This window comes from Diadema antillarum, unplaced genomic scaffold, assembly GCF_040938485.1.
Source record: "Diadema antillarum isolate AM-2024a unplaced genomic scaffold, OU_Dant_1.0 scf00000180, whole genome shotgun sequence".
NCBI lineage: Eukaryota > Metazoa > Echinodermata > Echinoidea > Diadematoida > Diadematidae > Diadema > Diadema antillarum.
Window position 1 is genome coordinate 4,575,546 of NW_027271069.1, and position 60,948 is coordinate 4,636,493.

The window sequence follows — 60,948 nt, forward strand, 5'->3', positions numbered from 1 at the left end:
TCTTGATGCATCAACACTTCGGGGAACAGTTCGGATCGGCGAATTCCATCAGTTTCCTGGGATCTATCGCAGGTGGAATGTTAGTTCCATTCGTTGGCGCCAAGCTGCTGGAAGCGTATGGCCTTTTCGGCGCCCTCCTGTGCTTGGGTGGACTATTCCTGAACTGTATTCCAATCGGCGCTTCGCTAAGACCCCCTAGGTCCATGAGTCAAGTGGGGAAGTCTGGTAAGACCAAGGAGCCAGAAACACAAGAACTGATGGACAGACATGAAGACAAACGTGACTCCATTGATGCTGAATCTTGTCAGACATATTTAGAAAGGGACGGAAAGGCAGGAGCAACTGACAGACGGACTTGCTGGATGATATTGGACCGAGCAGTGGATATGTTGGGGCTGAAATTGCTATTGAAAGAACCGTATTTCGCTCTGTTCTTTCTACCTTGCCAGGTTTTGTTCGACGTCGTCTTCATCGGGTGGGCTCTTTTCATGGTTTCATACGCCATCAGCGTCGGGATCGACGAACAGTTTGCCGTGTTCCTCCCTGTTGCCGCCGCAACAGGAGGCTTCGTATCTCGCACAACTCTCGCTCTTATTATGCGTTACAAGTCGCGATGGAGTCCCGGTATATATGCATTGTGCGTGGGTGTGTCGGGCGTTGCCCTCTTTGTCTACCAGCTTCATTCCACTCTTAATCACCTGTTGGTCTCTTCCTTCTTTGCTGGTGTTGGTATGTACGGGGCAGCTTGCACTTTTTACACCTGTCTGTCAGTGATAGTCTCCGATGCCCACTTTTCGGGAATCGTCGCGCTCTCTTACTGCGTTTCGGGGATTGGAACGGCCAGTGCAGGCGTATTAGCGGGTGAGAGCTTTCTCTTTCTTAATTACGCCAGTAATTAGAAAAGTCTCCCATATGCTTCCACGTTAGTCTTCTGTCAGTTTTCTTTTTTCATGTTTTCGCTCTGAAAGAACTTATGTGGGAGGTAATATATTTGACTTGTCTGCTCATGGGTCGTGGATTTTGTTATCATAATTCAAGAAAAACGCATGAGTCAATGATTTCGATTCTTTGCTGAAAGGAGGGGGTGTCAATGCCTTGCGCGGCGTTCTCACTAATTTTCTTGGACTAGAATGGTCAGAGGTCACTTACGTTTGGATGAAAATGTGATTTGAAGCTATAACTTTGGGTAGGAAGGTCTCATTTGGTCTGATTTGTATATGATATAAAGGATAGCAATGAAAGAGATTTTACTGTATTTGGATGAATAAAAAAGAAAGAGGGTAAAAGGTCAGGGTGAAAGTCACTCTTCTCAGACAATTTGAAAGCCATTACTTATGCCCCCAAGATTCAGTTGGAAGTTTATGTGATATGAAGATAGATACAGACTTACAAGGAAATATTTTTGAAGATCAATGCTCGTTTTCAATGATGCAATGGCAGGTCTGCAGACTTAATGTAAATTATGCAAATGAAGAGCCATCGTGTTGTGAGATGGCGTACTTGATGGGATGGTGGAGATATCCCGATGGACACTGCTCTCGACATGAATTTAAACGGATGAAAGTACATCCGTTACATTAAATCATTCTTGATGTTTAATGATAATTATTAGGCAAGGTTGTCTCTATAAAAAGGGAGATATGTAATTGCTGAATTATTGGCAAACATTTTGACGTAGTTAAGAATGAAAGTAATCATGGTAATGAAGTTATGTTTGTCATCGTCATTGCCAATATAGTTTCATAATATTTTATCATTAGTCCGTTGTTGTGTTTCATAAGAATCATTTTATTTGATTGTTATGTCACTTATGTTCTCAAAGGTTATATCTACGACGTCACTCAGTCGTTCAGGATTGTTTTCAGCATCTTTGGTGGCTTGATGCTGTGTGTGTGCTTCGTCATAGTCGTGTACATCTTAATTGAGAGGCGCTTTAACTCTGTGACGTCAGCGTCCTACAAACGTGCCCCAAGAGCAGAACATGAACATTAGACTTTTAGTTTTCGTCTGCGTCCGTGGGCTTCAGACACGAAGTGAGTAGAAAGTAAGGACGTACGTTTCTTTACCTGAATGCTTTTGTTGGCGATATTCTGTTGATCTGTCTATAATGTCTGTATACAGCTATCACGGTCACAAAGGCTCGTACGAACAATGCATTCGTGCGAATCCCGCTGTTCGTACGAATTCAGGAGTTTGTAAAGATTCATAGATGGGGCAAAATTTCCGACGGCCTTATGAAGTTTGTCCAAACGTCGTTTAATTCGCAAGAACAACCTAAGACCTTCTTGAAATGATTTTCTGTTATACGATGGCCTTAGAATTCATATACGGTTTCCGCAATAGTGCCTTGAGTTCTCATCACATCATACTTACGGCCATCTTACGATATGTTGTTGTTGTTGCTGGTTGGTGGTGGTGGTGCAAGATACTCGTAAGTGCAGCTCACATGATACTCAAGTCATTGTGAGAAGATCTTACGACTGAATTTATATTTTGTCAAGATGCAAAAAAAAAAAAGGCGCTGCCGTGTACTGTCGAAAATTCTATGACGGTCGAATGTTTCTGACTGGAGAAATAAAGTCAGAAAATTTTTGTTCAATGATGGCATCAAAGTTATATTTCTGTATCTTAGGTTTTACCGTGAACTCATCTTCATCGCTACCACTTTGTTTTCTTGATGGATGTCTCTCCCTCCTCCTCCAGTGACCTTCTCGTTGTCATCTTCCAGCGCTTCCCGGTCACAACCGATGTCCATCATTTCTTGATGCAGAGGCTCTTGCAGGAACTCCTACCACCCGCTCTCTCTCGTTCTTCCTCATCTCCCTCCCCCCTTTTTTTACTCTTCCCTGTTGGTCGACCCCACATTTCTTCGAAAGTTGATGCTTCCTCGTCGAACACCATGAATAGAATGAGGATTTGACCTCCCCGCGCTTGCTTTTTACTCCCTAACACCCTATTACACAAAATAAATGTCTACGTAGGACCTATAACCTTACAAGCAGCTTACCAACGCTATGAGTCGAAGAATCGTTAGTGAGCGACGTCCGAGCTTCTGTCCGTAAGGCTTTTTTTTAACGAATGCAGTAAGAGCTGTCTGTGAACAACTTAACCCTATCAAGCCCAAGCTATTTTGACCCTTCGCACCCCCCCCCCCCCCCAAATAACCTTTTTTATCATTTGATGTATCATCGGCATGTTTGGCACATGGGTAGAGTAACTCATACTCGACATGACCGCATATTTCAATTTTCTCAAGGTTACCCATGGCGGGCGCTATTTACCAAAATATAAAGAAATACATAGGAAATATGCTATAAACATGATTTTCTGTATAATTTCTTAACCCCCATTATATACTAGTATGTCATATTATAGACCAGTCATTTTCATATTTGCCACAAATGATAGGCAAGTGGAATTTTATTATTTGTTATATTATCTGTTCATTTTTTTGTGGACATCATGATTATATATACCGTTTAATGTCCGACAGACACACGGCTGATAAAAAAAACAAAACATAATTCTACTGGCATTCTGTCAGTATAGCTTCGATTTTGTTATCTGCAAAATGATGTACTTGCGAATTCCGCACTTTCGACCGATGTTTACTTGGATTGTACAATCAAGCTGGATTGAATTAATTCAAAATTTTTGTAATATTATTCTCCAACAAAGAATACAAAATTTTGCATTAGTTGCATGTCATTAAGTAGAGGTAAGCTGAGCCCGTGAAGGTCTGTGTTCTCCGACCTATTTCTAATCTTATTGTCATAATCGTTTTACGACGATGTGACGTCCGGTAAATCGAGGCATCTAAACTGTAAACTCCTTCCTTACAGCTTCCCTGGCACTATACTCATTCCGTTTCCGTTTGGCTGTCAGGGCTTCAGACGTTTCTTTGTTGCTGTTGTTGTTGATATTGTTGTTGTTGTTGTTGTTGTTGTTGTTGTTGTTGTTGACGGTTCCAATGCAGTACACCTTTATATATCAGGGAATAGTAGAATGTACAAACACAATTACCGAAACTTGCCGAGGACTGATAGAATTGTATTTAGTTATAGTGTGAGTGGAGAAAATCTTAAATGTCTTCGATTTAGAAATGGAATTGTTTCCAAGGGAGAAAGTGATAATCCGGGTCCCATTTTTGTGTGCGAAATTTATCGACATTCTTGTATAGATTTTATGAGCGGACCGAATTCCCTGTGGTACGTTGTTGAACTATATTGCACCAAAACAAAGGAGACTTTTTGGTTTAATTTTTTTTTTTGCTTTTAGCAGAAATACACGTAGTTTGCAATGTAAATTATATAGAAGAGAATGTTGTGGGTTTTGATGGCACATTCGATTCAAACGATATTTACACGCAATGTGATGAATACATCGAAATACATTGTAAAACAATAATATTCACTCTTTGTATCTGCTTTGTAGACGTTGGATTCCTGAGTGGTATGGTATGGTATGGTATTTATTTCCGTATAAAAATAAAAACGGGTGGATTGCCCATATTCAGCGTTGCCAACATGGCAACGCTGTTCTTCCATGGGGTCCACATACAATGAGTACAATATTTATGAACACGTACAAAACAAATTATACAGACATGCAGGTGGAAACACATACAGTAAAATGGGAGAGAGAAAAAAGAACAACCGATAACAGAAAAATCTTAAAGGCAATTAGATATAACAATGACCAAATCAGAATATGTTTAGATATAAAATGGAGTGTTTGAAAATAAAATCCTCAAACATATCTATGCAGTGAAAGAAAAAAAATTGTTGTAGAATATTTACTATGATAAATTTAGATAAAAAATACGTAGTAACGAAACAAAAAATAACTGGGGACTTGTGTTAAATACTTAGATGAATCTATGACAATTTAAGAAGAGTAAAATTCGTGGCAAGTGATATGTCAACTACGGAAAACTAAAGGTGAGGTATATAATGATTGTATCAAAATCAAAGAATAATAATTCAATTGATAAAAACAAATACAATTTGTAAAAAGTTTTAAGAAATATTTTGAAATATGGAATAAGTTGAAAAGCTGATTCAAAATTTCATATGTCATGAGTTGTTAGAAAAAACGAAAATAATAAGATATTATTATCTGATACGGATTGCATACAATGTATATACTTATTCACATGAGGTTAAAATCATATAGGTAAATGACAACATTTCAAAAGCATATCCAAAGAATAGATAAAACAATTGAAAATTAATACTGGGCATGCAATCGCAACATTACGATGAAAAGAAACAAGTTCAGATAATATAACACCAAAACAGATTATATCACATTATATATACTTAATGAAAGACAATTGAGTAAGATTTGAATAAAAAGTAAGAAATATATATAACAACAGTAGAACACATCGAAATCTAAAGATAACTTCAAGAAAACAGTTGACTGAAACTTGAATAACAAGTATGACATAAATCTGAAAAAAAAACGCAATTAGAAAATCAAATACGAGGGTTGTATTACAATAATTATTAGCTAGTAGGAAATATGAAGTGGTTAAGGTGAAGATTTGCACCGTATTTGAATAGTTTGAACATTTTACCTCTTGGGCTGAAAGGATAATAACAAACAAACAAACAAACAAACATATGAACAAATTTAAATTCAACTCTTACAGATTTAATGTTATTTTGGATTTGAAAACATCAATTGTAGTAGAAGATTTTATATTAGAAGGTAAGGCGTTGTACGCCTTCGCACCTCGATATTTGAAAGACTTCTTTAGGGATTCTGTTCTTGGTTTTGGTAAAAGCAGTTTTTCACCTAGTCGGGAAGAGTAGTGTTGGGGAGCAAAGTCGAATTCACTACGTAAATACGAGGGAGTTAGTCCGTGCATAATCTTGTACATGAATATAACAGTATGATGTTGTCTTCTCTTTTCGAGGAATTTCCAGCCCAGTGCATTATGCATTTCGGCGGTAGATACAGATGTTTCTGGCTTTACTCTGAGTATAATACGGGCCGCTCTATTTTGTAATTTTTGAAGTTTGTCAACATATTTATTATAGGCTGAGCCATAAATTATGTCGCCATAGTCAAAATATGGTAAAATAAGGGCTTTATATACTGAGTTCACCAGCGACTCATTCAACGAACGTCTCAATCGTCCAAGAAATCCTACCATTTTACCAGCTTTCTGAAGTAAAGTTTCAATGTGGTGATTCCAGCTCAGAGTTTCATCACAAATCAAACCTAAGTACTTAAATTTCCGTATTTGGTTTAATGGGGATTCATTTAAGACTACATTTAAAACATTTTGTTTAGCTAGCATGTGTTTGCTCCCAATCAGCATGCACTCTGTTTTCTTACAATTGACAGTTAGTTTGTTTCTGTTCATCCAGTTGTTTACATTCTCAAGATCTGAATTAAGTGCAGCCTCAATCTTTTTGGTCGATGAGTGTGGAAAATAAAGTACAGTGTCATCGGCGTACAACTGGACCTGGCATGATTTAACACAGTCTACTAAATCATTTATATAGATGATAAAAAAACAAAGGCCCTAGTAGTGAGCCTTGCGGGACTCCGCACGTAATACTCGATTCGGTAGAACGTTCAGAGTTGACAAGTGTCCTACAGACTCTACCCGTTAAATAGCTTTCCATCCATAGCAATGCTTTACCGCTAATCCCAATGTTTCTAAACTTTTCAAGAAGAATATCCCAGTCTACGGTATCAAAGGCTTTTTTTAAATCGACAAACACCGCCCCTGTGTATTCTTTCCTATCAATTGCGTGGAACCAATCATCCGTTACCTTAATCAGGGTTGTAATTGTTGAGTGTTTTGCACGAAACCCGGACTGTGCTGGTGAGAGGATATTATGTTTATGTAAGTATGAAACTATTTGTCGCTGGACGATGCGTTCTAAGATTTTTGATACACACGGGAGGAGAGATATGGGCCTGAAATTTGATGGAGTGTCTTTATCACCACTTTTATGTACCGGAATGATTTTAGCAATCTTCCATTGCTTAGGAAATTGGCCACTTATTAAAGAGAAATTCATCAAGTAAGTAATGCTAGGAGCTATTTCATGAGCACATAATTTCAAAACAAAAACCGAGATATCATCTAGTCCCACAGACTTCGTGTTCCTTAAAGGACAAGTTCACCTTCATAGACACGTGGGTTGAGTGGATGCAGCAATATTAGTAGAACACATCAGTGAGAGTTTGAGCAAAATCGGACAATCCATTAAAAAGTTATGAGTTTTTGAAGTTTCTGCTCAGTCACAGCTGGATGAAAAGACTACTATAGCTTGTGATGTCACATGAGTACAACGATATAAGGAAAGAATAAAGAAAATTCAACATATTTCCATTTTTCTCGCATAACAAAAGAACACTCGACTTCTCTCTTTCAGAAGGCAGGGGGAATAATATTACCCTTAACATACGTCACTAGCGAGTCGAAGAAATGTGCACTTTATTCAAAAAGTAAAGTTTTGTTAAATTCTCTTTTTATTTTCCTTATATAGTTGTACGCATGTGACATCATACACTGTAGTAGTCTTCTCTTCCAGCAGTGACTGCACAGATACGTAAAATATTCATAACTTTTGAACGGATTGTCCAATTTTCCTCAAACTTTCACTGATGTGTTCTACTAATATTGCTGCATTCTCTCAATCCTTATGTATATGAAGGTGGACTTGTCCTTTAAGTTTCGTACAATATCAATAACGTCATTTTCATTAACAGGGGTAAATTCAAAAAATTCATCTATTGTCTTAGTGATTTCTTGAAGAAAAGGAGTATTGGGCAATTTATTTGCAAGATTGCTTCCGACCTTAGCGAAGAAATTATCAAATTTGTCTGCGGTTTTTGAAACACTTGCAGAATTTATTGTAGAGTCACCCTTTTTGTTAGGCACGATTGATTTTAAGGTTTTCCAGGTATTTTTTCAGTCATTGCAGTCTGCCAATTTATCAGAGTAGTATTTTTTCTTTGCCTTTGCGATCTCTGCTGTTACTTTGTTACGCAATTTCCTATATTCACACATAAGTTTATCATCATTTAATTGGCAAGCTTTCTTTTTCACTTTGTCACGTTTTTTCATGAGTTTGTAGATATCAGATTTCATCCAGGGCGAATCCCTATCCCTAATCCTCTTAGTTCGCATCGGCATGTGTTTATTTATTACTTTTGACAGAAGGCTCTGCCATGCGTCAACGGCTTGATCGATTGTATTGCACTCAGTAAGTTTTGACCAATCCTGGGGGGCGTTTCATCAACGAGTTCGTCGGAGTTTTCACCGACAAATTTGCTATCAGCCAATCAGACCAAGGATTTCATTAGCTTTTAACAGTTGTCAGTGTAAATCCTTGCGTCTGATTGGCTGATAGCAAATTCGTCGGTGAAAACCTCTGACGAACTCGTTGATGAAACGCCCCCCTGTTCACGAACATCGTCCCTGAACTTGTCTGGATCAAGATTTTTGCAATTTCTAAAGGAAATAAGTCTGGAAGTTGAAGTTACTCCACAATTCCAAAGTAAATAGCTTATAGAATGATCACTCATACCGTTGTGAGCTACACCAAATTTCTTTACCTTATACGGGCAGTTAGTAATCATATGATCGATTAAAGTTGCTGAGACGGGAGTGATTCTAGTTGGTGTGGTTTCGTTTATTTGCACCAAACCGAACATATTATTAATTTCTTGATATTGTTTACTCACAGCTGATAGAGGTTTTGACAGAATATCACAATTCGTGTCACCGACTAGCACTATGTCAAGACTAAGACCGTCTAGGTAATTTATGAAATTTTCATATTGTTTCAATACGTCAGCATTCGAAGAAGGTGGTCTGTACCAAGTTGAAAAAACCACTGGCTTTGAATTTTTCAGATAAATTTTGACCGAGACGATTTCTAATTGACTTATTACATCGTGATTTAGCTCTTCAAAATGGAGTGACTTGTGAATGTAGATCGCTACCCCGCCTCCATGCCGATTTCTGTCTTTCCTTAAAAGGGAAAAATTATCTATTTTGATTTCGGCATCAAATATAGAATTGTCAACTTTGGTCTCTTTTAATGCTAGCACATGAATATTATTGCATTTCACCAATGACCTAATCTCATCAATATGTTTAAGAATGCTATTCACATTTAGTTGGGCAATTTTGAGACCACACCCATTAAATTCCTTATAGTTTGAATTATTAATATTTGATTTAGCATGACTGAATTGATTCCTAGACTTAGAAGATGGTTTTTCGACATCTTCTTGGTGAGTATGAAACGGCATTTGTTGAAAAATACATATATTACATTGCCAGTCGATAAACCTTTCCGACGGATCATCATAGCTCTTACCTAACACACCTGCACATATAATATGAAGCCACTGTTTGCATTTGGTACATCTTAATCCTTTCTGGTTGTTCTTGACAGGTTTCTTACAGGAAGCACATGGATATTTGCAAGTATATGACCTAGTTTCCATTCAGATATACAATAGTTATCAGATAAGAGAATAAGAAATGACATATAACCATTTACACATAAGAACATTTAAACATTCATCAATACATAGAAGTAATGCAAAATACAATAAGATTCATAGGAAGGGCGTGAAAAAAAAAATATATAGTTATGGGTTATTGAGATCAGTTCCAAAACCTAACACGAACTGTTTAAATTCCAAAGAAATGAAAATCCGTGCCGTATCAACTATAAATTCTGCTGAGTTAATCAAAAGAGCAATTACCCAGTTTGGGGGTTTTTGATCAATTTGGGAATTGCGGCCCCGAGTTCGAATAATCAGTTAATAAGTTCGCGGTATTATGGGGCAGGAGAAAAAAATGACGGCGAGTTACAGATTAGTCTCGTTGAGTAAACAATCAAACCACAATCAAAAGTTTCGAAACGCCTCTTGGTATCCGCGAGAGACTGGATGACCAATTACAAGTGAGATTGTATGAGATAAATCGCGGGATCTTAATATCAAACACTCGTCGACTGCGCGAGAGATGGCTGAGCAACCAATCACAGGCGAGATAACACATTACAAAACCGCGGGATCCTGGTTCCATGCAAAAGCAGGCAAAAGCAGACTGATCATCCGGTCACCAGCGAATTCAGAAGTGATGAAGCGCGAGATCCTCGTACAACGCAATGCTCGTGGTCTTGGCTGGAGATGGCGCTGATCAAAATAAATAGGGTTCACTTGCGCAATGGCTGGTAACCATGACTCCGTGACGCGAGCTATAGGTGTACGCTTCAGAGCGGATAACGAATCCAAGACGATGTGTGGGAAAGTGAGGGATCCACAGGAGAAGACGAGCCAGCGTTTACAACACAACAGTGGAGAGCAAGTAGAATACGCGACAAAAGGCGACAATAATAGAGAGATTCCCGCTCAGCTCAAGTTGTGTAGGACCATCTTCTTCCTGAATACAAGTGATAACAAGTCACCCCTTCCAGCACAAGGAGAATTTCAATTAAGCGAGCTCAGTTTGTTAAGAGAGGGGCAAGACTGTGCTAATTCGGGCTATGAGTACAATGGAAGAATTTAGTCCCGAGTGAACACGAAGAGAATAGATTCACTTTATGTACTGTTTAGCTTGTGCATGTCACTTTCCCCCGTGATTGAGATACGCTTTTTCGACTGTTTATGTATGCAAAGGATGCGGCCATCTTGCGTCCAAAGTGCTTCCAAGACATCCCTGAAATTGTTCTTTACTTTGCGGAATAACTCAGATCTCAACCTCGTTAGGCTTTCGTGAATGTAGATTGCCCCGTCCTGCGAGGTCCTCAAGTGTTTACGTTTCTTGTAGATCTGGTCCCTTGTATGATAATTCGTGAATTTGACAATCACTCCCCTTCTTTTCTTTTCTTTACTGGGACCCATTCTGTGACTTCGGTCAATATCCCTTTCGCTGAGTTTGATGCTAAGTTTTTTGTCACACAGAGAGATTATGGTTTCATTGGTATTTTCGTTCTCTCTTTCCTCCACACCATGAAATACTAAACAGTTTCTGCGCGAGTATTGCTCGGCTTCATCTTGTTGGTCGAGTAGGGTTTGAATTTTGGTCTCCAGAGAAGTAATGAGATTGTCTCGAGATTGTAGCTCGAACTCTACATATTCACGTATGTTTTCAGTCACCTTTTTGGTGATGATGGGGGTGATTTCTTCAATAAGAGTCCTTTGAAGCGCACTCACCAGTTTGTTGGCAATCTCGTCACTCTCAAGGGCTCTGTTGAGTTCAGTACGTACGGCGTTCGTTAATTCCTCGGTTTGGAGCTTGCTGCGCACTGGCGTAGCCAGGGGGGGGGGGGGGGGGGGCGATGGGGGCGGTCGCCCCCCCTAAGATTTGGACCGGGGATTTGGGAGGCGGAAAAAAAAAATGCGTGTATACTGTATGCATGCACATGAAGCGGGTCTCCTTTGCAACCTTTCATCAAATAAGATATTTTTTTTGAATATTTCACTCAAAGTGTGCACCAGATCGTTGAATTTCAATTCAAAATATGCAAAATCTCTCGTGCTTGGGAGGGGGTATCCCCCTCCCAAACCCTCCCCCTCTGTGCCTCTTTCCCTAGCTAAGTACACTTTTTAGATTTACAAAAAAATTCTGAATAATTCTGAGTGCACAAGACTTATCACTTATATTCCGAAAACTGAAGGTTCCCTCCTGTTTAAGGGGAATTTCCCCTTTTAATCGACCCTTTCCTCCCTCAACCCCCCCCCCATCAGTTTTTTTTTTTTTTTTTTTTTGGTGATTTCCCAAATGTTGATTCCATCAAATATGCGTATACGAGATATCTCAATTTCAACCTTAAAAAGATAAAAGCTCCATCGGAAGGGAGGGTGGAGATAACACTCGCCCACGCCTTCTCCCTGCTCGCCCCCCCCCCCCCTGCCATGCAAAGAAGTAGACTGTGGCTATACCCAGATCGCTTTATTTCAATTCTAAAAACGCAAAAGCTCCGCGAGCGGGAGGGGGAATCCCCCTTCCCCTAAGCTCTACCTTACTAGACTTTATACATACGCACAGATGGTGCACATTCAGAATAAGAGCTAAATTCCGTGAATTTAACACTTCGATGAAAAAGTATTGCACCAAAAATTTGCACCAGATCGCTGAATTTCAGGTCTGAAAACGCAAAATCACCTTCGTGTGGGAGGGGATATGCCCCTATCTACACCCTCGTGTGCATGCTTTTTTCTGTTTGATTGCTGAACAGACAGCGTTCATGATATTCAGTGTAAGAATTAATACAAGAAGACTAGTGTATTTAGATTATACCATTTTATAGGCAAATTGTTCAATAATAATCTACACTAAAATATACTGCAACCTTAAACAAGTGGGACTGTTTCAACTCGTTAAAACACGCAAAAACATGCATAAAATTGCACCATTTGCAACATCAAAATGCAAAAAGTTCTTACCGTGGGAGGGTGGACACCCCCCTCCCACACCCTCCCCTCCACCCTCGCTCGCTCCGCTCGCTCGGGTTCAGTCGCGTTCATGATATTCAGTGAAAAGAATTAATACAAGAGGTGTATCTAAATTTTACCATTTTATAGGCAAATTGTTCAATAATAATCTACACTAAAATATACTGCTACCTTAAACAAGTGGGAATGCTTCACGTCTATGAAACGCGCAAAAACATGCATCAAATTGCACCATTTGCAACATCAAAATGCAAAAAGTTCTTACCGTGGGAGGGTGGACACCCCCCTCCCACACCCTCCCCTCCACCCTCGCTCGCTCCGCTCGCTCGGGTTCAGTCGCGTTCATGATATTCAGTGAAAAGAATTAATACAAGAGGTGTATCTAAATTTTACCATTTTATAGGCAAATTGTTCAATAATAATCTACACTAAAATATACTGCTACCTTAAACAAGTGGGAATGCTTCACGTCTATGAAACGCGCAAAAACATGCATCAAATTGCACCATTTGCAACATCAAAATGCAAAAAGTTCTTACCGTGGGAGGGGGGACACCCCCCTCCCACACTCTCCCCTCCCCCCCTCGCTCGCTCCGCTCGCTCGGGTTCAGTCGCGTTCATGATATTCAGTGAAAAGAATTAATACAAGAAGTGTATCTAAATTATACCATTTTATAGGCAAATTGTTCAATAATAATCTACACTAAAATATACTGCTACCTTAAACAAGTGGGAATGCTTCACGTCTATAAAACGCGCAAAAACATGCATCAAATTGCACCATTTGCAACATCAAAATGCAAAAAGTTCTTACCGTGGGAGGGGGGACACTCCCCCCTCCCACACCCTCCCCTCCCCCCTCGCTCGCTCCGCTCGCTCGGGTTCAGTCGCGTTCATGATATTCAGTGAAAAGAATTAATACAAGAAGTGTATCTAAATTATACCATTTTATAGGTAAATTGTTCAATAATAATCTACACTAAAATATACTGCTACCTTAAACAAGTGGGACTATTTCACGTCTATAAAACGCGCAAAAACATGCATCAAATTGCGCCATTTGCAACATCAAAATGCAAAAAGTTCTTACTGTGGGAGGGGGGACACCCCCCTCCCACACCCTCCCCTACCCCCTCGCTCGCTCCGCTCGCTCGGGTTCAGTCGCGTTCATAATATTCAATGAAAAGAATTAATACAAGAAATGTATCTAAATTTTACCATTTTATAGGCAAATTGTTCAATAATAATCTACATCAAAATAAAGTGCTACCATAAACAAGTGGGACTGTTTCACGTCGATAAAACGCGCAAACACATGCATCAAATTGCACCATTTGCAACATCAAAATGCAAAAAGTTCTTACTGTGGGAGGGGGGAGTCCCCCCTCCCGCACCCTCCCCTCCCCCCTCGCTCGCTCGGGCTCGCTCGGGTTCAGTCGCGTTCATGATATTCAGTGAAAAGAATCAATACAAGAAGACTAGTGTATTTAGATTATACCATTTTATAAGCAAATTGTTCAATAATAATCTACATCAAAATAAACTGCTATACCATAAACAAGTGGGACTGTTTCACGTCTATAAAACGCGCAAAAACATGCATCAAATTGCACCATTTGCAACATCAAAATGCAAAAAGTTCTTACTGTGGGAGGGGGGACACCCCCCTCCCACACCCTCCCCTCCCCCCTCGCTCGCTCGGGCTCGCTCGGGTTCAGTCGCGTTCATGATATTCAGTGAAAAGAATCAATACAAGAAGTGTATCTGAATTATTCCATTTTATAGGCAAATTGTTCAATAATAATCTACATCAAAATAAAGTGCTACCATAAACAAGTGGGACTGTTTCACGTCGATAAAACGCGCAAAAAACATGCATCAAATTGCACCATTTGCAACATCAAAATGCAAAAAGTTCTTACTGTGGGAAGGGGGACACCCCCCTCCCACACCCTCCCCTCCCCCCTCGCTCGCTCCGCTCGCTCGGGTTCAGTCGCGTTCATGATATTCAGTGAAAAGGATCAATACAAGAAGTGTATCTGAATTATTCCATTTTATAGGCAAATTGTTCAATATTAATCTACGTCAAAATAAACTGCTACCATGAACAAGTGGGACTGTATCACGTCGATAAAACGCGCAAAAACATGCATCAAATTGCACCATTTACAACATCAAAATGCAAAAAGTTCTTACCGTGGGAGGGGGGAAACCCCCCTCCCACACCCTCCCCCCCTCGCTCGCTACGCTCGCTCGGGCTCGGTCGCTTCGCTCCCTCGCAGACTAACCGCCCCCCCTAAGATGAAATCCTGGCTACGCCGTTGTTGCTGCGTGTGTTCGGTGTCGGAGCCATGACAGTGATTCGATCCTTTGCAATTTCCAATAAAATACTGGCTATAAATCCGTCGAATTTCGGTATGCACTTCAACAGCAAACTCAGTACGAAGAATTTGAAGTAGGAGAAGAGAGATAACGATTTAAAGGCCGTGTGAAGGCACAATGTTACGATGAAACGACACGGGTTTTGGAGCACTTAAAAAACACGTCCGCTCATGGCGGGCACAAAGAAAAATATATGAGTGATGGTGTGATTTATTGCAAAGAGTAAATATATCAGTATTTAGTATAATTCTCAAAGCTCTTTTGTGTAAAATGTTACGTCCATTCAGATGGGACTTGTTATCGTAGGTCTACCGTCACGATCAAAATGAAATGGCATTGTGGGTTAAATTTTTTTTTTTTTTTGCAATTTTTGAATAGATGAAGGATTTTTCTTTGCAAAGGAGAATTAACCTCGTAACAACCTTGCCACGAATATGATCAAACATTATGATGTTTCCCATTTAAAAAAAGATGCAATGTTAGGCAATGTTAGCTTCGAGATAATATATTTTAACACACAAGGTATCTCATGGTCTAACCTAGAAGTGAAAATACCAGGCGTTTATTTTGATAAAGATAAAAAATAATTATGAATATGAGTTGCGGGCCGAAGATAGGTAAGATACAAAATGGAAATTATTCATTGATAAAGATAGCTAAAATTAGATATTGGCTGCTTCTAAAGTTATTTAAAAGGCAGATATTATTTTTACACATAATAACGTAGTAAAGCAAAAAAAAAATTAACTATTTCTTTTTTTCAATTTCCACGGAATGGCAAAAAAAGGTGCCAGGTCGAGATGAATGAAAAGCCGAGTGGAAAATTACCATGCCACGAGTCTGACACCTACGAGTCATAAAACCCACAAGTCATACAGCCCAAGAGCTCGACACTAGAAAAATAAGGCCCACGAGTCCGCCACATCCGGATCATCACGGGGCTTAATGTACGTAATGTCTCGTGAGCCATTTTTTGCCTAGTGTCGGACTCATTTCCTTGTTTACCTGTAGTGTCGGATACATGGGCCTTTTTGCCCAACGTAAGTCTCGTGGGCCTTTTTGCCTAGTGTCAGACTCATGGACATTATTTGCCTACTGTCGAGCTCATGCATGGTCTATATGACTCGTGTGCTGTATGACTCATGGACCTCTTTTCAATATCGATCTTGTAGATCGTATGACTCTTTGGTGTCGGTCTCTTTTGATGATCCCGCAACGGCGGTCTTACCAAAGAGTTTTATGCTGGGTTTGGGACAATATAGACTCCTTTGTTATCGTCTTTCAATCCTTCTTTCTAAAAATCAGAACGTTGTCTCGTATCAAAAGCAAAGTGCTGTAACGTTACCTTCGGAACCGACGAAAGATAAAAATTTCTTCGAGTTGTCGACCTATGTCTGTGATTAACGCTGATGTAAAAGTTTATTCAAAAGTACTCGTATCAAAGTTACAAAAAGGCTGACATTTAATGCTACGTCCAGATCAACACGTCTTCATTACAAATCCATTGCAGAGGCTTTGGTAAACGTCCGTGATATGTTTTATTCAACCGGATCGAAAGCAAAGGTTTCATTGTATCGGTCGACTTTAGAAAAGCTTTTGATTGAATAGATCATGAGCTTATTTATAAAGAACTAAAGGCTGTGGGATTTGGTCCAACATTTATCTAAGGGGTTAAATCTCTTTTTATACTGTAACATTGAAGGATGTGTATTCAATAATGGCATATCATCTGGGTACTTTCCCATTTCCAGGGGAGTCAGACAAGAGGACCCTTTATGCCCGTATATTTCCTTTAATATATCAATAGAAACTTTAGCCACTGGTCTTAGAAATACATCAGAATTTAAAGGTACATCTCCATTAAGATTATCGTCATGATGATTTCTGTGCATTTTGTTAAGACTTTATGATTCAGTTAATATGTTGTTTGACAACTTGAAGCAATTTCATACATGCTGTAGTTTGGTGGTTAAGTATAGAGAAAACAGAACTTCAATAAAGATTGTAAAGCGCCAAGATACTCAGATAATAGATAATGCCTACTTAAAGAGAGAAAGAGAGTAAACTCTCTTTATGAACAACCACTGTTTTGATTACTCTACAGGCGAGATACAGTTTGAAATTCATGTAATTTCTGAAAAAGGGATTGGATTTTCCCCTGTTAAACACTGCAAGAGTGGTAAGATCGTATTAGAATTTTTTGTTTCACGTGTTTGTTGAGAAACATCCCTCGACCGGCCATTATGTGTGTTCACATGGACGAGTTGGACGAGTCGGTGTGTGTGCGGTATATACAATACGATGTCATGTATGTGAGACTTTTTGTGTGTGTATTGTGTGCGTGCGCGTAGATGTAGACGTGATCCTCTTCTATACAGTACTACTAGTATAGCCAGAGTGGGGTCGGTAACAATAATATACCTGTGGTGTGAGATAATTGTTATGAATGTATTTCTGAGGATGTGAGATGTATAGTGAGTTCTGTGAGATGATGGCATCGTTTGCCCGCAAGTCTTGTGCATATTCATATCGACCGGCAACAGGAACATCATTTTTTGTTGCGGGCAGTTGTTATTCTTGATTTTTTTTTATACCATTGTGTGGATATTTTAGCTCTCCTTTCGAGGTTATAGCTAGCCCAGCGTTGCAAGGTCCCAACAGAGAAATATCACCAAAAGGTATGTGCAAATGTTATGTTTCTGTACTGGTATAAGGGGAGAACTTTGGGCAAAATGCATTTTCGTTTTCAGTTATTGTGATTATTAGCCATTGGTCTCGGATGTGAGCGAGCTCGCTATATACTCTCGCAGCTCGCCTGTAGCGAGGCTGCCTTTGCAAAAGGCTAGAGGTTGGCTTGATTCTGAAGTGCGTACTATGTCCTCTTCAAATGGTAATCATGAGTTTTGTTTTGGAGGTTTTTCATTAACAACTCACGCGTATTATAAACTGTGCTAAAATCATTTGTGTATCAGTTATGTAAAAAGATTGTTTTATGTATATTCTTATGAAATATATTTGCTGAATTATAAAGATGATCGACATAATTAAAAAAAAAGATAAAATGACAGAAGGTGTTCTTTGTATGAGGTGCGAGTGAAGATTTGATATTGTTTGATTTAAACACTGTGTTCCAACGCTTTGTGTAAAATAGAGTTTTCTCATGGATTCAGTATGGAAACGAATAATGGATGGATTATATTTTCTTGGTAGACAATGGTAGAGTCAGCGGTTTACAATATACATTGTACCTAGATTGCAAATGTCAAAAAGACGATATCTCGATATGTTGGAGACAAATGATAATTTTGAATAGTCCTATACAGCTGAATATGTACCAACTGGAAAGAAGTCTAGCCTTTTAATTTGCAAACCATGAGAGAAAATGAAATAGCAGGTTCAACTTCAACTTTCTTCATAATCTGTTCCCTCACAGATACAACTTATTCATAATATGGATAAAGCTGCTGCCTTTTACTGCCCTTTATGTTTATTTGATAGTGATCTGCACGAAAACATTCATTCGTTCAAGAAGTGTCAGCACTCAAAACTGCTTGAATGAAACTTGTGTGAAGAATCTTCATGATTCTTTAGAATTCTTAATGAATCTTAACCTGTAGCGAAATTTTCTCTTTTACCGATTAAATAATCTAGTGGTGTCAAGTTTAACGTAGAGGGCAACCTACACAATTATGACGACTTTGGAGTTCCTCTGTAAAGGGACTAGGTCTAGTCTAGACGAATTAGCAATGTCGTGGTGTGCCCTCAGATCTCCAAGTGGATGCGTCCAAAACCAGGAACACAAAAGCAAGCAATGACCGATCTGTCGACGTGGCCAAACACTGTGGACTGACTCCTCTAATAGGGTTACCGAAAGAACAACTCATATGATACAATGTACACTAAACAACAACAACAACAACAACAACAACAACAACAACAACAACAACAACCACAACCACAACCACAACAACAACAACAACAACAACAACAACAACAACCGAACCAAGTCAGTGGCGGATCCAGAGAGGGCGCACCGAGAGCGCGTCCCCCCTTTTTTTTTTGGTTAAATCAAAAGAAATAAAAAGAGAAAAGGGGAGTGCGCGTGCGCTCCCTTTAAATTTGTAAAGGCGCCTCCCCTTTACGGAATTCCTGGATCCGCCCCTGCAAGTCATACACTGTATGATACACGGACCAACAACAACAACAACAACAAAGAGGAAGGGGAAATATTTTAATTGTAGAATAGTTGCAAAGGTAATTATGGGCCATTGTTTTGGTGATAGGTTGCTTCGCGTGTAAATATAATTATAGGCCCTACTTCCTTTTTTAATGTTGGTAATTTTGCTGTACTGTTTTCATTTCATTTGTTGCAAAGAAAGAAAAAAAATGAAATGTGTGTTTTCAGCCATTAACTTGTTAATTTTTTTTATTTCCAAGTGCGGAAATGCTATTATATTAAGGATTTTTTTTGTTGTTGTTACGATGTACAGTAATACCAAATTGATAACTGTTTTTTCATAATGTTTAAATTGAAGTGAATAAATAGTATTGGGGGAAACCGATCAGCATGGTGATGAAAATGGAATGGGGAGAGGTTGTTGGTTCATCACGAGTGTACCGCTTTTGCAGTGGCTGTCACTTCTTTTATCTCATCTTTTTGAGTGTTTTGTGAACAAATAACTTTTGACCAGCAGATAGGCCTACGTAATTTGAGGCCTCCACATTATGTCTTTTCTAGGATAAAAAGTTTTTAAAATCTATATTTTTGGGGGAAAGAGAACTATTCTCACAGACATGCACAGATTATAAAGTGCATGAATGTCAATAATACTGTACACTTGCACTTCTCACATGCATTTGGAATACACAACATTATCTAGAGTTAGCGTTTATTCTCCATCATGCATAAATGCAGTCATTTTCCACGACCGCGCTTTAAAACGAAATGAAATCGACAAGGTACCAATTCAACCATTACCAATCATCAAGTTTTCTATCATGCAGGCATATACAGAGGCTATAGTACATGTAGTAATTGTGTCTCTGTGTGTGTGCGTGTGTGTGCGCGCGCGCTCAAGTGTATTTAGTGTCAGACTTGTGCCAAGGAAGAGGCCAAATTAATCGAATAAACGTAAGAGGGAAAAAAATATAAGGGATAAACATGTCAGATACCAGTGGTTGTAAACGTCAGCGGTAAAACATTTTTGCCACTAGGATTTTTTTCCTCTGAAGTCAAACAGTAGCTGGATGATACTGTTGCTAACTTATCTTGCAAAGAATTCTGGATTCTTTTTAAAGAAAAAGAAATAATCCCATTGGCAAATTGCACTTATATCGGCAATAAAGGTGACACTTGCTCAAGAGGACGGCTGCACCTTTTGCTGAATCATACTAATGTCATCAATTGATATTAGATCAAAATCTTCCCCCAAATACTACAGAGGCTGATTCTATCTCTGTCCAAAGACCGATTGAAATCGGATTTTAACTTCTGGTGGTGTTGGGAGCAGGAACGAAGGGCTAAGGAGGTATAGGGGCCTATGGGTCCTCCATGGTATACTGAGAGGTGCTGGCACGATGCTATCACCAATCCACGCGACTAAGCAGATATTTTGTTCCTCTGTTTCTCAGTTTGATTCAGCTCGTCTCAGTTTTTTTATCCCTTAAAAAAAGAATGCTGTAGAGGGAATTATCATGGTTGAGCATTCCTTAACTCCCAGATTACCACGTGGAACCATTTTGTTTTGTTGTATTTTTCATCGTTTGATTCCATCTCCTTTCACTTTCTTTTATGGCTATATTTTTCTTCTTCTTCATTTTGGATCACAAGAAATTCTAGCCATTTAAATCAATTAAAATACGATTCTATGGACATTTAAGATGCATTCGTATAATCAATGCGTCAGAAAATTGGAAAATATTTCATGAATGGGCATGAGGCGCTCCACGCCAGCAATATGCGTACACATATTGACCCTTCACAATTAGTGATCGCATGATCGGGTCAGTCGCGACACATACCCTTCACAACTGATTGTTCGTCTATGGTCAGTTCTTGGTCAGTCGTATGGTATGCTGCATGTCATCGTTGTTTAGCAGCGAAGAAATCACGCGTGACCCGAGAGACCCGGCGTGCAGTGCGAGTCTCTGCGATGGATCCTTGAAGAAGGTCTGAAACACAATCGCATGCAAACAATGCCACCGAATATATTGCATGAGGTTTCACTCCACACTAAAATAGGGCATTATACATTACTCTAAATCAACGTAATGATGTAGAAGATATCGGCGACGTTCGTGAATGCCATCCTCTAAAAAGCTATAACTGATATTGCAAAGACTGCAAACTGCGAGGTCAGTCGACGCATTCTTATAGACAGAAAGATCCGTCTGTCCGGAGGAGTCTTTTATTTTTTTAACGTTATCGCTCTCCTATTAATAAGGAGGGGATCCGTGAAGCCAGACGCAGTCTCCGCGGAGCATTTCCCCGACGACCAGATACAGACCGACATCTTTCGGTCAACATGTTCCTACACTAGCGTGGTATAAATGCATGTTTAGTGCAACATAACCACATATATCATTCACAAATGTCTAAAACATCGATTTTCTGATATCTAAAGTACATTGACCTCTGGAGGTCATCAGAGGTCAAATCAGACTTACCTCCCGATCTTAAAATAAATCTTATGGTAAGTACTAACACTGGTGAAAGTTTCATGCTTTAGTCAAATTTTGCACAATTCACGTGATTTTGAGGGCTTATCTGCTCTACTATACGATGACAACATCTGGTAACTCAGTGACATGGCGTTGTCTATTGTCTTCCGGGCACTCACTTACCTGGCCGCTATTTGGTATTGACGCCGAGGTAGCAGCCTCAGGAAGCACAGAAACATCCAAGCGTCTTTGGCGATGACTTTCTCGGTACTGCTTTAGTTGTTCGCTTGTCGACAATTCGTCAGAAGACTTACTAGCATTCGTGTTTCCAAGGATGACTTCAGGTCGCTTAGATAGATAGCGGAGATGGTGCCTTTCACGATACTCTTTGATTTGGTCGCTTGTTGACATCACAGGAGAAGGCCCAGGTAGATCGCCGTGCTCATCCGCGAGGACATCGAATGGATTCTGTGTCGGGATGGTGTAGGTAGTTTTGTCCGTTTTGTGTCCCTCATCATGGCCAGGGAGACGCACTTTGGAAACGGTTCCCACTATTCCGTGGAGATTTAATTTCTCCTCTACCAGCTCCTCATTATTAACTCTTGCGATAGCTTCGAGTTTGTTGATTCTTATGGAGAGTTCGCTAACGGCTGATAGTACTTGGCTAAAAAGCTCGTAAAGATCACCGTTGTCCGTATTTGTCTCGTCAATTTGACTGCCATTGCTGACATTTGTTTGACGGAAATCTACGTTTACTTCATTGTCTATTGAACTTTGCAGCCTTTTCACTAAAGTGTCTTTCACACCGTTTTTGTTAAGACCGCGTTTCTGGAGTTCCGCTTTAAGTTCCTTTACGCGGAGGGATTTTATATCAACAATGACCATTGTGACGTCATAATAGTCCAGTTCAGAAGGCTTAGCAATACCGCGTAGAGCTGACACAAATCACTTGCGCACACAAAATTTGCGCATACTCGTGCTCACAGTCATGCGTAGTATCCAAGGTGAAAATATGCGCAAAGTGTTTATATACCGCGCTCACGCTCAGAAAATAAACAAAGTCAAGTGAAGAAATTGACCAAAATATTTGGATAAAATGGCCAAAATCTAAAAAATGTCCTATAGTTAAGAAAAATCAATAACGTAGTTCTCACCACCGTCCTTTTGCCGTCAGAATGGTATAATAACGTCCTGTGAATCTGCTATTTGACTGGAAAAAAGTGCACTTATCCGGGAGCTCATGAAAACACGTCCTTCCGATACGAAGACCAGATACCAGAATATCCGTCTAGAACGTCCAGAAAACCTTTTAAGAACGTCTAATGTTTATTTTTCATTGGGTATTTAAAAAAATTATAGTTATGAGATTATACAGACGCAATCTGGGCTTAATGTACCCTAATCCTAAACCTATATAATCCTATCCTAACATGTTCCTAATGTCCCACCACCTCTACCTATTACACTACATCCTTTTCCCAATTGATGAATCTGTATCACATTCTTTTATATACCAGCAAAATGTTGTAATGCATGAAGACATGGTTACTAAAATTAGATCACACACACCTTAATTAGGCCTATTAACATATGAAAATACCTCTTCATTACACAATCTAAACTAATTACGAATAACTGAACAATAACGTAGGTAAGTTTATTTTTAACACAGAAAGTTTGAATCCAGCATAAATCTTTAGATTTCATTGTCTTTTATCTATTTCCACTAGTTTTCAAATCTCATATTTTCTTATTTGAATATTCATAAATATGCATGATTATTCATGATAAAAAAGACCAATGACGAACACTTAGCGGACCAAATAAAAACGTTTTTTAAACGTTCAATAAAGACGAAGTCGACGTAGCAGACCTAATAAAAACGTTTTGTGGACGTTTATAAAGGACGAAGACGTAGCAGACATAATAAAAACGTTTTGTAGCGTCCATTGACTTTTTAAGACGTTTTCAAAAAAACCCTGCGCTTTGCGTTAAATGCTAAGTCCCAACTTTGACGTTGTATGTACGTTTTAAAAACTTCCATTTTATATGAAGACGTATGGAACCTCAAAAATCGTTTAGGAAACGTTATAAAAAACATTATGTGTTTGCTGGGATGTGTATTTCATTCGGAGTCACAAGCTTTTATACATCTTACCAACAAAAAAACAAACAAACAAACAAAAAACAAACTTCCAAACCAAGATCCTGTCTGACATTCCTGTCAACCATTTTCCACATTAAGCACCTTATCCTGAATCTGAGCGTAACTTGCTTGTTTCTATGTTAGTACTGTACTTGTAACAACAGACACAGTGCAGGGAATGTGTATTCCATAATTATGTTAATCATATTACTTAACAATGGTTGACAGATGATGTCGCTGGCAAGATTTTGGTTTGGAAGTTGTTGTTTTTCTTTTTGTGAGCGTACCCAAGTAATATGAAGAAAGACAGAAATATTATTAAACATACTGAGACACGGGCCTTCATTTTGGTCACCGTGAGTGATGATAATAGTGTTATTATCAGTACAAGTCAATATGCCTTTGCACTAGCTGCATAGTTCCTTTATTTGAGAACTAAATGATTGTAGCAACAAAGACCAAGGAAATATCGTGTAGGGCCTACAGATGTTGCCACTTCCAATCACATAGGCCCTTATTTATTTTGTATAAATGTTAATGCGCCTCCCCATAATCAGATATATGTGGTATGAGTGTACTGTTCACAAGGACAGTTCATAAAGTATGATTTATGCACGGCCGGTGCAAGGTTTATTATGTAAGTACAATATGCCTATATACACATATACATAATAGAATGTATGTGCACATAAGTTTTTTTTTTTTCTTAACCGTGCATGGGATGCCTAATTGAACAAACAAACAAACAAACAAACAAATAAACTTTTGCTGATATGAATAGGTTTTTCGCATTGCACAAATTCAGGATTTGTTTGATTGAAATATGCACCATACTCATTTTTTAGAATTTGTCACTTTTGTGCTTCAATTCATCGTGATCGAGGCGTGGGAGGAGGAGGAGGAGAAGGAGAAGGAGGAGAAGGAGGGAAAAACCCCTAAAATATAGAAGTTGCTATATAGGTTGGTATGAGATATCTTGGGTATACCATACTGTAAGCGGTGAGTAGTATAGCTGCAGTGGTAGCAGGGGGGGGGGGGGGTTAGAGATGGAGGGAGAGAAAGACGGCAAGCCGAAATGTAGAAAATTAGATGTTAGGTAATTTGAGGAAGAGGAGGAGGACATGTGGGAAAAAGGTCCTGTGGAGAGAAACTATATATTTAAACGCTCTTTGTTGCACAGATGCGCGGTCTTAGTGGTTGACCTACGGAGCTGGAGCAAAATCCTTGCATGTCGCCCTCTTATACCGGAGCAATACCCGCTGTTCAAGAAAATTCTAGTACAGTACAATGTACATTACACGTACATGGTATACAACATGGATACTACAGCGACTCTCGGTGAATGACAAGAATCCGGCTTCCTGATTGGCTGTTGCTATGGGAGTTGTCATTCCAGCAAGAGTTGCTATCCTATCATCTTTTATGAAATGGGGACCTGGTATCAATATCGACTGCATGTTTAAAAACAAAAAGGAGAGTCCACTAACAATGACTAGCGTGATTTCTCCGCTGATTTCTTGAATCCAAAGCATGCTGGTGGAATGGCAATTGTCATGGTAACAACAAGAATCCAGCTTCCTGATTTGCTGTTGCTATGGAAAGTTGTCATTCCAGCAAGAGTTGCTATCCTACCTTCTTTTATGAAATGTGGGCCTGGTATCAACATCAACTGCATGTTAAAAAAAAGAAGAAGAAAAAGAAGAGTTCACGAACATGACTAGCACGATTTCTTCAATTTCTTGTAGCCAAAGCAAGCTGGTGGAATGTCAATTGTCATGGTAACGACAAGAATCCAGCTTCCTGATTGGCTGTTGCTATGGGTTGCTATGGAAAGTTAGCATTCCAGTAAGAGTTGCTATCCTACCATCTTCTATGAAATGGGGGCCTGGTGTCCACACCGTCTCTTAAAAAGACAAGAAAAAAGAAGATGAATAAGAGTCCACTAACGCGATTTCTTCAACTTCTTTTATCCAAGCATGGTTTACTGACAAATTGTACCCAAATCTTTGTAACAAAATTTTTTTTAAAAAAGTTGTTTTTGACAACCAGTAGGCCTATATTTGCTCGACATAATTCATGGAATGCACGTTAAGTGGATTCCGTAATACTAGAATAAACTGAGAATGTACAGTCATCGGAGTAACTCGTTACAATTTGATCAAATGAAAATTATCCACACTAAATTTAAAAGCATTTGTAAACTGGAAATATATGATATTTTCATGACATCAATCAACAAAGTCACCGTTGATTAGATAGAAGAAGAAATTTGAGTTGAATTTGAATTTGAAAAGTAGAAGGGTGGATATTTAGTGAAAAGTTGCTGTCTTAACCGTTAGAGCTAATTAATGAGGGGAATGGGGGAATACATTTCTGTACTGAAGAAATGAACATTCTCTGTCCTGATTTAGAGTATGACTACCACATAATAGAGAGCAAAATATCTCTTATTGGTATTGAACTCCAGTTGATAGTAATTTGATGAGGGACAATAAGGTTATAAAACCAAAGTTATGAGCGTCTATTCCCTAAACTATATCCTAGTTATGATAAATTCTATCTTCACGTCCTGTTTTTGTCTTGTTCTGTTTGTTATGTTCTTTCTTTGCGCTCTTTAACTCGAAAATGTTGAAGAAAGTCTGTTCATGCAATAACCTATTACTGGACATGAATGTTGATAATTTTGATATTAATTTATTTCGTTGAAGTCACATAATTATTAAGAAAAGTGTGTGATTGTTTTCGGATAAAACATAAGAAGACGGATTAGCATTGTTGGTGTAATGATGAATCACACTGTATATTTAGTTTTTTTCGCTTTTCGTCAATGATTCTCTTATGAAGATGAACATTAACTACATTTAACACGTACTACCTGCTCACCAAGTTAATGTGTTTCTATACCACTGAGTTGCCAACGATTGCTTTACAATCGTATTTTACAATACAGTACTCATTGAAAGATTTCTAAACCCTGACTATATAGTCGTTGCTCACAACGAAGAATAAGTAAATGACACCGGTTATGCAAAAGTCCACGAAAAGAACACATTTTCTTTATATATTTCATCAGTATGATATCGCTCAGGAAAATTTAAGATCAAAACCGAGAGAACTATTGGAGAAAAACCAACAAAGGCGAACGTGTCACTTGTATAGAGTTGCCCCATCTATTCCCGCGTTGCTAACGACGGTTTCTATCGAATTGCGCAACCTCCTTTCCAGCAGCTATCACAAAGTGCACGTGAGTGTTTTGTGTGGCTTCCTTTCACTCTGAATGTCATCGCCCGACTTAACGCACTACAAGGCACGTTTACCTTCACTTGAAGACAGTTCTTAAGAAATGGGGTGGGGTATGGAGACAGAAGGTGAAACAGAGAGGGAGGGCAGGAGAATTAGAGAGGGTAAAGGGTATAGGGGTGGGGTGGGGAGAAGGAAGAGAGAAACAGACGAATGTTTGGCCGTGCATGGAGAAAGCAAAAATCTAAGCGGGTGCAGTTTATTGTTTGAGTGAGATTAATGTCATCGATTTCCTGCATCATGCATTGTTGATGTCCTTCTCTATTTATACCACATCAATTACAATGCCTTGGAACCAGAACCTCATGTATAAAAGAAGAGTCAATATCCTTCTCTGTTTCTACGGGGCAGGGACCGCTATAAATTCAACTCCAAACAATGTATAACCCTCCTCGATAAAACACTCACCGAGCCAGAGTCATGATACAAAATCGTGGGTACAGCGACGTTGAAACTTTAAAAACACGTTTAAAATCTTATACATGCATGGATATTTCGAAGTTCGAATAGTCCAAAATGCATGATTTTGATTTTGATATTTTGAAAGCAGTAGCAAATGTCTGTCAGATGGTTGTTATCGATCTCTTCATCCCCATTTCCTAATTCCCTCGACAAACACAAATATTTCGTTACATTCATATATAGATTAGCCTTGATCTTGAATTTAAACTGTCCTATGGATTTTACACTAATATATACCACTTTACCATTACGATAAGATTCACTGCACAATATGATATAGTATTGTACCCGTCTAATATTCATATAATTGTACTTATCATCTAACCTCATACAATTATTTTGTTTCACTTTTAATGGTGAATTTGTTTGTTTGTTTGTTGACGTTCACGTAATTGCAGATGCAAAGCATGTCATGAAACAAACAATCATAACGGGAATCACGTAAAAAAATGTTCCCTCACTTTGCCAGAAACATAACAAATGAGTCATAATTATCAATCAGAATCACAGCTTCATCTTAATCGTTCACGCAGTCCATCTCTCACTCCCACAGCGCAAGTCTGGGCCGATATTCTTCCATCTGAATTTGCACGCTTTTCTAATTGGACTTCAGGGAATGATGTCAATAATAAAACGGCACAGAGTGTATGGATACAATCGATGCTATACGACACTTAACGCCCTCAAAGCACTTTTCGACTGTGTTTTGATAAAAGCAGCTACCCAACAGACGACGGTGCAGTCAAACAAACGATATTAATAAGTGCCGTGTCAAGAGACAACTGGGCACTGTTATTGCGTTCATTTTCTCCGCTCTGATCATTGTTACACGAGCCGAGTGATTAAAACGATCATGACGATCCCTCGGGTAATGACAGAAATGAATTGAGTTATTGGTGTTAGCCGAAGATGAGTGCTATTCAACGAGCTTTTCTTTGAGCCCGCATTTTACTGAATGGCTGCTTACAAGACAAGAAACTCCCGAGGGAGTTAATGCGATACAAGCCTTAGAAAGATATATTTCAATTGGAGAATATAATCATTCTTGCCATATATTTCTAGAAAGGATCCATATACAAAGCGGTGCTGAAAGGAGAAAATAGGTAATTTTCCAATAATCCCGAGGGCATAGCAGACTTCTTTTTTTTTACATTCTGACAAAGAAAGACTATATATAGGAAACATAAACTCTTTCAAAGTGTAATCCTTCAAAAGACGGCCACGCTCTTATATCTCATTTAATTAATTTCTATAATTTTAATTTCTTCAAGGAAAAGACCAAAGTGAACAAAATTCACACAGTATTTTGTAAAGATGTTATCGGAGCGCCATTGTTTCTTTGTTTATTTTTCATACTAAACTTGACTAAAGATTTGATACTCAATGTATACTTACTATTTTCCCCTATTTTGGTTTGTCAAATTGCTGTTATGACGTTGAACGGACATCAAGGGCAACTAAGTAAGTAAGTATACAGAGCAAGTAATCGAAAAGCCTGCATTCCACCTCTTCCTGTAGACCTAAAAATTACTATACACAAAGAGTGTAAGCAGACTGGCAACTTATATTCGATTTTTACACGCCTATTCCTGCATGTCCCATAGTAATTATGTGACAAACTAAGAAAAAAAGGAATAAAACACAGTACAGATACAAACAATCCCATAATGATAACGTGAACCGTTACGTTATGATTTTGAAACCCCATTGTCGAATGTATCGAATATCATCATGTCGGCGTGAAGAGACTTCAAAGCAATTATGTACGTTGGAAAGTAAATGGTTGTGTTTGTTCCAGACTTTTTTTTTCTCTACAGTTGTGTATAATCAACTTTTAATATTCCTGGTTTATATTTTTAAAAACCAGTCAGCATAATAACGAAAACATTCCATTAACTCTTTGAGCATGTGCACTTTCTAGTCATAACCAACGAAGAGTTAAATTGGCTAATGTGATCTACATTTTCATCGTTTTTTAGTTTACTTCTAAGCATAAAACGGACTAGTTCCATACCCTTAACTCGAGTTCCAGAAAACAACTTAATGTTGGTAAAGTACAGGTGGCACGTGTATACAATCGATGGCGATGTTCATCATCGATCAAGTTCTCGGTACGGTGCTTGCTAGCCTGGCTTCGCCGCCTTAGAGACCCGTAAGATAGTGTAAAGGACTGAAATACTCTTGGATAATATAGGCCTACTTAGAAACCATCAGCCCAAGCTTTCTATTGTATACTTATTAACATGTGGTCAAGGATGTGTGACTACACTTGATCACGTTTTCTATGACATCATCAGTTACTCTCTCAAGTAATAATGGACTTTGAAGCCGCCTTAATTCTCGTGCTTCCCTTCCCCGCTACATCCTTTTCCCCTGACGTCGAACGGACGCTCCGTGAACAGTCAATTAATGCCGATCAATAGGCCAATCGAGATGAAACAAAGGAAAGAAAGAAATGCTGTTGGCTCGTTCGGGTCGCACATAAAAGAGAGTTTCTGAGGATTAATCGAGAGCGTCTTTCCACGGACGCTTCGAACTCAACGGATGAATGGTTACGGCGTGTCGACGATAGCACACGAGGGCACGACATACCCTTTTCCTTCGTCAGACCCTCCGGTCTATTATTTACGCGCTCCACGGACCGTGACCGCAGGCGAAAAGCGGTGCTAGTGTTGTGCGTATGTGGCAACCAAGTCATTCAGATTCGAGTAAACCTCTTTCGCGAGACGACGGACGCAGCGAGATCTCCCGGTGTTTGGAGTTGCTCGGTTATCCCTCTTGGACTTGCGGACCGATTTGCGTGTGTCGACCTCCAACCCATCTCTACTTTGAACTCAGGAGCTAAAAAAGAGGTGGTATTCAAATAATCACCGATCTTTGATAGGTGTTTGCCCGTGATCTATCGAGAGATTAACCGACACACTTGAGGATACCACTCGACTGGGTATCTTTCAAAGATGCTACGCCCGGGGTGACGTACGTAGGCAGAGCAAAATCCGCCTGGGACGCCTTTCCGGCACAAATTACGGGGAAAAGAATTAGTGTTGTTGACTACACTTCACACTCATCCATTCCTTTGTCGGACAGAGAAGGGATAACCAGTTACAGTTGACAGGACCGACTCAGCGTGTAGTAACTAAGCCTCTTATTATCCAATTTTCTTTCAGCTCTAGATGAGAGACGCTTTACGCAACCTGTCACCGTCTAGCGTCTACCATCATGCTTCATAGACAGAGGCCTTCTAAAAGGGAGGCGGGTATCTTGAGACGACTATGTATGGATTCCACACATGCTCTATTTGGAAAAGTTTGAGATGATAATTTTGACAGTGTAAAGTAGGTCGAATGATGCGTTGGTATAATCATTTATAAAACAGTGCCAATCTCGCACCGTCGAAATAAACTGCCGCCGCCATGGGCGTCACGGTAAGCAAGTCGGAAGACAAGGATAATGTCCGGACCAGCAAAGCCATCAAGGATTTCCGTCGGGTGTCCAAGGGGGTGGGAAAACTGGGAATCATGGCGAGGGATGCGCGACTGAAGAACGAGGCGCTGAACGGGTCTAAAATCGACCACGGGGTGACACCACCTGCCGAGAAACCGCAGTCGGACTCTCGTAAGAGCAGCCTGAGCGAGCCTCCGGAAGTTCTCCGGAGACCGTCAGTTCCCCACTACTACGACGGGACCGATAGGGGTCACACGCTGGTCTACAAGGATACGACAGACGCCTGGGCAGCACTAAGGGAGGGCTTGGTCCTCGACAACATCGAAGAGATCCCCGACACGGAAATCAGCGTGGTCGACAGCACGTTGGGTGGATACAAAACGGTCGAGAAGACGCGGGGAGCTGCGGGGACGCAGCTCGGTAGTGACACGTATCCACTCAGCGGGAAAGACTCATATCATAATAGAGGAGAGGTTTCCCTAGAAGAACAAAACTTTGTCATTCCGTTTGCCGATGGCACCGAACCAGATGGTTGGAAAGAGAAGGTAAAGTAAACATTTATGATACTGTTTCAAGTAAAATATTGATGATAATCATTAACATTAGCAGCGTGACTGTTATTACGCGGGGGGGGGGGGATTAGTTGGGACGACTATCTCCATTAACACGCACTTTGTCAGAAGAAAGCGTGTGTGTGTGTGTGTGCGTGTGTGTCAAAGAAATGTGTTACCATCTGAACAAGATGTTGCATCTCTTACGCAACCCTTAATTTCTATAGACCGTCGTCGTGCTGGAGACAATATTTTTTCGCATGCAATACACATCATAAGAAACACTGCTCTCGAAAGTCACATTCGTCTTTGTACAACAACATTCTTCAGGGAAGTGCCCCTCAGATGGAGCATAATGTTGATCTGATTTTTAAAAACACTCCTGCAGCATTTTTGTTTTTATCTTTTGTTTTTGTGTTTGTTTGTTTTTACTTTGTTTCGCCTGTAATCATGACTTTGGGAGCGTAATGCATTCTGACGTATGAACAGTTTCAACAGAAGAACTTTAATAACAATCTATAAGAATATTCCTTCTATAGCCGTTGAACGGTATCTTTTTAATAGGGTCCAATTTTTCTCTTTTCTTTCCTTTTCTTTGTCAATTTAAAATAACAACATGAATGGTATCTTATATTATTTCAGAATACGGGATGGATTAAACGAATATACGTCGTAATGAATTTAATCTTTCCGGAGAGGATGCTTGTGTAACAGGAGTCGAAAAGTAATTCATGCACATTGAAATCAAGTGTGCTACCATAGCAACGAGAAGAGAGCTGGTGTCTTTAACATTCCATGTCAACTTGACTATTACGCAGGCGATAGAAGAAAGAAAAATCTAAACCTTTCAGAGTGCCCTGTTGTTTATTGATCTATGAAGATAACAAAGAAAAGCGAAAAGAAAAGAAGTAAGGAGTATACCGGACGCGATCAACGCCAAACAAGAACGTATAACTCAGTCAACTTGGCAAAGATTAATTTTTAATCCAACTTCGGTTGTACGTCAAGTTGCCCAACGGTCACATAAAGCAGGCAGGTTTACTAGAAATGGACATTCCATATCCTCTTGTCTTAAGTGGTAGAAAGAGAGCAAATAATGCACACCTGTTAATGATTAATACCAGAATATACACCATGGCTCTAAACACTTGATGTCCGTCGTCACGTAACTTGGTAGTCAAAATACAACTTCTGGATCGAGACCAATTATAAGAGAGGGGGTCTGCTAAGACGGGAATACAATATACAGAAATACAAAATCATACAAATACATTTGTATGACCATTGTTGATCTGATCGTAGTGATCTGAAGAAATCGTCAATATTTAGCCCCAGTTATCACAGGTTAATCATTTGTATCATTATCGTGCTTACTAATGTGTAATCAAGCTGATTCTTACTAGTAGACAACGACTAAGTTTTTATACTTTCAAAATAAAGTCTTTCCCACTGAAATGACCCAATACAGATCTGTGCTGAGAAATGCTGAACAAGCCCTGACTAATCTATTACAAAAAAAAAAATATTTACAGTTGGGGAAACGGAGCATTTGACGGAAGTATGTTCAAGATGTAAACAAAATGTTTACAACAAGAACATCGCCAACAACCGTACCATTGGTTTGAACATTATGAAATGAAAAAGTATCGTAAAAGTCCTCCATCTATACACCTCTGCGATTAAAACCATTTGAAATAATAATACGCTCACAAAGTCACAATGCCAAATCATAGCCACCCAAATAAGATTTTGTGCGAAGAACATAATTCTTATCGTTGAATTCATGCAATAACAAGTGCACGTATTAAGTATTGGTTACAGGTCGAACTATAGCCATGACATCATTACCAAGTCCAATTTGCATATTATGCAATTATTGTCTAACAGACTTCAGGAGAATACACGTAAGATGAGATGACGAACCATTATGGAAAGTGGTATACGCTCATTCATTCTCACGTTAAGAAGAGCTAGGGGTGGTATAAGCTATTATAAGTATCTTGTGATGGATACATCAAACATTCAGTTAATGGCGTTAACGTAATGCTTACGTAATTAGCTGTCCCCTTCATCGTGGCACAACCCTACTGCGTATCAATACTGTGGGGAGAAAGTTAGTCAAAACATATATATTATCATTTTTCTCTCCAAATTGTTTGTTGTCTGAAATGAATGTGACTCGCTCTTTTACAATGTGAAGAAAACATATAAGAATATGATATAAGAACTATTTTTTTAACCTCAAACAATCCGCAGATCATTTTGAGGCAGTTTCAGAAGATTTTGATAAGACTACCAAAATCTTTAAATCAAACTTTGTATTTCTGTGTAATTTGCAATCCCAAAGGATTTTGGGTTGTTTCCTAGAAATCAAAATGTGAGCAAAGAATTATGAAGCAGCGAGATTATTCATTCTACTTTACACACTATAGTCGTTCACATGACCCATGCGCCTGCATTATTACGTCATTATGTCATTAATGCTCTACGTCTATTTCCCGTTATCATATTATCATTAACGTTTATGCCTATATACCCTAATTGATGATGAATGACTTATTCTGCCTATGGGATAATAGCCTTTTTGATGTAAGCAGTGGTCTCCCACAGGGCTCTGCTATCCTTATTACTCGTAGCATTGCCAGGCACCCAGTTATGAACACCTATATGGGGACCATCTCTATATAGAAAACATCTTGTCTGAAGATGTTCGTGGATGCATGGTGGGATTCGAACCTTTGACATCCTTTTCAATGGCGTATATAGTCTACAAATGTATACCAAATAAGAATATTACTGTTTCATGCATTTTGTTTCTGGAAACGCCATTGTCTACAGCACCCATCTTTTCGAGCATCAATTACCACGGTGCAATCTACCCATTCAGATGGTTACCGTATCAGATTATCTACGTGAAAAATCGATGAGTAGACAAAAGAAAGATACGACGCCATTATAGACGATGCTATCACCTCCCTGCTATCACTAGAGCTTTAATGTAAAGCATGCCTCAGACGTCGCATCACACTCAATATTACCACAATATATCATACTCTACGGGTTTAGGTGTAAAATCCTGCGCAAAGTTTTATAAAACCATCGCAGACGGAGTAAATGAATCCCCGCGGCCATTTATGTTTCGTTTGACTTATTATTTTCATGACACCGTGGCGGTGCAACGTCATTCATTCATTCATTCATTCATTCATTCATTCATTCATTCATACATAATGTTCATTTTCACATTCATATTTACATAGAACAATGCGACAATAATGATGATAACAAGGTATGATGATGATAATTTGACTAATAAAACCAAGTCATGAAGTACGTGGCTATTAAAAAGGCAGAGTATCATAGCCTTATTCAAACTAATCCCAAAGAAAAATTAACCCAGTTTTTTGTCCTCTTTTATAAAGCACAGTCGACACATATTGGCATATACACTCGCATACAAGCACGTTGATGCAAGACGCCTATCACTACACCCAGCAATACACCTTTGTCGATCGTGCTAACAATCACAATTATCAAGGTGCGTCTATTGCACATGCAGAATCATCATCTTCCAGTTTAGTGTACTTTTGATTCCTAATAACAGAGACTTTTTTGTTAACCATACATTGTCTTATTATACATTTACATCATGGGGGCAAAATTTCTGGGTCGTGGGTCTTAAAAAATAGCATTTCTGTACGAAAGATGTAAGGATTAGAGGCAAGTAAACATCTTCTAAAATTTCTTGCACCATAATTTTGAGTCTTTCTGCTTTATTTCAAAATCGATGATTAAGTAGTGAGAAATAGGCAAAACTCAACAAACTAACTAAACTATTATAAACCAAACCTAAAGAATTTAATCGTGTATATATATACTATGTAGGCCTATACAGTCTGCTAGGTCGGTGGTTTTACTTTTTTTTTCACTTCTTGTTACTATGATAAGTACCATCCAGCCAAAACGAAAACGAAAAGGAAAAAACAACAACGAAAGCTCTTGCCACTATAGTCTGACTAGACAATGACAAGGATAATATCCATCCCGAATACAGAGGAAGCAATAATTATTTAGACGCGACGGAGACTAATTGCTTGGCTTTTCTTTTATTCAAAGGTGGCCTTGATAAAATGTTAATATCCTACATCATGCCTTACCTTGCTGTTATCGTCGAGCTGGCCAGCGTTCACTCTTTTCAATGGTTTTGCTATTAAAAAAACACCAAGGTTTCGCCATTATTATTATCACTTGCGTGTCAGACATGCGCTGCGCACACACATGAATGCGATCCGTTGGTGTACATTGCGCAGATGAATGAATATAGCATCACCTCATCAAGCATAGTCCATTTGATACTCTGTATGACAGGCGTGACAGGCATCTGAACTAAAAGCGGGTGAATGGATAGATAGATAAGTGGATGAATGGATAGATATATAAGTAGATAGATAGATAGATATATAAGTACATAGATAGATAGACAAATAGATGGATAGATACATAGATAGATAGATAGACAGATAGAGAAGGGGGGGGGGGGTAAAGTATACCCCTTCTGATTTCTGATGTTAGGCTCGTTTCCAGACGGCGCTCCCTATTATGTGTTGATCCACCGATCCGTCAGTGGCGGTAGCAACCTCCGCAGCCAACCCATCGCGGTTTCTCATTATTAGATACAGAGTACATAGATGCTTCACAGGACTACTACATGTATCAGGTCCGTAGTCATGGTGACGGCAAACTACACCAAAAGTCACGTATCATTCAGTGCACTCAGGTTACCTGATAAGATGACTTTAAACAAGATCAGAATAATTATGATCAAATCGACAGTGCGTAAATATCATGAATTTGGACCCAATGAAAAAAAAAAGTATCATTATTATTTGCATGACTGTGGGTAACGACACAGGGGACTTTTCATCTTTCTGAACATGACGTAACATTGTGTATAAGAAGTGAAGCTATCGGTTGGTGATTGATATAGTAGACGATTTATAAAGTACGGAAGAGAAATACATGAGTATTGGTCAACGGTAAACACTCTCACGGGAGTACAATCTGTATTTAATCAACATTTTCGAGGGACGGTTTTTCTGTTTATCATTCACCTTGCCTTAACACAAACGCCAAGCACTGACATAATCTATTTGCACATGAACAATAACCATCACCAGTCTGATCACACATAAAATTATATGTATATATATATATATATATGTATATATATATATATATATATATATATATATATATATATATATAATACGTGCGATAAAGCAGATGATAACATGAAAACAGTGAATATTAAAAGATTGCTTCAGCCGAGTTTGTATGTATAATAATAGGATTATTATGTAGTCCCTGACGGCATTCAGGACCAGAATAATATGGCCCCTTCCATCCCTACTCAAATGACCTACTCGTTTGATGTAATAGAAACATAAACATGATGAAACTTACGAGGTTTTACAAATAGCAAACAATACTATAACCTACGAGAAGTACCGAAGTGATGATGTCACAATAGCTTGGGCAAGTGCCAGGTGCGAGTATGGCTAGCAACTACTGTAGTGTTCACAAAATATTCGGGCCAGGTGAGGTTGTTTAGAACCAGTTTCCATGGCGATGAATAGCTGTGACATCACACTTTGGTGCTCTGGTATAGGCTGACCTACTAAATAATAGATAAGCAGAAAATGACGAGCATCTGAATTTCTTAGGAGAAAAGGCCGTTTCAGAATTAAAAACGGATCTCCCCATTTATGTCTCTGATATCACATGGTATAAATGTAAGCGTTCCCCCCACCCCCCCCCCCCACCCCGTAGTACTTGGCCATTTAAAACAGATGAAACCCAGGGCCCTGTTGCATTAAAAAAATAATAATAATCAAACAAAAGTCAGGAAATCAAAGGTAAGTCAATTACCTGTCAATCATATTTGAGAATTCAGACGTTTGTGTTTGATATTCTGACTTATGTTTAAACTCAACATTATGCAACAGGGCGCACTATTCATTTGCTGCGCGGTGATTCTTTATTTCTTCCCCTACCGTGGGGGAAAATGTGAATTTTTCAGGGACTGCAAGGTGAGAATGGAACAATGGGCGTCATTGGGGGTGAATAAATAGATAGCAGATACATTACTTGATTAGTCAAGTGAAAGCTTAAAAAAAAATAATGATAGAGTGTACTAGTGTGTGTGTGTCAGTTTTGATTTGAACATACAGCAGGTAGCTCGTCGTCGATCATTGTGAGTACACGTATCATCACGACCTGTCTCCATGGAAACGCGGACGGGCGTGCAATAAGGCGGTTAACAGCTTCTCGTAATTTTGGTAGCAACTTCGTATGGATTATTTATGGTCATGCTGTATATTAGGCCATCTATAGCCATGACTTAAGATTGTCCATCTCTGCTATGTCCCCGAACCTCATACATCTTTTGGGACAAACATGGCTGCCATTATAATTATGGAGATTCTATTATATTATTATACAATCAAGGGCTTTTTACACTTGTGTTTCTTAACCCCGGACTTTCTCTGACCCAGGACTATTGTTAGTCCCGTACCAATTTTTTCAGCTTTTTACACTCGCCAATTAGTCCCGTACTATCTCTTGTCCGGGGCTAAGGAGAAAACTGACCTTTTTACACTCGTATTTCTTAGCCCCGGACTTTCCAAACCACATGAATATTCATAATTACGCTGTGTACTGTACACGTACACGCACGCACCGGCAGCACTTGATTACCTCGTTTCTGATTGGTCAGTGAGGGTCGGATTTCGTCTCCGTCGCTTAGCCCAGGATTATTTTTTCGTTCTGTTTACACTCACTTGCTTGGCACCGCAATTGCGGTGCTAGCACCGCAATTGTGGTGCTAACCCCTGCTATTTTGCAGGGCCAGATAGTACCGTACTATCGGTGGGGCTAGCCCACTTTGGCAAAAACGAGTGTAAACAGAAAGTGGGCTAAGGATAGTCCCGTACCAACGGTGGGGCTAAGGCCCCCCCTTAGCCCCACCGTTGGTCCGGGGCTAAGCAAAATTCTACAAGTGTAAAAAGCCCTTCACTGTGTAGATTGTATTTTGTTCTACTGGAACGGGTCGGAAGTAGAGAGTATTTTAGCTTTAAAGGGATGCTCTTTAGCCAGTATTCACTTTGCGTTCGTAGAGGATGTGGTCCAACATACATAACGGTGAGGGTCGCATGAAAGGTGATGACGGTAATAAAGAAAGTACAATATAAATCTGACATTTCCTCACAACTCTGGTGTGTGTTATACTACCATCATTTATATTTTGTCAATCAATCAATTAAAACAGAGTACAGAAAGTACCTTATAGTAGGCACCATTTGCGGTGTCGTAACAACTCTACAGTGATTAGAAGCGAAATGCGTTTTCATCATTGTTGAATCCAATAAAAAAGCGACTTCGATGAATTGTTTTGCAAGTAAACGGAAAACATGGCAGACCGAAATATATTATTCAATATTGTTTTGATGTTACGACAGAATAGTGGACATAGTAACTGTTTCTATGTGGCGACATTTCGAGATCGACGGTAATAGATGGGGGGGGGGGGTGGGAGGGGACATTTAACCTTCTGACATTTGTGTACATACATCCATCTTCACTGCAAGATAGATGTCTCGAAAGGTAAGTCCGAGCAACGGACAAGTAACGAAGAAAACAAGAACAATAAAGACCGGCTGCTGTACGACTCTTATCGATTTGTCGTGGACGTATCGCACTTAAACGATTATTGGTGGAGTTAAGAGGTGGAATAAAGAGTAACTTACAACTTGCGACTATTTTTAGCACTTATGCCTTGGGCATGATATAGCAAGTGAGACATGTAATTGTTGAAGACTTGGGAAAAGTAAATATGAGGAAACCACAACAACGACAACTTTAAGGGTCCATCTCCGAATGGATCGTTCCAGGGCCCATGGTGGTTCGCACGCTGACCTAGCGGATTTGGTCTCGGAAAACGTATGGACGAAGTGGATAACAAGCGTGATGTCAATATGAGGTACAATAGGAAAACGGTTGAACATAGCAACAAACCGGAAGGATGGAGGGGACGGGGGTGCAGAAGTCGAGAGGGGTGGGGTGCTTTAATGTTAACTCCTCTCGAAACTAGAATGAAAATCAATAGAAGTGCATGCGCATTTCAAGTGGTAACATTATCTCGATCTGCAAGTAAAATCGATTGCAAATTGCTACCAAACATTACGCCAACGCACCGCGTTCATCAAAATAATTTAACAACTCGGTGGGACGCACATTATAAGCACGCAGTCATAGCAGTGCAAAATTAGCCGGCATTAATGCCTGTATTATCAGGTATTTTTCATAGAGAAAGAGGGAATTAGTCTATTTTTTTTTTTTTGCGCACCAGCAAAGGACATATTATTGCAGGGCAGGAACGACGGTCGTTCGATAGGGGTAAAACAACGTAATTGCTCAAGATAATGAAATTTGCTCAGCACGGCTATAGTGACGGATCGGACGTGGAATAGGCTGGAGGAGTGTACTATCTATATACATCGGTTCAGCGTTCGTGTAATCATGCTAAAATATTATTAACTCGCTTCCGCCGTTAATCGTCTGTTCTTTGTCGAGCATCCTCAGGCGTATACTATTGTGGACCCACACCAATAGTTCTTTGCCCTCGAAAAGTGTTTTTATTGTATATGTATTCAGCGACAGGAGATATGATTCAGTTTTGTTGTATTTATTCTAAATTCATTCATTCATTGACGTTAATTTACTCGCATATTTTTCTTCGTTCATTTTTATTCACTATGTTTATTTATGTATTCAATAATTTATCTATTCATTCATTGTGTGATTTAATATGTCTTTCTATTTTGTGGGATGGGGTTACCTTTCTTCTCAAGGAGGGTTCTTGACAACGCTTCCTGGAGCAACACTCCTCGTGGAATTCAGCTTTCGTTCAAAGGAACTTTTTTCAGATCATTATCCCCTGCTAGTACAAAATCATTCGGCCATTGCGCACCATGGATAAAGAATCCAAATAAACATTTTTCAAGCGCGAATTTCTTCATAAGTATGTAGAGGAGGAGCAAAAGTAATCCAAGGCACTGCTTCGGTGTTGTTTTCACCAACACACCGGTCATGGACGAATATCGTTCCTCATCGTCACCAATGATCTGGTTGCTATCTTCAGTGCATTTCAATCTTTTCTGGTTCTCTGCACCCCCTTTTTTTTTAATGCCTTCACCACGAAGGTTCGCCGAAGGCATTAAGCTTTCGGGTTGTCTGTCCGTCCGTCCGTCCGTCCGTCCCTAAGCGATTTTGTGGACGATGTAACTTTAAGAACCGTTTGAGGTCAAAGGTCATAATGATGTTAGGCTCAAATTCGAAAATTTCACTCCTCCTCCGTATCTCTGCAATGCCTGAAGGTATTTGTATGAATCTTAGCATTAATCACCATATTCAAGATTCTCTCCGGAAAGCTTTTGGCCATGAGCTCCAAGGTCAAAGGTCAAGTGAAAATGCTAAAACATGATTTTTTCCATATCTCGGAAATGGTGATGAAGATCGAGGTATCTTCTTGAAACTTAATTCATACATAATTGCCTGACAACTATTTTCTTGGGTAGTTTTGGTCAAAGTCAAAGGTTAAGGATTAAAGAGCAGGTTAGAGTGCAAAAATGTACTGCTGTAATTACACTTTTTTTTTTGGGGGGGGGGGTATAAATATACCTTCAAAATGACTCACTTCATACATTAAACTTGGTAAATGGCCTATATGGATTACTGCACAATGCTTCTGTAGGGAAATATTTGGTCCAAGGGGTCAAAAGTCAAGAGTGAAAGGTTGGATCAATCACTTAAAACTGTCGTCATACATTTTCAATATTTTGTGCAGAAGAAGCACACGCATTGGTTATGGGATATACCAATGCAAAACAGCGGAGGCATACCATGTGGCGACATTTTCTAGTTCCCTGTGTCTATCTCTGTTTTTGTGCGTGCCACTCGACGTGGTTTGATGTATTGCCTATTATGTATGCATCCACGGAAAGGTACTGGGTTGAGTTGAGTCGAATTTATTGATCGGCATTTGAATTTTGAACTTGATTTTGGTGTTACGCATTGATGGGTTTGTCAGTTAATTTACATCTTCTCTACCACCCTCTCTCCCTCTCTCTCCCTCTCTCTCTCTCTCTCTCTCTTCCTTGCTGATGCTGCACACGATGCTTAAACATTCTACCCACTTTAACCCTTTCTATTCCAGTGAGTCAAGAGAAATTTCATGCATCTTCTACACATGGACAAGAAATGAAATTATGTGGCACGCAGAGAGTTAATGAGCCGCGACAAATTTGAAAGGTGATGTGTTTCCCCTTTTCATCATCTCTGTCTATGTCTTTCTTCCCCCTTCTCTGTCTGTTTGTTTGTCTGTCTGTCTGTCTGTCTATCTCTCTCTCTCTCTCTCTCTCTCTCTCTCTATGACGACAACCGAACAGCAAACGAAATGTGAACCTATTCACATAACGATTCCTAATTTGAATGGCGGTAATTGCCAGTTGATCGATATAGAGTATACGGTAAAACAATCGCGAAGTACTCACAGTGTGCACACACGCACTTTGTGCACGCGACGTTGGCCTTTTCAAAGATTCTTTCGTATACGAGGTATATTGTAACTCTGGTTGATAGTTCTGTTGCTGCATATCGATCAGACCTGATTTATTCAAAACTATCACTGGGTTTCATTCCGCCCATGGATACTCGGACACAGCCATATCGGACAGGGCCAAATCGATTTTATTGATTCCAACTTGATTTTATCGCAGTACCGATCATACGTGTGACGTCATTGATGCAATGAAGATGTTGAACTTGGTCAGTGCAGACGGTAACAATGATCATAATGATTACATCGTGGAATTCACGTACTGGTGTCAAAAGTCACCTTGTCATGCTTAGTTAAAGGTCAGTTGAATAACACGAGGCATAGGATAGTTTGTAACAATTCTTTTTTTTTTTTTTGATGGGAGAGGAATCAAAAGAAGAAAAGATGACCGCTTTTCTGGGGGGATGCTAAAAGCAAATTGCAGTCGTAAAGCATTGATTCAAACTACGCTAATCCGATGAATTTATGTGGATATCATACTCTTTAAAAACAACAACTAACAGCTCACTTAATTCGTCAGCCGCCACATAAATAGACCAAAATGAACTGCTTTAAATTACCTGCATGTATGCGCGTTGTTTTTCTGTAATGAAAGGACACTTGCGGTCAACCTTTGTTTCATTTTCTCGTATAAGTAATGCACACTATTTCCACTTCCCGTTGCATTTATACACTATCACATGTATACAGACATACTGAACATTGATGGTACAGACCTCTACTGAAATTATGGTTACAGCTCGTTATTCCGAAGGTTCTTTATTCCGACGGCTCTTCAGTCCGAAGATTCGTTATTCCGAAGGTTCGTTATTCCGAATTTCATTTTCGGATTAAAAAATCTTCGGAATAACGAACCTTCGGAATAACGCCACAAATGTTCGGATTAACGAACCCTTTTTCATTTTCGGATTAACGAACCTCTAGGTATAGGGAATTTGTGTGTTTCGGATAAACGAACCTTCGGAATAACGAACAGCACCCGAAATGAATGATGTAGACAGTTCGCCATCAAAATATAAAGATAAAATATGATTTACGTAAAACTGACAAACATGAATTTCTTTGACCTGCGAGACCGGAAATCACATGGTAATTTACTAATGCCAAAGATTTTACGGATTTTGTACGCTTCATTACTACCGGCGATTGTCAAAAGGTGATGTTAGATTTTTTTGGAGAGAAATCATGGAGAGGGAAACGTGGTGGAAAAAAAATGAGCAGAAGGTATCTTACGATAAAATACAAACTGATCGGAGATAATAATGGCAGGCTTTCCCGCCTAATTGATGATGCTATGTGTCTGAAGTACAATGTAATTTGTCCTCGTCGTAATATCTTTTATCAATGTCATTTTACTGACGGAGACGTGAAACAAAGATCGCGGCCCAGACAAGCCAGAAGTTTGTTTGTTCTTGTTCTGTTTTGTTTGTTTGTTTGTTTGGTTGTTTGGTTGTTGTTGTTGTTGTTGTTGTTGTTGTTGTTTTTGCTCTTTTTTTGTTAGGAGTGTATCCAGTCGTTACCGTTAGCAACATGTTGGTATAAAATATCAATGATGAGTTGAGGTTAAGGTCTTCAAGAGGGTTAAACACCGCTCTCGGCAATCTTACATGTTCTCCATCAGCATAGGCCTACACCTTGCTAGATGCCATAATAATTCTTATCCGAACCTGCATGGCCAGACGCGTCCTTTATGGTTGACTGATCAGAGTTTATCGATCGTGGAAAGGGAAGTATTCCTTTAGTACTGAGAGAGAGAAAAAAAGAAGCATCTGTTTACTTTGTATTTTCCTTGTTGACACAAAGATACTTTCATAAAAGATTTACCGACTGTAGAGATGTTACGATGATTTGCCATTAATTTTCCCCGAGTGTCCTTCACTTTGTCACAAAAGAAACAAAATCAGCAGCGGGATCGTGAGAATCTCAGCGGAAAAGAAAATGTGGCTTAGATTCGTTTTACCAGATCAATTATTCTAGCCAACGAAGCTCCTCTACCTTTCCGCCGAGTCTGTATCGCCTATAGAAGCAGACGAGCCACTAGTGAATGTTGAAGCCAGGTTGATAATACAACATTTTTCTTTCCTTTGTTATCTTTAAGGCTGCCGACAGGAATCGTAATCAGTCGCCTTTGTGTTTTCGCATTTCCAAGCTTTCTTCCCCATGCCTAACAAAAACTGGTGCACGCTGGCTCTTCCACGAGCGGCATCAAGCATACGAAAAACATAATTTTCTACCAGGCAACACAAACAAGGGAGTAAATAATGTGGAGTTACGCGTTGGTGTATACGGTTTAACAACCCGCAGTACAGCGTGTATCAGGCACACAGCAGGGGAAAAATTGTGCGTTCCGTTGCTCGGCAACGCGAGGAAACAGGCGCTCTCCTAGGAACGGAATTAATTTCGATATTCCATTGGACTCTTTGGAGGATGTTTGGACTAGGGTTGAACAGGGGTCAAAGACGACTGATCTCGTCTAAACCGAGGGGGAATAACAACCACTTGACGACCACTTGACGCTCAGATACAGCACTATAAATATCACGATGCTGACTTTGCGACATCATTCGCTTTCAATGTGGTGCGCTGCTTGTTTTTCCGGAGGAAAGGATATTTTATGTTTTTACAGAGGAAAGCTGACGTCATAACAACGGTAGGGCCCTCTCAAAGTATAGCACTAATATTAGAAGGCCCAACTGGGAATATACCACTTGTCACATGAAGCGATTAAAGATCAACAGCGATGATGATGATGATAATGATATAAAACAATTATTATCATCATCATTATCATCATCATCATCATTATCATTATCATCATCATCATCATCATGATTATCATTGTCATCGTCATAATATCGTCTTCTACATTTTCCTCGCTGGCGATCGACAAACTCACAAAGCAAGGCGAAGTCGACGGTTTTTCAGACTTATTAATACACCATCGAACTATTACTATGATATACCAATATAAGTGTTACCTTCGTCGTCTGATCATCTCTACAACGTTAGTATGTGTGTGTTTGTGTGTGTGTGTGTGTGTGTGTGTGTGTGCGTGATTATACATTTCACTCTTAGGCCGCTGCAAGATGTCCCCAGTCATCATTTTCTTTCTTTTTTTTTTTCTTTTCCGTCAGTAGATTTCCACCGCGAGTAATCATTACCGATTCGAAGACGCCAGTGTAAGAGGCTGTCAGCCGTCGTGATACTTTATAAGAGCCAATAATCCACACTATATACGCCACCCACTGTGTGTGGTGTTTTGTTGTATGTGCCTATACTACCTGTAGCAGGCTATAATTGAGCGGTGTAACCAAACGCGGTGGAATCGAACCATTTTCATTACCGTAATGGGCTCGGGGAAAAGCGCGTGTGGAAACACGATACGCTGTCTCCCAATCATTAAGACGATCTGAGCTCAGACGCATCTTTATTTCTCCGCATTTTGACAACTCAACCTGTATATCTGGGCAGAATATTGGAAATCTTCGATGTGGAGATCAAAAGTGACATTACACTCGTGAAATTATGTGCAAATGTGTTGCTTGAAAGAAATAAGGTAATTTTCATTCCAGATTTTAAAGTTACGGCATGAGGAAACATAATAAAACCATGTATAATGCATGTCAGTACCACACAATGTTGATACGTTCAAGTAATGTCGTCATATTATTATATGCAAATCTTAGGCTTAACTTGAGAATAAAAGATTTGTCTTGTAGCAACCGGAAAGCAAGCCACGCGCGGAAACAACTAAAAATGTAAATTGGCCAGACACATCAAAACATGAGCAAGTGGTACAAACAAAACGGGTATATGAATTCAAACTTATCGGCAAACTTAAGGTTTAAACTTAAAGTTTACTATTGTGTCTGTATATAAATGCTACTGAACATTAAAAACACGCACACACATTGAAAGAAGAAAATGATATGATAATAAAGAATGACTAATACGAAAACATGAAATGCTATGATCCTTTCAAAACGATAACTATGATGAAAGAAAATGAAAAAAAGAATAAAAGCATAAACATGTATGCTCAAGTGACTACTGTACATGTTTAATTAGACGCCCCAAAATGAATTCGAATGAACGACATCAGCATTATAATACTTGATCACGTCATTTTACTGTTTTAGATTGAATGAGCGATTTGCGAAATTGCGCTTGCCTTAATATTTCAGTTGAAAAATATAGTGTCGATTAGAATGAGGTTAAAGGTAATCAGAGTGCTTCAAACTGAATTTAAATGAAGATATCATAAAATTGAAAAACCAAAGATGTCATCTTTAGGCTAACCATAATAATGTGTTAAATTGAATTCAGCAAAAAGGAATTAGACTGAGAGAGGCGCGAAATTGGCTGGGAAAACCAATATCCCCTCAAAAGAAAAATGCTAAGTGACGCTCTCGCTCTTAAAGTATACCTAAATAATCGTTACCGCATTTGCAATTATTTTTCTTTTTCGGTCACTATAAGCTGTATATCATGCTTGATAAGACATCAGGGTTAAAGAGATGTATAATTTTGACCATCGGAGGCGGACATAATGCCAAAACACACACTACAGGTATAAGACGTTTGACGCAATATTACGGCACTTTTACGGTGTTTTTCTCCGAAATAGCACATTTGAAGTGATAGGAAACCGGAGAAGTGTTTCTTTTGAAAGTTGTTATATAGCACTCATTACGCGGGACTTGGAGCATAATAACAAGACTCTGGCAATAATATGGGTTCACCGTAGCCTTGTGTGGCAGCCTGAAGCATTAAGCTCGAGATAACATAGCAATTAATTAATGTTACACTTAAGGACCTATAAAGCAAACGCGAAAGACGACCGCTGAAGATGAAAGAGAAAAAAGTTATAATGGCGTTGTTTTGAAAACAAACGACAGGAAATTCACAGAAATCCTTTGCCCGATCTTAATACATGAGTAACTCTTAGTCAAAATGAACCGCATCTTGTTTCGTTGCCAAATGCATTCAGTAATAGAAAACAAAGGGGATATTCGCAGGACTTTCAAACAATACATTGTCTCATTTTTTTTTTACATTGAACTAAGCCCGAAGTTGACATCAATTATGTTGGAGATGATATCATAGATGTTTCGCAGTAACTATAAAAGAGAACGTCTGATTTATAAAAACAATGCATACAGACAGCTCTTTCGGAAATGAACTCGTATGAAATGTTTCAATGACTGTTTTTATTTGTACCAGCTACGAAGAGTTTCAATGATGAAATGGATTTGAATCGAATCTCGAAAATTAAATATTTAAAGGTAAATGCGCGCAAATATAATGTGCGAAATATTTTCAATATATATACCTGGGTAATATATTTATGGCAGAAGTTTATGGATTAATATTCAATCCGTTGGGGTGGATTTGGATGCCACGGTCTGGGAGTTTTTTTCCGCCAGCAGGTCAGCATTATCTTGGTGAGCAGTGTTTAAACCACTTTGTAATCAGATAATGTATAAACACATGTATGTGCTTTTATCAAACGTATCAAGATGTCATTTCTCATCGTGTGCTTCTACACAGTGTTATTTCGCTCTTTAATTTCTGAAACCTACCGTCTATATTGTGAAAAAGCACGAGCAGTATAGTAGCATTTACATCCATTTAGCGTCCACCAGTCTTGGTCAAGCTTGCTGCTTCCAAACGTGATATTATGCAGAAATTTACCACGTTTCGTCCATCGCCTCACGCCACCAAAATAGACGGCTATAGGGCGCTTGATTGAACGCATCGATCCAATCCGCGCTGTACGTCATCGTTTGACAGTTTCTTTAGATTTCTTTTAAACTTGACATGCGGGGGATTCTAAAAGAGACGGTGGCGAAGTTATCATCAATTATTCAGCGAGTTAGGGTCGGTTGACGCTTATACGTCGTCGGCATACGATCTAGGGCTGCTTTATCGGAGGGCCATTGTATTTTGACACTTCTGATATAAAGAGGAAGACCAGATCCTGTACATCAACAAAAGGAAAACTGAGCAAGAGTCGTCTTGATGAGAATTCATGCACGCGTATGCACGATTTAATAGCGACGATATACACCAGTCCGTCAATATAATACATGCAGATGAATATTTCTAACGAAGAAGAACTAAGAAATGCTGGCACAGCAACTGGAGATTTAGGAAGACGTATAGTATTCGTTTATGTATTACATTCAGTGGTCTGAAAATTGGCGTGCCATGTCTATTCAATATCAATGACTGAGTTAAGGTCGCGATCGTACGTGGTCGTCATGCCATGTGAAGATGACTGTATCTTAACAGGGTGAAAGTTGATTTTGATTATCTATCATGTTTATTCAATATCAACTTCCCACAAAGATATGCAAGCGCTGATGTAACAGATCTACATTAGATATCTCACCATCCTTCTCTCTCGAATTCGACTATGTTGATTATTCTAACCTTTGCCGGAACCTGATTACGTAAACATCTATTGATACGGTGCGTTTTCGTAGCCAAATTTCACGTTCTCCAAATAAAAACATTTATTGCGTGTCGCGATGAAACTTGCATGGCGCCGTACACTTTCTCACGCACTGGTCAAGAAAATGGTCAGTGTTTTGTGGCGCCCGCCGCGCTCATTCGGTGATAGATTTTAATGAGCCATTCCTTTGTCACGGGCCACAATGAAAAATCACGCTTCACCAATTGCTCCCTAGGGAACCGGTCACTCGCGCTGGCTGGAAAAGCGCGTCGATCGAACGCTAATGTGACGGACAACAATGAGGGGGAAACATTCTGAATGGTAGCTTTAGTTCGTGCTATATTTCTATTGGTTTTTAGAGAGGCATTCCGAGCCCTCTTGTTCCGATCGCTCGATAGTGTGAAGCATGTTTGATGCGACGAAAAGTTGTATCCAAAGAGGTTCTATATACCCCATATCCACTAGCGATATCCAGAGGCATTTTCGTAATTGCCAAATGAAATGTATACCCTGCAAACACAGATATTAGATAAATCTATTAATGAGTCTTAGCGCTTTGTCAAATATTTGTTAGTTTAGTTATCAGCATTCATTTTACAACTCCTCAATTAATAGGGGGAATTGCAGTGTAATTTTCAAGTGTATCTATGGTATTGAAGCCATTGCGCATATTTTGTTCCTTTTTATCAAAACATTGGTTTAAACAGAAAAACAAAACAAAAAACAGAAAATTGTAATCCCTGAACGTTTACTACAGTAAGGAAAGCATATTCATAGTGTGGAAAACGAACACACAATGATGATAAGACGTATATTGACAACATAAGCATTCCTTTATGGCGAAAATCTCCAACCATCCATTCGTATAATAAGGTTGATCACGTATGTAAGCCAAAGTACTAGTACATGATTAATAACCAATCTCAACTGATACAATATGATAAAATAGCGACCTCCATCTGAACATTATTAATTCGCAAAGTACTGCACCGGGCCACTATATACACCATGTCCTGTAATCCCTACCAAGGAAGATTGAAAGGTACTATAGTAATCTCGTTCTTCCTAGGCCCTGAGTAGGTTGTGTGATGGAGAGCATGTACAATATCATTCAATCATTCCACTCGCTGCATGCTTGCACAGGTTGAAAAGTAAACGTTGAGGTTACGCTTTGAATGCAGGCATCTGCAATTTTATCGATTCATTGCAACCACATACGTGACATACGCGCACACACACGCACACACACACACACACGCACACACACACTGCACATACACGTGAATGCGCACATATGCACACATGTCATATACACACATACAAAACGTACTCTACTAAAACTTCAGTGTTTGCAGACGTCAAATTTACTTACGAACATTTTACAACGTCATGAAAACTAGTTTTATTGTCATACGAGGGCTATGTCTTTGCATAACAGAAAAAAAAAAACTTTAAGAAATTAAACAGAAAATTCTCTTATTTGTCCTCGATCCGCGAATGGAAATCGTTGGAAGCATTACATAATGTTTTTTAATTTGGTTCAGAAAATTATACTGAATTGAGTCAGGATTAAATCTCATTTTCATTTCATCAGAGTGACATTTTATTCAACGATTATCATAGCAATGGCGAACAGATGAATACACAAAGCTTGTTGATTGCTTGTTAGTCCCATTCATTCATGCACTGTGTCTGTTAATTCATGAAGGCAACTGACAGAAGACACCAAGCCGCGTTTCTCATTTTAGTCCCAACTTCATATAAACACGGACCCTCAAGGATCTACACGGCGATCCCCGGATCATACCGGCGATGACCCGAAGAGTTCTGGGATAGTTTTGCTCTGGAAGGAGCGTCGACGAGCGTTGATGACGAGCGTTGATGAGCCGTGTATCAACACGGCTTGTAATGAAAGCAATCAGAGTCCAAAATATCAAAATGTCTTTAATAACTGTAGACCTGAAAAAGAAGAGGCGAATTGTTTACTTTTCTTTCCTCGTTCGAAAAGAGAAAAACGCCATGTCTTTGAATACAATCATGTGTTAGCTGGTCGATTGCATAGTTCATCGCTGTATTTTTCCTACGAAAACAATGTTCATATCCCTGACTGATTGAAAGATGTCTGCTTAGATACCCTGGGTCATATTTATTGTGCACAGGTGTTACTGGTACAATTGCTCGCTCCTAAACATAGCCTTCTCTCTTTTTTTTCCAAAGTAATTTCAACAACTTACAAAATCTTTGACATTTTTATAGTTTTTATGGTGTAAATTGGCAAACTTTTCTCCTCCCCTGTAGATCGAACCCCAGTCGAAATGCGCGCTGTGTAACGCCTTCACGGGCCACGACACGTACCCGTGCCGAATCTGCAACCAAGTGTTCCACGAAGACTGCTTGCGGAGGCGGGGCAAGGTGAACGACAGCGAGGGGTTGAAGGCTCTCCGTTCGGCAAACACCAACATCGGCTGGTCCTGCCCGGAATGCGTGAGTTATTTGTTTTATAGATATTAAGATGTGCTTGCTTCTTTGTTTGGGTTAGTTGTTTTTGTGTCGCCTGTGTAGCGAAAGCGAGATATAGGGGTCATTTTTCTGTCGTTGTTGTCGGCGTCGTCAAAAATATGGTGTACTATCTTGAACTCTCCACAGCTTTGAGCTATGACCACCAGACTTACACCACAGGTACATAACCTAAAAATTGGACGATTTCGAGTATTAAATGTGGGTAAAGGTAAAAGGTCAAATGATCAGTGAACTTTACCTGATAAACACTGTATTCTCATATTATCAAGGTGTACTCTCAATAACTTTCCACTGTTTTGAGCTATGACAACCTAATTCATATCACCTCATTCATACCACAGGTACATGACCTAAAGATGTCGGTAATGTTCGTATTTTGGTAAAGTCCTACAAGGTCAAAGGTCAAATCGTGAGTCGTCTTACATTGAAAAAAACACTATACTTACACTGTCACGGTGTACTCTCAATAACTTTCCACATCTTTGAGCAACGACCTAAGTGGCACGAAATAGGTACCATACTCGATGTAAGTATGTATAACAGTGTGATTGTTCACAATCTAATGGCACGATTCCTATTATCGTTTTCAGTATCTTTGTTAATATCAACTTATTATTATGATAATCATTATTATTAACATTATTATCATTTTCATTGTCATTGTCATTATCATCATTGTTATCATAAATTTTCGTCATTATTTTCTTATTTCTCTCTTGCCTACCTCATCCTCATGTCCCTCAGGAAAACATTGGTCGGTTGCTCAGCGATGATGAAATGTTTGAATTGATGGAAGTCTTCGAGAGATGCGACGTCGATTCCGGTAGGTTATCCAACAATGAGTTCGGATACAATGACTCCGTTGTGGTGTTCATATCATATTTGTCCACGCGTTTGATATATCATGTTATACTGACATATGTGTAATGTGTGATGTGTTGAAGGTTACCAGGTTGTGGTTGTTTGTTTATGTTTATTGTTTGTATCTTTTGAGAGTATGTGAGAAGAGAAGAAAGATTTGCATGTTTGTTTGTGTGCGTATCGTATGCAGTGTGTATGCTAGGTGTACACGTGTGTTTGCAAAAGCGTCATTGCTGAATCATTAATCGTCACTTTCCTGATTCCATTACTGTTCAGATCGTGACAAGAATATTTTTATGAATTTAACATTATCTATAGGTACCATAATTATCACAATCATGTATTCTTCTGAAAGCGAGAACTGGCAATTCATACTCGTAAGTTCCTCGGAGTTTCAGATTCTTTCTCTGGCAGTATAGCTCATAAAGGCGCACTTGGCAATGATGTTGGTTGCATCTCATAACTGTACTGAAAGTCCTGGATGGATATAATAAACTTGCACATCAATCTTTTTTTTTTTCCCGCCAGACGCGACGATATCAGTGGAGGAGTTCATCGAGTACCGTCAGTTGGTGGTCAAAGACCACGAGGACCGTAATCTCACCGAGGACGAGATCGAGGAGGAGAGGCGACAGTTCAAGGCCATGGACACAGACCACACGGGCTCGCTGTCATGGTGGGAGTTCCTCAACCACGAGACCATTCGGCGATTGGTGACAAGATCCAAGGTTCATTACTCAACTTGCTCTCACTTTCTTTTTTAAGTGGGGTTCGGTTTTCCAGCAAAATTATATACGTACCATCTCAGTTTATTTCATAAAGGGATAACAAAACAGTCTTGTTTTACAATAAATCCTGAGCTTGAAATGATATAGTCTACTAGAATCAAATGCCACGTCATGATCAAATTGACTTCGTAAAAATAGATCAAAACCAAACAAACAAAATTGTAGAAATACAATAATGATTAACGAAGCAATCACATTTGCTGTTGATATGATGTTATCCTTTCCTACTCCTCCCGTTGTGTTGTTAGTACAGTGGTTGAAAATAATGTAAAGTCATATTTTGTTTTTATTTTGTTTTGTTTTGTTTTGTTTGTTTGTTTGTTTGTTCGTTTTGCTCAATAATGTGATTATACTGTTGCTTTTCTTTTATCCTTCATAGGTGAGTCTAGTGATGCTGTTGCAGCCGAAAGAGATCCAGCGTCTTCGCACCAACTTCGCCACCTTCGACACGGACGGCGATGGCTGCGTCACGGAATATGAGGCGCGGCGGGCCTTCAAGAACTGGTTCTCAAAATTCATGGAGGATCCAGCCCACATGTCTCCCAATACTCAGTAAGTACTTCCGAGGTCAGAGTTCGGTCAATGTATTCAGTATGATCTTACAGACACAAAATAAACGACAACAACAACAAACAAACGGAGACCAAACAAGACGAATTATTCAACAAAAAAAAAGACGATACGAGCGATACGACGATACTAAAGGTTATACAATGTATTATTGCCCCTTGCCTTCAGAAAGAGGAAAGTCAAGTATTCTTTTTATGCGAGAAAAGTGAAAATATCTTGAATTTTCTTTATATTTTCTCAATATCATTATACACATGTGACATCAAGAGCTGTAGTAGTCTTACCTCATCCAGCATTGACTAAGCAGAAACTTCAAAAATTGATAACTTTTAAACGGATCGTCCGATTTTCCTCAAACTCTTGCTGATGTGCCCTATTAATATCGCTGCATTCACTCAATCCACATGCCTATGAAGGTGAATAGTCCTTTAAGTTGTGTTTTACGTGTGATTCACAATTTGCAGTGTCCTTGAGCCAATCTCTATACCATATTATTTGTTGATATGGGTTGTTACCGACAGTTGCTGGAATATCACAGAATAAACAGAGATGGCATCGAACAAAATTAGACATTCTGTCAAAATTTCTACCTATCATACATGACAGTGCTCTACTTTCTAATAGTTTCAAGGCAAACGCGGAACAACGCTTAGCGTATCTAGGTACAGGTAGTACCATGCTATTTGTACGAGTGTTACGTGATGATAAACCAGGTATTCTATTTAACAGCAAGCTGTGAAACTTAGAAGGATTCTATGACGTGTGCCTATGGTTACCGCTAGTATCAGACTATCTGGTTATCTTTTTTCTCTCCCCTTTTCTATTTCCTTTACTTGAGTCCAACGGCAGCGTAGATCAAAGCCACCAAAGTGCAGCCGATGCATATATCATTTCTGCCCCGCGTGAATGATCTTATATCTACTCTAATCCTAAACCTATTATGTTAATCTATGTCTGAATGAGTGTCGATGCGCTCCCAGGTGAGGCTGCGTGACTTTCAATGCCACGCTTTACGCAAATTGGCGGGGAAGAACCGTTTGGGAGTGATTGGCCGTAATTGTACAGCGATGTTCGGCTTTGTCCATGAGGTCCGACAGGCATTTTGGGTGTTGTCCAAATTAAGCGAGTTAAAGGGAAGACTCCTTGCTTCGTTTGATTCCCTCCCTGTGGTGTTCTTACACACACGAGCGGTTGTTGATTAAAGGTCATTTTACTGTCCCCGTACATTCTTACACATTACCTTTGAAATTCGACTCGTATCGTGTTTGCCTGATGTGTTCATGGGTGATTATTTCGGCCCATGAAAAGGTGATGCGTGCAGACAACATTCCTTTGCAAAGAAGGACCAAGTCTGCCTTGAATTGGGTTTAATCAGCCCCTGTCCATTTCAAGACGTGATTATATTTGGAAATATCAAGTAACAATTAAACCTGCACTAACGTCACACTCTGTTCACGGTCGTGTTGGTATGTCTAGTGTGAACCATCTATTCAGCAACGAGACTTGGGTGAATTAAATATCTTATAGGCCTATGCGGCTACTGACATAATACTTCCATGGCTACTGTGATGTAAATAATAATCTTTCCATGGACTTAAAATGGTTAAAATAATTTGAGAGCTGAAAAGGAAACTCTTTGGCGACATATAACATGTATAATGTGACATTAAATCTCTCTTATTCAACTACAAATCTGATACATCTCATTCACCGAAGTTGCCCCTAGCCCCCTCATATCATCCACCCCCTCTTTTTCTTCCTCCAGTTCCTGCCCTTCCCGTCATCTTCTTCCTCTCTCCCAAACCAGGTGCTCCGCCCCTCATCTGCTCCCCTGTGCTCTAGACCCTCAATCTTATTATTCTGTTTTATGTCTGTTCATGTTTCCTATATATTCACTCTTTTTCATCTTGCTTGCTTCATTAGTTTTGAACATGCAGACATACGTACGCGCGTGTGTGTGTGTGTGTGTGTGTGTGTGTGTGTGTGTGTGCGTGTGTGTTTGTGTATGCGCGTTTGTGTTTGGGGATATTGATTCAACGACGATTCGGTTAAACTGGTACTACACAAGTAACAGGTGGATTGCCATAGCAACAGATGCCTAATTATCATCAGACACTCTAGCGTCCAGTCATACTTCACGCCTCACTTAAAGACAACAAATAAATGCCCTCCCGACATTTTGCACCAAAATATACACACACAGTATTGTAAACACAGACACGGACAAGCAGACACAAACATACACACAAGAACACACTCTCAATCACACAGACATACTAGTATACGTACTTTCTTACTCCATGATTGTACGCATTGCGCCTTTATCTTCCAATTCGCGAGTTTTTAACCTATCCAAAATGTTTGCACGTTTCATCTTCTTAACTTGGCTGATATTACACTCGCCTACATGATGTGATTGAAGTTCTCTTGTCTAGATCTATTGACAGCGTGTTGCATTTGCAGCAAGGTCGCTTAAGCCTCAGGCAAGCTTTAGCCGGAGGGACCTTGGTTAATTGCAGAACAGCCATGCGTAAGATATGAATATATTATGAAGCGGAATATCAATATTTGTCTCTTTCTCAGGGCTTCTCAGGGGTTCTCGGGGGTTTACTTCCTTGCCTTAAGAGAATGACTTTATTTCTGTGTTTTTTGCATGTACAGTGTAATACCTTTGTTACGCCAAAATATTGACATAAAATTAATCAACAGCGAGAAGAGATATATACACAAGTGTAAATGACAATCAATAATTAACTAAAATATATATACAATGCATAATAAACTCGGATTTGTGCTCGCATAACGATTGAACATAAACATTTGCTTATACATAAAATCAATATGATGCAAATGACCGCCATGTTTAGCATAACCTGAAAAAATGGCCGTCCTTCTATGATATAGTGATGTACAAGACGGCTGTATGATCATAAATGCTACCTGAGGTTGGAAAGTGTATAGTTTAGTGTATGGAGTGCTTGTTTTGAGCAGTGGCATGAATATTGAAATACTCGTGTTCGTACATCGTACTGCATGCCTGTATAGAGAAACTTACTAAGAATATTATTATGTGTATAGTACTGGTACTGCCCCGTGACCCGCTAATCGTAGTCGGAGCATCGTAGGCACGCGTTGATCGTAATTAATGCATTCTTACAGAGAAATTTCAGTCGCTTTTCATGTTTATAGCGCATGAGCCACCATGTGTGTCAATTTGAAGCCGTCGTTGGCAAAGAAACCTCGTTGCTCATGTTTTCCAGAAAAAAAGTATAATCCTAGGTCTTATGTTTTTGCACCCTTGCCAAAATTTGCATTCTAATTTAGACAATGACAGTGACAGATAATGTAATTGGGTTGTGGCGTGCATGGTGAAAGACATGTATTGATTGTACACGTGAGGCAATTTATTCCTTACGCCATGATTGTCCTATTACACAAAAGACAGCAACCCGTGGGTAGATGGTAAAGAAATGTTCTGTTTTCAATATTGAAATATTGTACTTTGTCGCACTGATTTCGCTGCCTTTTTTGGCGAAAACAATTTGAAATCGGACGAGGTGCATGATACAGATTTTTTTTTTTCAATTAACAGATTCTCCCACAGATAGACATTCATGTTCCTGTATCAAAATGTCATCGTTTTCAACATATGTTGTCTCACATGTGGCTATATGAAGGGGTTAATGGCAATGGTTGACGGGGAATTACTTGGATTTGGTCATGGAGTATTTTGCTTTGTACCATGTATTATGTCATTCAGACGAAAACATAGACGCCCGCGTCTATGAATTCAGCAAACGTGCATGGCGCGCACCTCGCAGAGTCAAGAGATCACGCGATCCTCTTAATTTTAAAAGTCAAGAATGACGATTTACTCACACGTCTCGACCGAGATGTTCTCCTCCTGTCACGAATATTCATCCGCGACCACGTGACATACGTGACATGCAGGCGATTAGAAGTCATTAAAATCTTGTCATGCCGTAAACGGTGCTCACATGGAGTTTAATCACCAAGTATCATGCGAACGTCAACGTGTTTCATTGAAATTAAGAAAAAAAAAGGTTGCGCACAAGCCGTCAGTCATTTCACTGTGGTAGGAATGCAGTATTTTAATAATATTGTTCCTATGTCCCATTCCCCTTTCCCAGGTTACAGACAAACAGACGTGTAATTGAGCTGCGAATGCAAGAGAAAATTCAGAAAAAGAAGAACAATACGTTACATAAAACCGATTATAAGAATGAGTTTGTAGTGATATCGGCTTGTCTTCGGGTCTACACCGCAACATAATACCACCTGAGACTGGAAAAATTATGATGCCCGACTGTATATCGACATCGAGGTTTGAATTTTCTTCAGTTTGTCTCCCTGTAACTCCATCGCAACTGCTGAGCTGTAATCTAACCAAGGAGATACTAGGCGAGCTCGCCTAGTACCTCCTTGATCTAACAAACATGTTGCGATCTTAAAATTTTCACTTGTTAGAGGGAGACAAACTGAAGAAAATTCAAACCTCAGCCTTCACCCCTCTACTTAATATTCTCTTGCGTTAAAATCGACATTGTTGGGTCCACTGAAAATACATCGAGTTCAATATAGTGATCATCCTGTCATACGGTCGTATGGAAGAGATGTACAGTGGAGTGTTATATGAATCGTCATTTCGCGTTTCTGGAGCACAGAAAATATAAGATATCTGAATAAATAATTAAAGTCTGGACAAAATTTGTTTCAAAATTGTGAAAATATCTTTTTTTTTTAATGTAACGTGAGTGATTTCTTCGTCATGCATGGTAGCGTTTCACATATTCAAGAAAAGGAAAAGTCGTCCACCAAAACTGTTACCAGGATCAAAATGGCTGGTATTTCTATTCAAGGGAGGTTGGGAGAGATGTCGCTTCTACCGCGATCCCTGGTGACTCGAAGTCAACTTGTTCTTCCCATCACTTAACCTCGCTCATCATGATTACCATGAGTCATATTGAATATTGTTCATTCCCCTCTACCTGTATGCAGGCGTCGCATCGGCAGTCAAGCGTCTCTGAAAATGTCGACCGAGTTCGCCTCGCACGTGAACACAAACGCCGGGATGTTGATGGATGCCGATAAGGATAGATCTGGGTAAGTCGCACATACGGTGCACCTTGTTGAATCATGATTAACTCTGAAGAAACATGCACGCAATAAGCGAGTTCAAAATTAGCTCATGTGCACATTGGTACAAATTACCTCTTTTGTTTTTTTTCTCAGTTGGTTAATCGCTTCAATCGCTTTCAAAGTGGCATAATCAATGATTAAGCTTGCCCGACGTAACAATTTATAGAATTCACGTTCGAACAAAGAATGAACTGGCGTATATTCTAGGTGACCAGAATGGTCCGTCAATAATGACTCTATCAATAATCATTTGATCCGTTCTCGACGGTATTAGCGAGTTTTAGATCTGCGACGCGAAGCTAGGACGACGGACTCCATGGAAACAGCTGTCTTGCGCATGCGCAGAACGCCATTTTTTGCCTAACAGCGTCGTCTTAGCGTTCGCGTCCCCGATCTAAAGCTTGCTAATGATCGCACGAAGTGACACTTAATTCTCTCCCTCCCCCCGATAATAATTCATTCATTTCCTAAGCCTACTCGTATGGTCTGAAGGTCACGGCCCACCTGTTAAGCCATTGTGTATATTCCTTGTCTGCCCTTGCAAACGCCCGATAAAATGATAAGATACATTTAATGTTTTTCCCCCTCTCCATCCTACCGTAATTACTGGCGTGATTTCAAACTCTGCATGCACCAAGCTGGGCTAAACACGACAAACTCAAAACCAAACAAAGCAAAAACATAGTCATCATCAGTGCAAATGGGGCCTGACGTGATCTAATTACACGATTTCCCCCATTTGATGTTTATCTCTAAATCGGCAACTGCGCATGGTCGTCATGGCAACGACTGTGGCGGCCGACCGTTTGTCATGTCTGACGCTATTTTTCCTCTATCGATTGGTTTCAGGTGTGTTTCTTGGGAAGAGTACCTGATGGAGCAAGCCCTTTACACATTGGCTGTCAGACCCAACATCGGCCCCGTCAAGATCAACAAGAGACCAAGCTTCTGCACCTTCTGAGGAAACTGGCGTCGCAGCAGACACGTACGATGTAGTGCAGGAAGTTGATAGTCGTCACCATCATCACCACCGCTTCTACTGCCTACTCCACCACCACCACCACCATCATCATCATCACCATCATTATCATCACCACCATCATCATCATCCCCATCACCATCATCATCATCATCATCATCATCATCATCATCGTCATCATCATCATCATCCTTTTCATCATCGTAAGTAGCAGCAACGTGGTATCTTCGTTTTGGCTACGGGGCAGTAAATATGAGATACCCTATCAGGTGCTTTACATCTTTGGACGTGATATCATTATCATTATTATTATTTTTACCCCCGCGATGTCCTTCGTGACCCAGATGAGAATCATGGACGCATGGCATTTCTAGGGGTGTTAAAGTAGCATGACCCTTCGGAAGAGCAGTGGTAACACTGCTTGGTGAACAAGATCGTGTTGTCAATATCGTCAATTTGTCATCATAATCTATCATCATCATCATATGAGATCTTCACTGGCTAAAAAAAGTCTACCATCGTCATCAGCAACACCAATAGCATCGTCATCACCACCATGCTGCCATGCACCACTGATAATTCCTTCTCGTGGTCATGGAAACCATCTTCTTAAATACAAAATCCAGATCGTCATCCTCACGAACTCGACTGCTTGTCACGAGCACGATACCTAGAATTTGTAGAGACGGTGGACAATGTCGTTGCTCTGATCAGTATTGCCATGTGACCAGGACATTGCCATCTAGGCATCCCTGATGCAACGTTGCCATGGCAACGGTAGCCGCGGACGACATGAAGCGTGGAGGAGGGACAGAGGACAGGAGAAATGAAACTTGGCAAAGTGGCTTCTCACTCTACCGCCAATTTTGTCATCCGCGATACAAATATTTCATGCTACAGTATTCTGATGAAGCGTACCATCATATGATATTTTGTTGCCAATTACTATGTTCATTTAGCATTGAGCCGTTTAATATTTGAACATGCCTTACTATAGAGAGAGCCTTGTGGCTTGACACATGCATGTGGTGTTTTGTTTTGTTTTTTTTCTGCCTTGGCCGTAAATTGTGCTCGACAAGGATAAAGTGATCGATGTCTGATTACCAGTCGATTAGATTGACGTTCCGAGATTATTCCTTACATACAGCTTCTCCAACTCTGGCAGCATAGAAAGAGTCGCTGTGATGAATTTGCTGGAATAGTATGGGTGCCTGGGGGCCGTTGCATAAAACTTACCATTGAATTTCAATGGTAACTACCGTCAAAATTAGGCGTCACAGCCAATCAGCATCAAGGATTATAAGATTTACCGCTAATTTGAAGACTAACTGCTAAAAAGGAGCGGTAAGTCCAGCGGTAAGGGTTTTATGCAACAGGGCCCTGGTTTAGCCAAAAAAAGGCCGGGGAATTGAAATGACATTTGGAAGTTTTATCATGATACTAGTTTACGATTGCTAAATACGCTAAAACAGATGTACAAACCAAAAAGCAGACTCTTCATGCTTTTAATTAGTGTTTAACAGGCTCAAAGAAGATCTTTGGCTTA

At 39.5% G+C, this 60,948-nt stretch overlaps 2 protein-coding genes across 2 annotated transcripts in view; both read left to right on the plus strand.

Moving 5' to 3' along the window:
- The window catches only part of LOC139723058 (monocarboxylate transporter 2-like), a 3,502-nt gene extending 1,510 nt beyond the window's left edge, over nucleotides 1-1,992 (plus strand). The window contains exons 3-4 of the mRNA XM_071634332.1: nucleotides 1-861; nucleotides 1,823-1,992. The exon at nucleotides 1-861 is cut by the window's left edge and continues 36 nt beyond it. Of these exons, the coding sequence (XP_071490433.1) occupies nucleotides 1-861; nucleotides 1,823-1,992 (1,031 nt within the window). The remainder of the gene's footprint in view (nucleotides 862-1,822) is intronic.
- A 28,818-nt stretch (nucleotides 1,993-30,810) lies between these two features.
- LOC139723099 (PHD finger protein 24-like) lies at nucleotides 30,811-60,439 on the plus strand. Its single transcript, XM_071634369.1, has 7 exons — nucleotides 30,811-31,386; nucleotides 50,823-51,008; nucleotides 51,789-51,867; nucleotides 52,434-52,633; nucleotides 53,073-53,245; nucleotides 58,283-58,387; nucleotides 59,273-60,439. The coding sequence occupies exons 1-7, from the start codon at nucleotides 30,811-30,813 to the stop codon at nucleotides 59,382-59,384; spliced, it is 1,431 nt and encodes a 476-aa protein (XP_071490470.1). The 3' UTR covers nucleotides 59,385-60,439.
- Nucleotides 60,440-60,948: the final 509 nt, after the last annotated feature.

What these genes read in the sequence shown, in the direction of transcription:
- LOC139723099 (XM_071634369.1), top strand. Translation starts at nt 30,811, where the DNA reads ATGGGCGTCACGGTAAGCAAGTCGGAAGACAAGGATAATGTCCGGACC. An exon ending in GCTGGTCCTGCCCGGAATGC is followed by an intron (nt 51,009 to 51,788) that starts GTGAGTTATTTG and finishes CATGTCCCTCAG; the next exon opens with GAAAACATTGGTCGGTTGCT. An exon ending in GAGATGCGACGTCGATTCCG is followed by an intron (nt 51,868 to 52,433) that starts GTAGGTTATCCA and finishes TTTTCCCGCCAG; the next exon opens with ACGCGACGATATCAGTGGAG.